The 72,089-nt window shown below is 42.1% G+C and overlaps 1 long non-coding RNA gene across 1 annotated transcript; it reads right to left on the bottom strand.

The window, feature by feature from the left end:
• Positions 1–17,436: 17,436 nt before the first annotated feature.
• LOC117513245 lies at positions 17,437–41,974 on the bottom strand. The gene is made up of 3 exons (XR_004561509.1): positions 41,807–41,974; positions 30,622–30,627; positions 17,437–17,447 (listed from the first exon to the last, which is right to left on the bottom strand). It is a non-coding gene; the product is annotated as an uncharacterized LOC117513245 (long non-coding RNA).
• Between the last annotated feature and the right edge of the window lie 30,115 nt (positions 41,975–72,089).

The raw sequence follows: 72,089 nt of genomic DNA, 5'->3' as shown, positions 1-72,089 counted from the left end.
GACTGTGCAGAAGAGATTCGAACATCAACAGAACAATCGGCTACGCTTCGCCGCCCCTGTCTGAACTTCAGCAACCGTGGAGCAACGGTATTTGTTTTTACCAGATGATAAAAAACTGGTTCAGGAGCCGAACCTCTGGACGACGGAATTATCTGCACCGGTATCGATGGTGCTGCAGCTGGAGCAGCAGGAAGCGGAACCGCTTGCGCTGCGATCTCCGTAATACGGGCATCTGTTTGTTTGATTTGGTTTGCAAGATGCTGTAATTGCTCCCAAATCTTCTCAAGGTGTTTTTGAACTTTTTCCGAAAAAGGGACCGCTTCTGCCGCTGGGTCCATTTTGATATGGCAGGAGAATTCTGTTATGTGTAGGACGTGGGTTAGAGAACCGAACCAGGGTCTGACTGAACCCAGCGCTAAATAATCAGAGAGCGGTTCCAAAGAACAAATTTTATTTCCCTCCTGTGCAATAATACAAGTGCAAACAAAAGACATATAATGGCCTGGCGAGGTGAACGATGGCGCGCTCTCACAGCGGCCAAACGGATCGGAGCCCAGCAGTTCTGGACCCAAGAAACCCCGCCGACACCCCCCAGGTGGTTAAGACACGAACTGACTCTGTGAAGGACGGACAAGGTGAGGTAAGTTAACACTGTAACACAAAACACCATTCAGAGGCACACATCATCAGCAACACGTTCAGCTTTAAATTCAGGCTTAATTTAAAGGGGCAGCTTCTCATGGCAAGTGGAGGATCATTAATCTGCACACCACGGCAGTGAGGAGCAAAGCACACAATTTTCACCACTGTTCCAACAAAGCTGCATTAGACGCCAAATTACAATCATTAATTACTCAAGCAGTAGTCACCTCTGAAGTGTGCTGACAGCGTGTATCCCTCACCCCCGACCTCCTTCACAGTCACGATGTGTCAGAACCTGGAGCGGCCCTCGGCGTCACACAAACGGTCATCACAAGGTCGGATTCTCCGGCAATTCAGCCCTGGTCACTCAGGGCTTAAATGCCGTACTTCATCACATAACTGATCCCAGCTGAAAGTCTTTAGGTCCGCACGTGAGCGTCATCCACAGGTGCAGCAGATAGACTTAATGAGGGTGCACGTGAGCATCATCCACATGTGCAGCAGATAGGCTTAATGAGGGTGAAGGATTCTTCTGTACAGCACATTCCTTTCAGGAATCAGTTCAAAACCACCTGGAGAGAAAAACAAAATAAAAGCAGCACCAAAAGTCCAGCCAAACCCCCCAACACACAACAAAAACAGTCACCAGACAATCACTGTTGAGCTGGATGTGAAATTTGTTCAAGTGCCCCACGACTGTGGAGTTGCAAAAAGCAACACAGATGTGGTGCATGTGTCTCGTACGTGTGCGCATGTGTCACATACTTGCATAAAATGCTTATATGTATGTGCATATCTGATCAGATGGGGGCCAGACAGTGAGGTCTGATTGCACACAGCATGGGGAGGGGCCTGTCAGCTGATCGCAGCACACTGACAGCTGGATGACAGCTCAGTGCACACATTACAAACATAGACACCACTGCCAGTACAGGTATATAAATAATTACGACAATACCTACATACACAATTACATAAAAAAATAACGAAATTGAATGACCACATAACACAGAGAGTGAAACGGTCTGGGTGCTGAGCAGACAGGGGGTGTGTCTGCTCGCAGCCGCGGCTGTAAACATCTCTGCTCCCTGACGTCCCAGGTTGAGAACATGTTCCGTGTTTGGAAGTGTGTATGTATGTATGTACAACCCCTGGCAAAAATTATGGAATCACCGGCCTCAGAGGATGTTCATTCAGTTGTTTAATTTTGTAGAAAAAAACCAGATCACAGACTTGACACAAAACTAAAGTCATTTCAAATGGGAACTTTCTGGCTTTAAGAAACACTATAAGAAATCAGGAAAAAAATTTTATAGCAGTCAGTAACGGTTACTTTTTTAGACCAAGCAGAGGAAAAAAATATGGAATCACTCAATTCTGAGGAAAAAATTATGGAATCACCCTGTAAATTTTCATCCCCCAAATTAACACCTGCATCAAATCAGATCTGCTCATTGACATTGACCCTATGCCATGACATTGACCCTATGTGTCTTTTTGCAAGGAATGTTTTTGCAGTTTTTGCTCTATGGCAAGATGCAATATCATCTTGAAAAATGATTTCATCATCCCCAAACATCCTTTCAATTGTCCAAAATATCAACATAAACTTGTGCATTTATTGATGATGTAATGACAGCCATCTCCCCAGTGACTTTACCTGACATGCAGCCCCATATCATCAATGACTGTGGAAATTTATATGTTCTCTTCAGGCAGTCATCTTTATAAATCTCATTGGAAAGGCACCAAACAAAAGTTCCAGCATCATCACCTTGCCCAATGCAGATTCGAGATTCATCACTGAATATGACTTTCATCCAGTCATCCACAGTCAACGATTGCTTTTCCTTAGCCCATTGTAACCTTGTTTTTTTCTGTTTAGGTGTTAATGATGCCTTTCGTTTAGCTTTTCTGTATGTAAATCCCATTTCCTTTAGGCGGTTTCTTACAGTTCGGTCACAGACGTTGACTCCAGTTTCCTCCCATTCCTTCCTCATTTGTTTTGTTGTACATTTTTCGATTTTTGAGACATATTGCTTTAAGTTTTCTGTCTTGACGCTTTGATGTCTTCCTTGGTCTACCAGTATGTTTGCCTTTAACAACCTTCCCATGTTGTTTGTATTTGGTCCAGAGTTTAGACACAGCTGACTGTGAACAACCAACATCTTTTGTAACATTGCGTGATGATTTACTCTCTTTTAAGAGTTTGATAATCCTCTCCTTTGTTTCAATTGACATCTCTTGTGTTGGAGCCATGATTCATGTCAGTCCACTTGGTGCAACAGCTCTCCAAGGTATGTTCACTCCTTTTTAGATGCAGACTAACGAGCAGATCTGATATGATGCAGGTGTTAGTTTTGGGGATGAAAATTTACAGGGTGATTCCATAATTTATTCCTCAGAATTGAGTGATTCCATATTTTTTTCCTCTGCTTGGTCTAAAAAAGTAACCGTTACTGACTGCCACAATCTTTTTTTCTTGATTTCTTATAGTGTTTCTTAAAGCCAGAAAGTTGCCATTTGAAATGACTTTAGTTTTGTGTCATGTCTGTGATCTGCTTTTTTTCTACAAAATTAAACAACTGAATGAACATCCTCCGAGGCCGGTGATTCCATAATTTTTGCCAGGGGTTGTATATACTTGTGTGTGTGTGTGTGTATATATATATATATATATATATATATATATATATATATATATATATATATATATATATATATATATATATATATATATATATATATACGTGGTGTGTCCATAAAGTAACAGTCCTTTTTATTTTTTTAAAACTATATGGATTTCATTCATATGTTTTTACGTCAGACATGCTTGAACCCTCGTGCGCATGCGTGAGTTTTTCCACGCCTGTCGGTTACGTCATTCACCTGTGAGCACGCCTTGTGGAAGGAGTGGTCCCGCCCCCTCGTTGGATTTTCATTGTCTGGAAATGGCGGAATGAAAAGGAATTTTTTTCCATCAGAATTTTTTCAGAACCTGTTAGAGACTGGTACCTGGAAACCATTAGAAAAAGTTATCTGGCTTTTGAAAATTGTAAATTTGAAAATTGTACGGGCTTCACAGAGAATAAGGACTTTAACTACAGCTTTAAGGACCCCTTTAAGGACGGTCGGTGCGCTGCGCTCCGAGCTGCGACGTTGCGGCACAAACCACTGGATCATTTCTAAGCTGATGGCTCTGTGGATACGAGACCGTCGTGTGCTCTTTCTCTGGTTATCACAAGAGCTGGACATCAGCCATTTTCTGGCAGATTTCACTTTTAACAAGAGATTTTGTCATGGAAAGCCATGTGGAGGCTCCGCGCGTCACGACCGATTCGCTGATGAAGCGAGACAAAGGAACACCTCCGTTTCGGAGTGTTAGAGGACAAGTTTGGACATGTCCAGCTCTCCACAAGTTCTCTTATACTCACTCGACTGGTAAGCACTGAAAGCCGAGATAGGCATGTCCAAACTAGTGTGTGTGTGCATGTGTGTGTGTGTGTGTGTGTGTGTGTATATATATAAACACAGTGTGTGTGTGTCCCCTGGCAAAAATTATGAAATCACCGGCCTCGGAGGATGTTCATTCAGTTGTTTAATTTTGTAGAAAAAAAGCAGATCACAGACATGACACAAAACTAAAGTCATTTCAAATGGCAACTTTCTGGATTTAAGAAACACTATAAGAAATCAAGAAAAAAAATTGTGGCAGTCAGTAACAGTAACTTTTTTAGACCAAGCAGAGGGAAAAAAAAATGGACTCACTCAATTCTGAGGAATAAATTATGGAATCACCCTGTAAATTTTCATCCCCAAAACTGACACCTGCATCAAATCAGATCTGCTCGTTAGTCTGCATCTAAAAAGGAGTGATCACACCTTGGAGAGCTGTTGCACCAAGTGGACTGACATGAATCATGGCTCCAACACGAGAGATGTCAATTGAAACAAAGGAGAGGATTATCAAACTCTTAAAAGAGAGTAAATCATCACGCAATGTTGCAAAAGATGTTGGTTGTTCACAGTCAGCTGTGTCTAAACTCTGGACCAAATACAAACAACATGGGGAAGGTTGTTAAAGGCAAACATACTGGTAGACCAAGGAAGACATCAAAGCGTCAAGACAGAAAAATTAAAGCAATATGTCTCAAAAACAACACAAAAACAAAACAAATGAGGAAGGAATGGGAGGAAACTGGAGTCAACGTCTGTGACCGAACTGTAAGAAACCGCCTAAAAGAAATGGGATTTACATACAGAAAAGCTAAACGAAAGCCATCATTAACACCTAAACAGAAAAAAACAAGGTTACAATGGGCTAAGGAAAATCAATCGTGGACTGTGGATGACTGGATGAAAGTCATATTCAGTGATGAATCTCGAATCTGCATTGGGCAAGGTGATGATGCTGGAACTTTTGTTTGGTGCCGTTCCAATGAGATTTATAAAGATGACTGCCTGAAGAGAACATGTAAATTTCCACAGTCATTGATGATATGGGGCTGCATGTCAGGTAAAGGCACTTTGGAGATGGCTGTCATTACATCATCAATAAATGCACAAGTTTACGTTGATATTTTGGACACTTTTCTTATCCCATCAATTGAAAGGATGTTTGGGGATGATGAAATCATTTTTCAAGATGATAATGCATCTTGCCATAGAGCAAAAACTGTGAAAACATTCCTTGCAAAAAGACACATAGGGTCAATGTCATGGCCTGCAAATAGTCCGGATCTTAATCCAATTGAAAATCTTTGGTGGAAGTTGAAGAAAATGGTCCATGACAAGGCTCCAACCTGCAAAGCTGATCTGGCAACAGCAGTCAGAGAAAGTTGGAGCCAGATTGATGAAGAGTACTGTTTGTTACTCATTAAGTCCATGCCTCAGAGACTGCAAGCTGTTATAAAAGCCAGAGGTGGTGCAACAACATACTAGTGATGTGTTGGAGCGTTCTTTTGTTTTTCATGATTCCATAATTTTTTCCTCAGAACTGAGTGATTCCATATTTTTTCCCCTCTGCTTGGTCTAAAAAATTAACCGTTACTGACTGCCACAATTTTTTTTCCTGATTTCTTATAGTGTTTCTTAAAGCCAGATTTCTTATAGTGTTTCTTAAAGCCAGAAAGTTGCCATTTGAAATGACTTTAGTTTTATGTCATGTCTGTGATCTGCTTTTTTTCTACAAAATTAAACAACTGAATGAACATCCTCTGAGGCCGGTGATTCCATACTTTTTGCCAGGGGTTGTGTGTGTGTGTATATATATATATATATATATATATATATATATATATATATATATATATATATATATATGTATATATATATATATATATATATATATATATATATATATATATATATATATATATAAACGCAACACTTTTGGTTTTGCTCCCATTTTGTATGAGATGAACTCAAAGATCTAAAACTTTTTCTACATACACAATATCACCATTTCCCTCAAATATTGTTCACAAACCAGTCTAAATCTGTGATAGTGAGCACTTCTCCTTTGCTGAGATAATCCATCTCACCTCACAGGAGTGCCATATCAAGATGCTGATTAGACACCATTAGTGCACAGGTGTGCCTTAGACTGCCCACAATAAAAGGCCACTCTGAAAGGTGCAGTTTTATCACACAGCACAATGCCACAGATGTCGCAAGATTTGAGGGAGCGTGCAATTGGCATGCTGACAGCAGGAATGTCAACCAGAGCTGTTGCTTGTGTATTGAATGTTCATTTCTCTACCATAAGCCGTCTCCAAAGGCGTTTCAGAGAATTTGGCAGTACATCCAACCAGCCTCACAACCGCAGACCACGTGTAACCACACCAGCCCAGGACCTCCACATCCAGCATGTTCACCTCCAAGATCGTCTGAGACCAGCCACTCGGACAGCTGCTGGAACAATCAGTTTGCATAACCAAAGAATTTCTGCACAAACTGTCAGAAACTGTCTCAGGGAAGCTCATCTGCATGCTCGTCGTCCTCATCGGGATCTCGACCTGACTCCAGTTCGTTGTCGTAACCGACTTGAGTGGTCAAATGCTCACATTCGCTGGCGTTTGGCACGTTGGAGAGGTGTTCTCTTCACAGATGATGCGAAGGAGATGTGTTGCACTGCATGAGGCAAATGGTGGTCACACCAGATACTGACTGGTATCCCCCCCCCCAATAAAACAAAACTGCACCTTTCAGAGTGGCCGTTTATTGTGGGCAGTCTAAGGCACACCTGTGCACTAATCATGGTGTCTAATCAGCATCTTGGTATGGCACACCTGTGAGGTGGGATGGATTATCTCAGCAAAGGAGAAGTGCTCACTATCACAGATTTCGTCTGGTTTGTGAACAATATTTGAGCGAAATGGTGATATTGTGTATGTGGAAAAAGTTTTAGATCTTTGAGTTCATCTCATACAAAATGGGAGCAAAACCAAAAGTGTTGCGTTTATATTTTTGTTGAGTATATGTGTAACTGCCACATTCTATTTTATTTAATTTAATTTCCATGCCTCTTATGGTCTGTGTTGTTTAATGTAACTATTACACCCTACCACTAGAGGGCGCTGTGAGTGTGTATGTGGTATAGCCTGCAGAAGAAGCCAGCGTAAAGAACAGCTTGATTAAGAATGGACATTTTAACAAGAAACAAAGTTAAAAGGAAGAATTAATCTAATTCCTTTTGATAGCACACGGCCAACGAGGTATGTTTTTATTTGTGATTGTATTTTACTTTCTAATTAATTGTTGAAAGCTAAGATTTATGTTTTATTTCGCCGTAAGTTTGAAAGTTTGTCTATCTTTCTCTTTAGTTTTCACGATGTGGTTTATACCTGTTGCAAGCACCTTGTGTTTGCAATAAACATCAATTTGAGGAAACCACTTGTGTCTGGAAGTGCTTCGAGTGAATTACAGTGAAAACTCGTACTGTTCATCGGCGCGAGTGGCGGGTGCGTGGCGAGGCACCAGGACCGGTGAACCAGCAGACTTGTCAGGGGACGAACAGCGCGTGCAAGGGGTGGAGCTACGAGGAGACGCTTGAGCCGGGAGCACACACAGAGGAAAGGAGAGCGCAGTTTGAAAGGCAACGTTCAAGATATGGCCATAAGAAGCTTGGACACTCATAAGTTAAGGAGGTCTAAGTAAAAGAGGCAAGCTTGAAAGTTTACTAAGCAAACTGTGATTCAAAACAAGCCCTGTGTAGCACATTTTGGTTCATTTGTTCATATTATTGACAGCTTCCCCGCTGGTATAAGTTAAGCTAAAGTATTCAAGTTAAAGGGCCAGTATATTTATTTAATATTGGTACATTTTATTTTCAAGCATTTTGGTTAATGTTATTTTCACATGTTTCTGAAAGGCTACTAAGCATTATACAAGTTAATTTGACTCTATTCTAAACACTATTTCAGTGACTAGTTACATTGACTGTGCATTATACGTTAATTTGAGACTATTTGGGTGTCTATTCTAAATACTATTACATTTAAAGGTTACATTAATATTACAACTATTTCATACTTATATTGATACTTCATCATACTTACAATTGACTATCAGATGTTTAAAAAAAAAAAAAAAGGGGGGACACTCTACTACTATTTTACTGACAAATTTATTTAATTTTGACATTTAACATGACTGAACCAAATCAGACCCAAGACCAACCTAAGCCTAACACAGAAGAGGAAGAAGTTACTAACCCTGAAGTCCCACAAGAACCTGCGACTCAACCAAGGAAAAGTACAAGAGTCAAAACATTAACAGAGAAAGGGAAGGAAATGCAGGATAAAAGGATTAAAGGGCTTCAACACAGATTTAACTACAATTTTGAAAAATGGAGAACGTGCCAAATCAACTAAGCAGCCACTGTCACAATCAGAACCCTTAACTGAGGACCTGCTTAGTGATATTATTGGTGATGTTACAGGCCTTTCTGCAGATGTTCAGAGAGCATACAAACATGTCACAAAGTAGATGTCTGCATACAGATCTCCAAGTTTATTGTATCCAAGGCAACAAGTTATATTGACGAGAACCCTACAGAAGAGGAACAAGTTTGGCCAGATGTAGGCTCTCTATTTGACTCATCTATCTGTAAGTCACGCATCTCTGAGCATTCTAGTAAATCCTCTGTGAGAAACCAAGAAGCTGTAGCAGAAGCAGCTGCAAGTCAAGCTGTTCTAAAAGTGTTAGAACAAGAAATTGAACAAATAGAAATCGAAAGATTCGAAGCTGAAGTTAAAAGAAAGGCAGCAGAACAAGAAGCCTTAACCAAAAGACTTTGTTTAGAAAGAGAAGCAGAGGAGCTTAAAGGAGACCTGCATTGAAAAAACTGCAGTTAGATTTTTTGAACAAAAAATGACTTACATTTACACATGAGATCCTTCTGAATGTAGTAAAGTATATCTGCAAGCCCAGATCTGTCATTCAACGGAGAAATCTTCATTTGAAAATGACAAATTTACAGCTAACATTTAGCCCTCCGAAAATTGTCCCTCTCATCATGGAGGCTGCCGAGACGTCACGGACAAGACCCTCTCCCAGCATGCATTGCTCCAATTGTAATTTGTGGATTTACGTCAGTTTGCATCTGCACCTTTTTCTTGTCTTATACGGAAGGATCTACTTTTTTAAAAACTTCATATTGTCTTGCGGTATGTTTGGTGAGTACACATTTCTTTTATTTGTGCTTGAAAATTATTTTGGGGGACTTTTTCATACACCTGTTTGATTGAGTGGTGTCGCAATGAAAATCTACTGTCTTTTGTCTCCTGTACCATCACGGGATATGGAGGCGAGACCCGCAAAGAATCCCAGTCATTAAAAATATATAAACCTCTCTCAGCGTCCATGGAGCTCTGGGGCTCTGATTGCCGAGATGTGCGGTGCTGTGGATTTTGCCGCAAGAAGTCTGTCCTTGCAGCAACAGGTGTACCGGCCGCTTCGCATTAAAACAGCGAGCGTAGCGGAGGCAGAGAGCGGGAGAGGAAGAACGGCGCCCGCTGTCGATGTCGTTGCTGATCTGAGCACACAGATCTGTATCTCACATTCATTGCATCTTACTTTTGGATGTTGAAACCAGGACGTGTATAAGTAACATTACTAACAGATAAAATCAATTTCAATGCGGGATCGGACTGAATGCGGGAGCGCGTCGTCTTGTCCCTGACGTCATGGAAATGATACAGCTGTACAAACTGTTTTCACAGAGGGCTAAATTTTAGCTGCAAATTTGTCATTTTTAAACGAAGTTTTCTCCGCTGAATTACAAATTTGGGCTTACAGATTTACTTTACTGCATTCACAAGGGTCTTATAAATACATATTAGCTATTTCTTTCTGAAATCTGACCACATTTATTTCAATGCAGGTCTACTTTAAGATGAGAATGCAAAGAGAAGAGGATAAAGCTAAGTTTAAAGCTAAACAAGAGGAAGAGTATGCAGCAAAGATCACTCTATGAAAGAAAAAGAAAGTTGCAGCACTTGGAAAAGGTGAAAGATCTACGTGCAGCTCAAGCAAGAATGCAGGTGTATGATCAAATAAGTGTAACAGAAGAGCCAAAGATGGTCATAACAAAAACAGCAACAGAAAGAAGAGTCATTGAACATGTAACTGTTCCTACACTGCAAAGGCACAACACCACACAAGCTGCAACCACCCCTGTAAATGATGGTACAGTAGAACTTGTTAAAGCTCTAGCAGGTGCATTAAATGCTAGTAGGATACCTGTCCTGAACCATCAATCTTTAGTGGAGATCCATTAAGATACAGTGATTGGAAGCTCTCACTTAACACACTCATCGACCAAAAGAACATTCCAGAAAATGAGAAAATATTCTATCTTCGCAGATATGTGAGTGGACAAGCAAAGAGTGCACTGGATGGATACTTCCTGCTTGGAACTGACTCTGCCTATGCTGCTGCGTGGAGGATCCTAGATGAAAGGTATGGCAATCCATTCTCAATTGCAAAAGCCTACAGAGATAAGCTTCAAGCATGGCCCAAAATCACATCAAAGGACAGTGTTGAACTCAGAGACTTTTCAGATTTCCTATGTAGTTGTGAAGCAGCCATGACTCACATCAAGTCATTAGAGATCTTAAATGACTGCAACGAGAACAGAAAGATTCTTTCCAAGTTACCAGATTGGATCGCAGTTAGCTGGAACCGCAAGGTTATTGAAATCGAAGAAGAGACCAATAAGTTTCCCACTTTCAGTCAATTTGTTTCATTCCTAACAAGAGAAGCAAAGATCACTTGTAACCCTGTTACATCGCTACAGTCACTGAAGCAAAGTGAACCTGACAATTAAGATAAAGTCAGAGCTACAAGACAAAGAAATATTGGAGCTAAAACATTTGCTACAACTTCACAAGAGAAGACAGCTTTAACATGTCTGTTCTGCAAGAAGCCCAAACATACTCATGAGAAATGCAGGAGCTTTCTGGAAAAGGCTGTAACAGACAGAGTCAAGTTTATTCAAACTGAAAAGCTATGTTTTGGTTGCCTTAAATATGGCCATCATTCAAAAAACTAACAACAGAAGTGTCTGCGAGAACTGCAACAAAGGACATCCTACCTGCCTTCACGAAGATCGTAACAAAGAAGAACAAAGGTCACCACAAAACAAGACAAATACTGAAAGAACAAACCAAAGAAATCAAGGTCAAACCCAAGAAGCAACGACCACAGCTACAACAAACAGAGTCATACGTCAAAGGTGTAAGATGCAAACATCAGCAATAATTCCTGTTTGGCTTTCATCTATTACACAACCCACACAAGAATTTCTCATATAAGCCTTATTGGACTCTCAAAGTGATACAACCTTTGTCCTTAGTGAAGTTGCAGAATCTTTAGACACCATTAAAGAATCAGTCAAACTCGAATTGTCTACCATGACGTCAAAGGTTACAGTTGTCCAGTCTCAAAGACTAAAAGATTTACAAGTACGTGGCTTCTACTCCAACAAAAGGCTCAGTCTACCGCCAACATTCACACGAGAGTTTATCCCGGCTAACAAAGATCACATTCCGACAAACGAGACAGCAAGAGCTTGGCCACATCTCAGACATCTCCAAGCAGAAATAGCTCCTTTGCAAGAATGTGAAGTAGGTCTGTTAATTGGATATAACTGCTCTCAAGCCTTACTTCCAAGAGAAATTGTGTCAGGTGAAGAGGACGAACCTTACACTCAGCGTACGGATCTCGGCTGGAGCATAGTTGGGCAAAGCAGTCCATGCCTGACCTATGGAGATGCCATCGGTGTCAGTCATCGCATCATTGTGAGGAAAGTTATTCCAGCTCTAAATCCTTCTGTTGATGTTCACAGTGAAGTCCACTACGTAAACAGAACTAAAGTGAGGGATGTCACTCCTTCAGAAATTGTTAAAGCACTGGAGTTAGATTTCTCAGAGAAGGCTATTGACGACAATCACGTGTCTCAAGATGACCTCAAGTTTCTCTCAAAACTCAGAGAAGGCATCAAACAGAGTGAAAGTGGTCACTATGAAATGCCATTGCCATTTCGTGATGAAAAACCTAAGTTACCGGACAACAAAATATGTGCAATGCACCGTTTGAAATGTTTGGAGAAGAGATTAAGAAAGGATGAAACATACTACAATGACTACATCAACTTTATGGATGATATAATCTCCCGAGGTTATGCAGAAAAGATTTCTGAAGAAGAATTAGACAACAGTCCAGTGTGGTATATCCCACACCACGGGGTCTATCACCCACACAAACCAGGGAAAATCCGAGTGGTGTTCGACTGTTTGGCCAAGTATCAAGACACATCTCTCAATGACCATCTGTTGACTGGTCCAGATTTGACAAACACATTGGTCGGAGTTCTTTGTCGCTTTTGCAAAGGGTCAATCGCATTCATGTGTGACATCGAGCGAATGTTTCACCAGTTCTATGTGAAAGAAGAAGACCAGGATTACCTACGCTTTTTATGCTGGGAGCAAGGAAACCTAGACACAAAACCATCAGTCTACCGAATGAAGGTCCATTTGTTTGGAGCAGCATCATCCCCTGGCTGTGCCAACTTTGGCTTGAAACATCTAGCAGCACAAGGACAAAGTCTGTTCAAGGAGAATGCCATCCGCTTTATTCAAAGAAATTTCTATGTCGATGTTGGCTTAGCAAGTGTTTCAACAGAAAGTGAAGCTATCCAGCTTGTGAAAGACTCAAGAGAGCTATGTGCCATGGGAAGGTTAAGACCACAAATTTGTGTCAAATTGTGAAAAGGTTATGTCAACAATTCCAGAAGAAGAGTGTGCAATAGTTAAAAATCAAGACATGTCTCTAAGTCTGCCACACATCGAAAGAGCTCTCGGAGTTGAATGGTGCATTACATCTGACTCATTCAAATTCAGAGTCCAAGTCAAAGCTAATCCGCTAACAAGAAGAGGTGTTCTTTCCACGGTTGCCTCAATCTACGATCCCCTAGGCTTCATTGCACCGTTTGTCCTCCTTGGCAAGCAGATATTCCAGCAAATGTGCAGAGACAAAATGGGTTGGGATCAAGAACATTCAGACCATCTGAAGCCACAGTGGGAGGCATGGATCAAAGATCTGCCAAGACTAGCTGATGTACAAATCAAGAGATGTATCATTCCCCCAGATATTGGACAAGTCAAAAACTATGAGCTACATCATTTCGCAGATGCCAGCATTTCAGGATACGGCGAATGTACTTATTTGCGAGTCATTAATCAACAAGACCAAGTCCACTGTTGTCTACTAATGGGCAAGTCAAGAGTCACACCAAACAGCATCCTGACTGTTCCAAGACTTGAACTTTCAGCGGCAGTTGTTGCAGTCAGAGTGAGTGATCTACTACGAGCTGAACTGGAAATTCAAGACCTACAAGAGTTCTTCTGGACAGATTCCACAGTCGTCCTTAGCTACATAAATAATGATGCCAGAAGATTTCAAGTGTTTGTAGCTAATCGCGTACAGAGGATCAAGTCAAGTACAACCCCAGAACAATGGGCTCACATCGCTTCAGAAGACAATTCTGCAGATCATACTTCTCGCGGTCTAACTGCAGAGCAAATGAAGTCATCTAATTGGTTCATAGGACCAAAGTTTCTTTGGCAAAGCAGACTACCTGAAAGAGATGTCAAGGTGGGAGAGATTAGAGAAGATGATCCCAAACTACGGAAAGCATTTGTATGCAATACCCAAGCAAAGGAACAGAGGACAATGCTAGATCGCTTCGAGAAATTTTCAGATTGGTCCACACTAATCAAAGCTATAGCAAGGCTGAGGCAAAAGATCAAAGAACACAAAGGTATGACACGAAATGCCATGAATACAATTTTGGAAGAAAGGAAGGGAGCTGAGCTAGTAGTCATCAAGCTGATTCAGACAAAAGCATTCTCAGAGGAGATAGAGAGTTTGAAAGCAAAGAAAACAGTTGCAAAGACCAAAGAGAGTAAGCTGTATAAACTGAGTCCATTTTTGGATGAAGAAGGAATATGCAGAGTTGGAGGACGTTTGAGTCATGCTGTACTCCATCTGCATGTGAAACATCCGGCAATACTACCAAGAAACAGTCATATCTCTACACTGCTTATCAGACATTTTCATGAGAAAGTTCAGCATCAAGGACGTGGAATGACGACTAACGAACTGCGAGCTAATGGACTGTGGATCCTTGGATGTAGCAGTGCAGTCTCGTCTCACATCTACAAATGTGTCAAGTGTCGTAAGTACAGAAGAAGTACTGAAGTACAGAAGATGGGAGATTTACGTTCTGACAGGACAGAACCAACTCCACCTTTTACATATGTTGGAATGGATTGTTTCAGACCAGTTTATGTTAAGGATGGACGTAAAGAGCTGAAGAGATATGGATTGATACTAACTTGTCTATGTTCACGAGCAATCCACATAGAAGTGGTAGATGACCTAAGTACAGACGCATTCATGAATGCTCTACGAACGTTTATTGCCATCAGAGGAAATGTTCGTCAGCTGAGATGTGACAAGGGAACCAATTTTGTTGGAGCTCAGAGAGAGTTTGCAAAGTTGATGAAAGACATGGATCAAGAAAAAAATCAAAGCCTTTGGATGTGAATTCCTCATGAATCCCCCATCAGAGAGTCATATGGGAGGAGCATGGGAAAGACAGATAAGGACAATAAGGAGTGTTCTTTCTGCTATCCTCGACCAATCAGCAAGAAGATTAGACACAACATCGTTGAGAACGTTCTTGTATGAGGTTATGGCAATTATTAACAGCAGGCCACTCTCTGCAGAACATCTAAATGATCCCACTGGACCTGAACCATTAACACCTAATCATATTCTGACAATGAAGTCTACCATTATTCAACCTCCACCAGGGCAGTTTATTAAAGAAGACACACTGTACCTACAAAGGAGATGGCGAAGAGTGCAGTACTTGGTGAATGAATTTTGGATCAGATGGAGAAAGGAGTACTTACTCAACTTGCAATCGAGACAGAAGTGGAATGTGTCTAAGAGAGACTTAAAGATTAATGACATTGTTCTACTAAAAGAAGATCTTGCTCCACGCAATGAATGGAAACTAGCCAAAGTCATAGATGTTTACCCTGGAGAAGATGGAAAAGTGAGAAATGTTGGGCTTTTTATCAGTGAGAGTGAGTACACTTGACAGACATGGTAAACACATGACTAAAACAGTTTCACTTGACCGACCTGTACATAAGGTTATTGTTTTACTTGAAGCAGAGTAACCTTTGAGTTTGTTTCATGTTCAAAGTTAAGTGTTAGTTTAGTTTATGGAAATCCCACATAAAGGTTGTGAGATTTGGTGGGAGTGTAACTGCCACATTCTATTTTATTTAATTTAATTTCCATGCCTCTTATGGTCTGTGTTGTTTAATGTAACTATTACACCCTACCGCTAGAGGGCGCTGTGAGCATGTATGTGGTATAGCCTGCAGAACAAGCCAGCGTAAAGAACAGCTTGATTAAGAAAGGATATTTTAACAAGAAACGAAGTTAAAAGGAAGAATTAATCTAATTCCTTTTGATAGCACACGCCCAACGAGGTATGTTTTTATTTGTGATTGTATTTTACTTTCTAATTAATTGTTGAAAGCTAAGATTTATGTTTAATTTCGCCATAAGTTTGAAAGTTTGTCTATCTTTCTCTTTAGTTTTCGCGATGTGGTTTATACCTGTTGCAAGCACCTTGTGTTTGCAATAAACATCAGTTTGAGGAAACCACTTGTCTCTGGAAGTGCTTCGAGTGAATTACAATATATATATATATATATATATATATATATATATATACACACACACACACACCTTTTATTTAACCAGGTAAAAAAAACTCATTGAGATTAAAACCTCATTTTCAAGTGTGACCTGGCCAACACGGCAGCACAAAATCAAAGATCAAACACAAAATCAAAACACAAGACATAGACATTCGAAAAACACAATTACAATACATAGTTACAAAGTGCAATTACACAATCCAATTGTCCTTATTTCTCTGTCCTTTATGATTGTTTTAAATTCCCCCAAAGTTACAAGATGTGTCAATTTCAAGTCCTTCTGCAAAATCTTCCATTTGGATGGGGTAGCAACTTTAAAAAACTTTTTGCCCACTTCAGGTCTGACTCTTGGGACCTGCATCAGTATAATGTCGTTAGAACACAGGCCATAAGCGCTGAGGTTTCTACACATATGTGAACACAAATATGAAGGCAGAAGTCCAAGAATAGATCTATAGATAAAAATCAGCCAACGAGAGCATCTACAAACTAACAAAGATGAACAATGTGTGGCGGCACATAATGAGTAGTACATGATAACTGCAACCAGTAATAAAACATAAAGCACAATGCTATACAGTATCCAGTTTAAATAAAAACTGATGAGGAGCATTCATAAAAAGTAAGTCTCCATAGTCCAACAAGGGCAGATAGACTGTGGTGGTCAGTTTTTTTTTTTTTTTCTTTTCTAGCTTGCAAAGAAAAACATGATTTATTTCTAAAAAAAAGAAACCCAGTTTCAATTTCAGTTTGAAAACAAGTTTGTCAATATGCAATTTAAAGGACAAGTTTTCATCAATTAAAATGCCCAACTATTTGTAAGCTATGACCATTTCAATTTCTGCTCCATGAATGGTTGACATCCTAGGAAGGGGAGATGGAAGTTGATTACCATTTGAAAACAGTGTAGTCTTTGATTTGTCTGCATTCAGCACCAACTTGAGCTGTTTCAAACGGAGCTGAACAGTGTCAAAGGCCGACTGCAACAACTCGAGTGATTTTAAGGCTGAGGAAGCAGAACAATAAATTACATGAACTGACAACATTCCTCTGTGAGGCACATGACTCTGCCTGCTGTCCTCACGTGGAAATATATAAAACATTTTTTGCCTTTGCTCCAGGCTGCAGTGGCTGGACACAGCACCTCGTCCATGTCTCTATTGATTTCAGACATTTTTCCACACTGATTACAGCCAGCGATGGTAGTCATTTATGTCTGGTAATCAGAGCTTATGGATTTGAATCCTGCGAGTGACTTTTTTTAAACCAGGGTTATTTAACCGCGGGGTTCTGTATTACATCCCCTTTTATGTATTATTTATATCGACCCAGTGATATTCACTAATTATACAGCTGGTTTTTATTTTATTGTTCTCCACATCAGCGGCGTGATGTGGTGCAGCTGCTCGCACTGTGTTCCTGCTCGAAAGACACCGTCGCACTGGGATTGGCACGCCTGTCCGTCGGTGCAATGTTTTTGTGGTTTGCTCATACGAGCTGTTTCACCGTGAGTTGCCCTGAGTTGTACTTATTCATGTGTGAGGCGGCCCTTAAGGATGTTGCTCTGGCTTCTTCACTAGTCTCCTTCCAGCATAGTCACATAGGTTTTGAGAAGAGATTTACCATACACTACCATCCATGCTTTTTGTATTTCTTAATGATTGATGTAAATAAAGTCCAAGACATACAGTATTCACTGACTTGAAAATGTTCATGTATTCATCCCCTGACTTCTCCAAAGAAAACTGGCTGTAAAAGTGAAGATTTTATAATTCAACTAAACTGACCTATCACAACTTTTCTGGAATGTGCTGCAGGCCTTAAATGCAGGAATGGATGTATATTGACAAATAAAACAATGCTGACCACACAAATATGAAATCTTGGGTGTGTTTATAGTGTGCAATGAAACTGAAATCAAAGTAAACAGAAGAATCACTACAGGAGTGTTTTTTATTTGTTTTTGTTTGTTTGGGAATGTAATTGTATGGGACAAGCTGAAAACATTCACAGTAAACTACTTGTTGTCACTGAACAGGCAAAAATGTCATAAGAAGTGCTTGGAAGCACAAACATCCTTGCAGAGTTAAGCCCCCGTCACACACAGCAAGAATGTGCAGGAACCGGGCTGACATGGCAAAAATGATCATATTCCGGATGCAGTCAGGACTGAAAGAGGCGTGTAGACTGTGGGCGGATCCCGTCCAGACTACCTCATCTCCACCTGCACAACTGCATTCAAAGCGTATTTGGACAACAGTTAGATGACACAGACTGCTGTCAGACAGCCATAGAGCACTGTCAGATGTGCGCCCCTTCTCGCCAGCGCCAAGAGTTTTGAACTGTGCAACACACTCGGGACAGCTGAGCGAATGTGACCAATTATGTAGACCGCTCCGAGTCTGCCGCCTTTCCGTCTTCACCACACCTCAATACTTCCCGACTGTAGCCAGATGTGTCATTCTGACGCCATTCGGCCTCAATTGGCATATGTGTGACTGGGGTATTAAACATTATGCATTTATATGCATGTTTACCTCATTAAATGCAAAGAAAAAAAACTTTTTAAAATGACTGATCATACATTTGTCCAGTTACCTTGGCCTCCTGTGCATTCTGTCAAGTGAGTTATTACAAGTTGATTATTGGTGAGCGGCTTGACCCCGTTGTAAAGGCAGGAAATGAACCCTCATCAGCAGTCAACTTAAAATGACTCAGTTCAAAGCTCTGCCAAGACTAAAACTGTTCGTTTTAAAAAGTTTCTTTATAATTACTGAGGTAAACATGCATACATATACCGCCGTAGGGATCCTCTCTGTGCTACCAGACACTACTAATAAATTTGGGCCTGTTGGCCTTATTGGCAAATAACAGAGGTTCCCTTTAACACTGCAGCTGCTCTCATGCAAATGCCAATTGCTGCTTAAACTACTCCACAACTCCATATCCCCCTTATGGAACCCAAGCTCTCATTGTCGGTATTTGCAAATGTTGATATCCATCTTTGTTTTAGGTCCTTGCCACTGCTTAGAATTTTCTAAAGGCTCTTGTCAAACAGTAGAGTATTTCCATGAACGGTGAGGGGTGGGAATGCTCACATTTCATTCCAAAACTGATTCATTCAGCTGCACTAAGTGCATCAGTAATTATGAATGGATTATCTTTAATTCTTGTGCCACATTAACTCAGATTCACAAAACTGTTCACCAACTAAGAATTGCACATTCATTTACCAGGAATTAGATTAAAATAGTTCACGCATGTGGGAAGATGGCTTAATTAGTAGATTTAAATGAAAATAGGCTTTGACTTGTCTGGTGCTGTAGCTGAACTAAACAAGTTGGCAAAACACTACAGTTGCCACCTGCTCAACAGCGAGTGCTGTCCATGTCTGAAAAGCAGCCAGGTGACATCCTGGAGGCTACAGCACAGATGGAGGAGAACAGAAGAAAATTAAAAAGCATTGATATGCACTCAGCCACTCATCAAGAGTAACATACTGTACATTTAGCAGCGCAGTGACACACCAGAGATTCACTGCTACACACACTGTGAGCTGTTGACAGTCATCAACATGTGGATGTATAGAGTGAAGGTTTTGGATTAGTGGAATGGAAAACATGCACTAACCACAACACATACCTGCAAAAACATAACCTCCACCCAACTTCACTGATGGAGGTAACAATGTCAAAAGCTGCATTTGGATCCAGTAAGAAAGATGTGAAATCTCCATTCATAGCCTGTAACAAATTGTTCACCACTTTAAGGGCCCCTTCTCACATAGTGCGAAATTTGGACAAAGTGCACATTTAGTGCGCATGATGCAGGAATCGTGCAAACCGTGTAATGTCATCCCTGCCGCCAATGTCTCGTACACCTGTTGCTATAACTATTTGCGCACACAAGTGGCTAAAAGACAAAGTTTGTGCTGTGCGAACCAATCGCATACTCTCGCAGCAGGTGCTGGCCAAATTCCAGGTGACACACACGAGCACCTAACATCGCTTACATGGCACTTGGAAAATGTGTGGCCAGTCGCACTCTTGGCACGACAAGAGACTGCAGACAATCAGTGTTGTACTGTGTGAAATTTGTCTAAGTTCCCCCAAGTGTGACTTTGTAAACACACACTGACACGTGGGTGTGTGCGCTCCACTCACAGGAGGCTCGATTGCTGCAGCTTGTCGCCACGATGCGATATATGTTTTTATTTATGTCCACGTAAATACAGCAATCAGACACACGCACCTCACAGTGGATAGTTGTTAGTCCATAACTGTCCAAACACAGTGGTGTGTAGCTGGAATGTCCAGAATGACATATCACCACAGCCCCTTCTATCAGAAGCCACGCCTCCTGTGAGTGGAGCACACACACCCACGTACCAGTGTGTGTGTTTGCAAAGTCACACTCGTTGGGAACTTAGACAAATTTCACAGCAGTACGACAGAGGTCATCTGCAGTTGCTTGTCGTGCCAAGAGTGCAACTGGCCACACATTTTCTAAGTGCCATGTGAGCGGTGTTAGGGGTTCGTGCGCGTCACCTGGAATTTGGCCGACACCTGCCACTAGAGGGTGCGATGGGTTCGCACAGCGCACACTTTATCTTTCAGGTGCTTGTGTGCACAAGTAGTTGTAGCAACAGGTATACGAGGCATTGGCAACAGGGATGACATTACACGTTTTGCACACGTTATGTGCACTAAGTGTGCACTATGTCCAAACTTCGCACTATGTGTGAAGGGGCCCTTAAGATGTGTTTGTAGGAAGAATGGAACAAAACATCAAATGAAATGCTTCATCAGTTAGTATCCTCAATGCCAAAACACCTTAAGTGTTAAGTGTGAAAAGGAATGAAAACATTACAAACTGGTAAATGATTTTTGGAATGTGCTGTAGGCCTGAAATACTGGAAATGATGTATATTTACCAGTGAATAAAGCAAACCACACAAAACATGAAATATCTTGGATCCATACAGTCTGCATTAAAACTGATGTTAAAAGTATGTAAGAATTACTGTCACTTTTTATTTTCTTTGCATTTTCTGTACTGTCTCAACTTTTTTTCAGATTTGGGCTTGTGCATAAACGTATTATTGTAAATCAGTACTTTGATAGAATAAAATCATTGAAATAATCACAAATCAGAAAGGACATTAACTCATATTTGACTTAGGATTTTTCCATATCAATCACTGTGATGTTTTGTTTATGTTGACTAGTAAGTCCCTTCGGCTGCTCCCTTGTTTGCACTCGATGGTCGCCACAGCAAATCCAAGGTGGATCTGCATGTTGAATTGGCACAGGTTTTACACCGGATACCCTTCCTGATGCAACTCCACATTATATGGAGATATGTGGCAGGGGTGGGATTTGAACCCGGAACCTTCTGCACTGAACCCAAGCGCATTAACCACTTGGCTTTATGTTGACTAAAATCATAAAATTCTGTAGCAATCTATTTTAAAAATGTGTCTGATACCTCTTTGTGCGAGCTGAATCACATTGACATATTCCAATGACATGTTCAGTGTTGTACAATTCTATTTAGAATTTTATTCATCAACTACCTTCGGATGACCTCTTGTTGCTCTGAACAAGCAAAAATATGTGGGATGATGTGATTAATTCTTTGCTATTTCTTGCAACCTTTGGAAAATACTATAAAATAAATGTCATGGAGCAGAGATAGCTGTGATGTGAAAGGGTTTGAATCAGTGGTTCAGTTATTGAATGCTGTTGTTAGTTGCTTTTAGTGTGTGTGTGTGTGTGTGTGTGTGTGTGGATACTCAACAGGATTTAGTGTTCCCATGAGGCATGGCAACTGCATTATCAGCAGTGTCTCTTGGTCTAAATTGTATGTCAGCACCGTGACAAGGAAGGATTTAACAGATGAACTGGATACTTGTGGTTGAGCACTTTTCATTGTCTCAAACCCCACATGAGATGTCCAATTTTGATGTCCTATGATTTACAGTGAAATGGTAAATAAATGCTCTACCATTTACTCTGCAACTGACTATATCTACACTTTACCTTTACTGGACATCACACATGGAATAAATGTCCCAAGATTGTCATTAGAATCACTAAAACATGAGTCATTCACAATGTGATGCTGCTGACCTCAATTGTTCTGTGCACAAATGAAGCTCTGAAGCCATTTTAAAGTGTGTTTCAGGCCTTTTTAGGACATGTCAGGTTTCCATGTAAATTGAGTTGTTCTGTCACCTTTCCTGCTGACTCAGTGCCGTCCTCCCCATCAAATCCCATAAACAGGGGAATCCGAGGATTACTCGCAGCTAAATACACTAAGCTCATTTGATAATTCTGTGTGGTCCCCGATCTCTGCTAATTAACAAAGGATGTCACAAAATTAATCTACATCAATAACTGCAAGTGCCTCTTGGAGTTATCATCAACAGAACAGGAATGGATCCTGGCCCTGCATTTCATGCCCATTGTTGCTTTAACAAGATCTGATCTTATAATTCCAGGGTATTGACATGCAGGACAGGGGAATGTCGCAGTAGGATGCCTGTGGGACCATTCAGGGATTTTATCTTTTTACCAAAATTGGCATACACAATATCCACCTTCCTGTTTTGAAGGACCTAGTCCTCACTTTTTTGTCAGAGGAAGAGTTCATTACACATCTCGTGGCTTGATATTGACCATCTGTGAGACACAATGATCCAGGTTACTTGACAATGGCTTCACAGATCAGGGTCACATCTTCAAAGGGAAGGATCATAGGATCACAAACACCCTACTCCCCAGAATAGTGCAGAAAGTGGAAGGCCTTGTGAATGAATGGTCAAAACAATTTTTTTTTCATTCTTTTTATTTTAAGTTTGAACTAAAATACCCAAGGACAGGCAGACTGACATGAAGCCACATTAATCAGTCAGTACAGACTTCAAAACTGCGATTCAAGTACAAGGGATGGAAATAAGAGGCTTCAGAAAAACAATGAATCAGTATCCTTCCGCAAATTAATTTGACTGTATTTTCCATATAGGGGAGAGTGGGGTAAGTTTTGCAGTTTTTTACTTAAAGTTACTTTAAAGCGAGGCCATGAGAGTAACACCTCCAACTTAATTATGTAAATATATTTCAGGATGTGGTGCAACCGTGGGAACAATGACTTTGGAACTGAAGTAAAGTATTGAAGAAATATAGCTTTCTGAAAAAAAGTGGTCTTGTGGCACAAATTGCCCCCGGTGCGGGGTAAGTTGTGCCTTTGGAGAGCATACTGTTATGTGTCGGACGCAGCTCGGAGAACCGACCAGCGTTTGAAGGACCCAGTATGAAATAAGCAGAGCACGGTACAAAGGCTAACTGAATTTAATACATAACAGTGATAATATAACAAAGATAATATAACAAAAAGGTGCGGCCTGGCGTGGTGCACTCCCAGCAGCGCTAACGGTCCGGAGCCAGAAGCTGTTTCGGACCCAAGGACCCCGCCGACACCCCCCAGGTGGCCGCAACAACCGAGTCTGTGAAAGAAGGAACCATTATGTGAGTCCACACTCTACACACAGAACACTTAAAGGTGTACAAACAGCAAACACTTCCTGGCTTGATTACAGATCAGCTTCCCAACCTGCAGGCATGGAACATCCAGTTCACAAAACTCCACCGCAGTGGAAGCTGATACATGACTAACATACAGCTCAATACAATAAGGTGTGAGGGACACCACATTTACTGACTGTATAACTGTTAGTCACAAAATCTAACGTACCTCAGGAAGTGTGCTGACGAGCGTGAGACCTCACCCCCTCCTCTTTCACAGACCGTGCATCAAACCTGGACGTTTCTCAGCATCCGCTGCTGATGAGATGGCTCCCGAGACGACGATCTCACCCGTCTGGTCACAAGATCGAGTCTCTGGCAAATACACACTGTGCACTCCAGTCTTAAATGCCAACATGTTCCAATCCATCCAGATGCACCTCAGCTGTGAGTCCTGACGAGTCGCAGGTGATCAGGGTGAGGTCCTGACAGCCTCAGCAACACAGCCACTCAGTCCCAAATGCACGCCACCTGGGAGGAAAACAAACAGACAAACAAACCGGCAGCCAGGCCCCCCCCAGCCATATAACACATACATTGGGGTAAATTGTGCCATTAATTATTTAAGTAAAACTGTATATTTTAATAACAAAAATTGTAATGCTAGCTGTAATAGCTAGACAAATGCAATACAAGCTTGCTCATTTAAGGTTTATTTAAAGTTATTTTAACAATATTTCTCAATATTTTCTTGACAAGGCCCAACACTTCAGAACAAGGTTGAGTTCAAAATGAAAAACATTTCCAAGGCCTAGAGCCACATGAACGCATAAGAACAAAATAAAATTCAAATGAAGAACTCTTCACAGATCTGGCCTACTACATCACATCCCACTTGTCAATGCTACAAGGGAATATAAATTTCTGCTCCCTTGTGGCTGTACCACCAAGTTTTTGTGGTGTGGGTAGTTTCCTATACACATCCTCTCTAGGGATAACTCCATCATTTTCTTTGAAAGTGAAAATGGGCTTTCCATCCACAGACCTCTTGCTTCTTCTTAGGAACTTTGCTCTGATGTCAGCACCATCAACCTTCTCAACCAATCCAACATAGCTGTAGGATTTGGTTTTGCCTGCAAAGTTTACAATAGCAAAGTCCCCAGCAGACAGATCCTTGTCACCATCATTATCATCATCATCATTCTGGACATCTGAACTGTCATAGTAGTCATAGAGTGTAGTCAGTCAGAGTGTGAGTGAGTGTGAATGACAGTGTGAGCCATATGATTATTACCTGTCCATCACTTTAGAGAGGTTATCAAAGAACTCCCCCACATTGTGCCTATTAAAGGCAGTAGCTCTACCAAGTGAGGTTGCTTCAGGAGTGCGGCATGATAACTGGTAGTGTGCTTTAAAGGCCGCAAACCAATCACATCCTATGAAAGATTAAGTTTTTTAGCATTATTATAATATCTCTTAATTCTTCCCTTATTGAGCCATTCACCATTCACCTCCAGGAGATTGTGCTGTGTGTATGGGTTGCAGTCACACACTCTCCACCACCATGCCGAGAAAAATTCCTGTATTGGATTCAGAAATGGGGAGTATGCTGGAAGAAAAAGGAGTGAATCTGGGGTGGTGCAAACCAGAGCAGCCCAATAGACGCTCAAGTTATCCCAAATGACAACATATTGTGCTTGCTGTGGTTGCCCTGGCTCCCCTTCCTGTTGGAGAATATTACTGTGCAAGTGATCTAGACACTGAATAGTGCAAGGAATAGTTCAGTGTTGTATGGACCCACTATGGCATGACAGTGGAGAATACCACAATTGCTGCACACATGGTGATGTTGCCTCCCCTCTGGCCCGGAACTTGTGTGATTGTGCACTGTCCAATGACGATGCGGCTCCTGTTGAGCCTTTTTGTGAGATTGAACCCTGTTTCATTGATAAAGATGTATTCATGAGGGTCAGCCATGGCATCCATCTCAAAGATTCTCTACATGAGTAAAAAAACAAAAAAAAAAAACAAAAAACATTTTACTTTAAACACAGTACTGTGTATATTGGAATTAAATATGGGCCTTTACATATTATTCATTAGTATGTAATATGTATTATTAGTATGTATGTGTATTCATTGTAGCATTTCTGTACAGTATAGTAATTATACCTGCACATATTGGAAACATTGCTCCTTAACCCTGTCAGAATTCCTCTCACAAGGCACGTGGTAAAGTTGCTTCATTCTTATGTGGTTCCACTGTATTACCCAGTTAATGATAGAAAGGCTTATGCTGTTAGTCCCTTATACAACCCCTGGCAAAAATTATGGAATCACCGGCTTCAGAGGATGTTCATTCAGTTGTTTAATTTTGTAGAAAAAAAGCAGATCACAGACATGACACAAAACTAAAGTCATTTCAAATGGCAACTTTCTTGCTTTAAGAAACACTATAAGAAATCAAGAAAAAAAGATTGTGGCAGTCAGTAACGGTTACTTTTTTAGGCCAAGCAGAGGAAAAAAATATGGAATCACTCAATTCTGAGGAAAAAATTATGGAATCACCCTGTAAATTTTCATCCCCCAAATTAACACCTGCATCAAATCAGATCTGCTCATTGACATTGACCCTATGTGTCTTTTTGCAAGGAATGTTTTTGCAGTTTTTGCTCTATGGCAAGATACATTATCATCTTGAAAAATGATTTCATCATCCCCAAACATCCTTTCAATTGTCCAAAATATCAACATAAACTTGTGCATTTATTGATGATGTAATGACAGCCATCTCCCCAGTGCCTTTACCTGACATGCAGCCCCATATCATCAATGACTGTGGAAATTTACATGTTCTCTTCAGGCAGTCATCTTTATAAATCTCATTGGAACGGCACCAAACAAAAGTTCCAGCATCATCACCTTGCCCAATGCAGATTCGAGATTCATCACTGAATATGACTTTCATCCAGTCATCCACAGTCCACGATTGCTTTTCCTTAGCCCATTGTAACCTTGTTTTTTTCTGTTTAGGTGTTAATGATGGCTTTCGTTTAGCTTTGCTGTATGTAAATCCCATTTCCTTTAGGCGGTTTCTTACAGTTCAGTCACAGACGTTGACTCCAGTTTCCTCCCATTCGTTCCTCATTTGTTTTGTTGTGCATTTTCAATTTTTGAGACATATTGCTTTAAGTTTTCTGTCTTGACGCTTTGATGTCTTCCTTGGTCTACCAGTATGTTTGCCTTTAACAACCTTCCCATGTTGTTTGTATTTGGTCCAGAGTTTAGACACAGCTGACTGTGAACAACCAACATCTTTTGCAACATTGCGTGATGATTTACTCTCTTTTAAGAGTTTGATAATCCTCTCCTTTGTTTCAATTGACATCTATCGTGTTGGAGCCATGATTCATGTCAGTCCACTTGGTGCAACAGCTCTCCAAGGTGTGTTCACTCCTTTTTAGATGCAGACTAACGAGCAGATCTGATATGATGCAGGTGTTAGTTTTGGGGATGAAAATTTACAGGGTGATTCCATAATTTTTTCCTCAGAATTGAGTGATTCCATATTTTTTTCCTCTGCTTGGTCTAAAAAAGTAACCGTTACTGACTGCCACAATCTTTTTTTCTTGATTTCTTATAGTGTTTCTTAAAGCCAGAAAGTTGCCATTTGAAATGACTTTAGTTTTGTGTCATGTCTGTGATCTGATTTTTTTTCTACAAAATTAAACAACTGAATGAACATCCTCCGAGGCCGGTGATTCCATAATTTTTGCCAGGGGTTGTAATATTCCCTGGTCTTCAATGATATGGGTTTGAATCTCCCTCAAAGTGATTATTGGAATTATTGACAATCATAATATTGACCAAGGCAGTCTCCTGCTCAGCAGTGAGCAATCACCACCTGACTCCAACATGAAATTGACCATTTCTGACCTATGGTCATCCATTACTGTGGTACAGTATAGCAAAAACTACACAGCACACAGTGGATATTCAGTCTATATGTACTACATTACTGTGCATGTACTGTGATACAGCACATGTACCTGTACAGTGATGGCACAAATTTCATCAGCTATCACTTGCCTTCATTGTCCTCTTCCTCTTCCTGTTGTCTAGCAATTTCTCAATGGTCGGGATCCACTGTTCCAAAGCACATGAACATGTCTCTAGGTTCTATTTATTGACCCACAATTCTGATTGGTGTATTAACAATTTTTAGGCTGAGTGTTTTCACCTGGAGGAAGGTGTGGTCTCTGAGTTTAGGTTATGATAACTTGAGTTAATTATATTGATAGCAAGTGTTTGCTGAATGAATACATAGTGCAGAGTTTTGAATATTGAGACGTAAATTAGTGAATTGTGTTTATGGTTATGGGAAATGTGTGTGTGCTTCTGGGATTGATGAAAAAGTTTAGGGTTTTTTTGTACTACAAGAACAATTTTTTCTGTTTTAGCAATCGAGAAAAACTGTAATCACATGCATTATTCCATGTACTGTAATTTTGAACACAGAATGCGGGTTTCAGTTACTGCACTGTAACACAAAACCCACCTCAGTGTTCTCCTCTGCTCCTCTTCACTCACTATTCCAGCTTTAGCCCATGCTCCACTGGCAATGGTTGCCCTTCTATGGCTAAGAAGGCAATGAAGTTCTCTTTCATGAGTCAGCTCCTTACTCAATCAGCTAACTGAATCCAGCTGTGCACTTTAACCCAAAGCAGCTGCTTCTAATTAACATTACTGGAACCAGTACGGTGTAGACTTCAGCATTAAAAGTTCATTGTTTTACTCACTTCCTTCTGCTTGCAGTTGCTTCCCGACGCTCCCTCTGCCACCCCATTGCCACCAGTTGGTCCCTGTCTGTTGTGAGGGATGGGCTTTGTTCCCACCTCTTTCATCGGTGGGATTTGAGAGACACTGCTCATCCCACGGCTGAAATGGGGACCAATGACAAAATGAACATTGTACATTTTATAACAACTTGTGTACTAAATAAATTTACTTTTAAGTAGCTGAGTCTTCTGGTAGAACAAGAGAGGAACAATACTTTACTTTTGTATTTTGAGTCAGCTGATACTATCAACTTTCAGAAGTAAAGCAGATTAAATCCTGATTTGTACTTGACTGGGAGACCACTTGGGAAGGTCAAGGGCTGTGTATTTCTCCATGTGGACAGGAGCTGAGTCAGGAAGGGCACCCAGTGCAAAACCTAGGCAAAATCCCAATGCAGATCTGTACTGTGTGCGCTGTGGGGCCCCTCAACATTCCAGGCAACCAAAAGAAAACACATCTTGAGTAGAAAACAATTATTGAACACTGTTTCTGATTATATGTAGCTTAATATTTAAAGTCCCAATCATTTCTCAAAGTGTAATCGAGGTAATCAACAGTTTTATGAGTTTTGGCAAGAAAACATTAAATGCATTGTTTGTGCTTATGACAGTAGTGAAGTCTGTGCCAACATAATTACCTTTTCATTGAGTTCCCTTTCAGCTGTGACAGCACTAGAAATGTGCATACAGATACTGCTGTGTTTTGGCATGCTCTAGAATCTTCTTCTTCGTCTTTCGGCTGTTCCCGTTAGGGGTCGCCACAGCAGATCAATCGTTTCCATCTCACCCTGTCCTCTGTATCTCCCTCTGTCACACCAACCACCTGCATGTCCTCTCTCAGCACATCCATGAACCTCCTCTTTGGTCTCCCTCTTCTCCTCCTGCCTGGTGGCTCCATCCTCAGCATCCTTCTCCCTATATGCCCTGGGTCCCTCCTCTGCACATGTCCAAACCATCTCAATCTCGCCTCTCTGACTTTGTCTCCAAACCGTCCCACCTGAGCTGTCCCTCTGATATGTTCATTCCTAATCTTGTCCATTCTTGTCACTCCCAAAGAGAATCTCAACATCTTCAGTTCTGCCACCTCCAGCTCTGCCTCCTGTCTTTTTGTTAGTGCCACTGTCTCTAAACCATACAACATAGCTGGTCTCACTACTGTTTTGTAAACTTTCCCCTTCACTCTTGCTGATATTCTTCGGTCACAAATCACTCCTGCCACCTTTCTCCACCCACTCCACCCTGCCTGCACTCTCTTCTTCACCTCTCTACCACACTCTCCATTACTTTGAACAGTTGACCCCAAATATATAAACTCATCTACTTTCACCACTTCTACTCCTTGTAACTGCACTATTCCACTGGGCTCCCTCTCATTCACACACATGTACTCAGTCTTGCTTCTACTGACTTTCATTCCCCTTCTCTCCAAAGCATATCTCCACTTCTCCAGACTAGACTCAACTTGCTCTCTACTCTCACTACAGATCACAATGTCATCTGCAAACATCATAGTCCATAGGGACTCCTGTCTGATCTCATCTGTCAACCTATCCATCACCACTGCAAACAAGAAAGGACTCAGAGCTGATCCTTGGTGTAATCCCACCTCCACCTTGAATGAGTCTGTCATTCCGACTGCGCATCTCACCGCTGTCACACTATTCTTGTACATGTCCTGCACTACCCTAACATACTTCTCTGCCACTCCAGACGTCCTCATACAATGCCACAACTCTTCTCTTGGCACCCTATCATAAGCGTTTTCTAAGTCCACAAACACACAATGTAACTCTTTCTGTCCTTCTCTGTACTTTTCCAACAGTATTCTCAGAGCAAACATTGCATCTGTAGTGCTCTTTCTCGGCATGAAACCATATTGCTGCTCACAGATCTTCACCTGTTTTCTAAGCCTAGCTTCTACTACTCTTTCCCATAACTTCATGCTGTGGCTGATCAGCTTTATGCCTCTGTAGTTACTGCAGCTCTGCACATCACCCTTGTTCTTGAAAATAGGAACCAGCACACTTCGTCTCCACTCCTCAGGCATCCTCTCACTTTCCAAGATTTTATTAAACAATCTGGTTAGAAACTCTACTGCCATCTCTCCTAGACATTTCCATGCCTCCATTGGAATGTCATCTGGACCAACTGCCTTTCCACTCTTCATCCTCTTCATAGCAGCCCTCACTTCCTTCCTTGCTAGTCTTTTACTTCCTGATTTACTCTCACCACATCATCCAGCCTTTTCTCTCGCTCATTTTCTTTATTCATCAACTCTTCAAAATATTCCCTCCACCTTCTCAGCACACACTCCTCACTTGTCAGCACATTACCATGTGCATCTTTTACCACCCTAACCTGCTGCACATCCTTTCCAGCTCTGTCCCTTTGTCTGGCCAATCGGTACAAGTCCTTTTCTCCTTCCTTACTATTCAACTTCTTGTACAGCCCGCAATATGCCTTTTCCTTTGCTTTTGGCACTTCTCTTCTCGCCTTACGCCGCATCTCCTTGTACGCCTGTCTACTTTCTTCATCTCTCCGACTATCCCAAAACATTTTCGCCAACCTCTTTCTCCTTATGCTTTCCTGGACCTCTTCATTCCACCACCAAGTCTCCTTGTCTTCCTTCCAGTGTCCAGATGTCATACCCAGTACTGCCCTAGCTGTCTCCCTCACCACATCTGCAGTACTTTTCCAGTTGCTCGCTAAATTTCACACAACAGTCTTCCTCCTTCAGCTTCCACCATCTGATCCTTTGTTGAGCTCTCACTCTCTTCTTCTTCTTTACCTCTAATGTCATCCTACAAACAACCATCCTATGCTGTCTAGTGACACTCTCTCCTGCTACCACCTTACAGTCTGTGATTTCTTTTAGCTTGCATCTCTTATAAAGAATGTAGTCCACCTGTGTGCACCTTCCTCCACTCTTATATGTTACCCTGTGCTCCTCCCTTTTATTAAAGTAGGTATTCACCACAGCCATTTCCATCCTTTTTGCAAAATCAACTACCATCTGTCCTTCCCCATTCCTATCCTTGATACCATATCTACCCATTACTTCCTCATCACCTCTGTTCCCTTCACCAACATGCCCATTGAAGTCTGCTCCTATCACCACTCTTTCATGCTTGGGCACACTCTCCACCACCTCATCTAACACACTCCAGAAATCTTCTTTCTCCTTCATCTCACAACCTACCTGTGGGGCATATGCACTGATGATATTCATCATCACCCCTTCAATTTCCAACTTCACACTCATCACCCTGTCAGACACTTGCTTAACCTCCAACACACTTTTAACATACTCTTCCTTTAAAATGACCCCAACACCATTTCTCTTCCTGTCCTCACCATGGTACAACAACTTGTACCCACCGCCGATGCTCCTGCTCTTACTTCCCTTCCACTTGGTCTCTTGCACACACAATATGTCTACCTTTCTCCTCTCCATCATATCAGCCAGCTCTCTCCCTTTACCAGTCATACCAACATTCAAAGTCCCCACTCTCATTTCCACCCTTCTAGTTTTCTTCTTCTCCCGCTGTTCGTGGCAACGTTTTCCTCCTCTTCTTCATCGTCTTCGCCCAGCAGTAGCCCAATTTCCACCGGCACCCTGTTGGGCAATAGCACCGATGGCGGACGTTGTTAACCTGGGCCGCGACTGATCCGGTATGGGAATTCGATTCTGAGTCTGCATAGTTGGGTTGGCTTGTTTTACGCCTGATGCCCTTCCTGACGCAACCCTCCTCATTTATCCGGGCTTGGGACCGGCACTCAGAATGTACTGGCTGCACACCCCATGTGGCTGAGTTTGCATGCTCTAGAATACACAGACATAATGAAAACCTGCATAGTTCTTTCTGGATGCACTGCACAGTACTCCATAAAATGCGGTACTTGGCACAGCACACTTTTATGAATGAACTTTAGAAACTATAATGAAAACCTACATAGTTTCTAAAGTTCATTCATAAAAGTGTGCTGTGCCAAGTACCGCATTTTATGGAGTACTGTGCAGTGCATCCGGAAAGAACTACACTTCACATTTTCCACATTTTGTTATGTTACAACCTTATTCTAAAATGGAGTCAATTCATTTTCCCCACAAAATTCTACTGACAACACCCCATAATGACAACAGTAAAAAAAAGTTTTTGAAATTTTTGCAATTTCAGAAAAATTGATGCACCTTTGGCAACAACAACACCTTCAAGTCTTTGGGCAGTTTTTCCTATTCCCCTTTGCAGCACCTCCCAAGCTCCATCAGGTTGGATGGGGAGCATCAGTGAACAGCCATTTTCAGATCTCTCCAGAGATGTTAAATCAAATTTAGGTCTGGACTCTCGCTGGGCCACTCAAGGACATCCACTCCTTTAAAGCCACTCCTTTAATATCTTGGCTGTGTGCTTAAGGTCATTGTCCTGCTGAAAGAACCAGTGCCCCATTCTGAGGTCAAGTGCTCTCTGGAGCAGGTTTTCATGCAGGATGTCTCCGTACATTGCTGCATTCAACTTTCCTTCAATCCTGACTAATCTCACAGTTCCTGCCACTGAAAAACATCCCCACAGCATGATGCTGCCACCACCATACTTCACTGTAGGGATGATGCCTGGCATTCATGCCAAAGAGTTCAATCTATCGGGCTCTTGGTCACCTCCCTGACTAAGGCCCTTCTCCCCCAATCACTCAGTTTAGACAGATGACCAGCTCTAGGAAGAGTCTCGGTGGATCCGAACGTGTTGCATTGACAGATGATAAAGGCCACTGGGACCTTCAAAGCATCAGAAATACTTCTGTACCCATCCAAAAATTTGTGCCTCAAGACAACCCTGCTTCAGAGGTCTACAGACAATTCCTTTGACTTCATGCTTGGTTTGTGCTCGGACATGCACGGTCAACTGTGGGATCTTATATGTAGACAGGTATGTGCCTTCCAAATCATGTACAATCAACTGAATTTACCCCAGGTGTACTCCAGTTAAGCTGCAGAAACATCTCAAGGATGATCAGTGGAAACAGGCCGCACCGGATCTCAATTTTGAGCTTCATAGCAAAGGCTGTGAATACTTATGTACATGTGATTTCTTTTCTTTCTTTTTTTTTTTTTTTTTTTAACCAAGTGGTTAATGTGCTTGGTTTCAGTACAAAAGGCTCCGGGTTCAAATCCCACCCCTGCCACATTTCTCCATGTAATGTGGAGTTGCGTCAGGAAGGGCATCCGGTGTAAAACCTGTGCCAAATCAATATGCAGATCCACCTAGGATTTGCTGTGGCGACCCAGAGTGCAAACAAGGGAGCAGCTGAAGGGACTTACTTACTATAGATGTTTATTTGTATTAAGTTAGGATCATTCGCTGTGTTAATAATGTTTCTGTGAGTGAAATATTGTGACAATTAAGTGAAGTTATTGAAATTAAGTGTTGTTGTTGAAATTAAATGAGTTGTACCAGCTGGTGGATTGATTTGCTGGTTTGAGGATGTGTGGCAAGGAGTGATTGGCGGAGCATGCGAGTGGGGCAGCGTTCTATGCTTGGTGCTGACAGAAAAGCAGGGATGTGGAAGGCAAAGGAGAGCTGGACTGAGGGCTGAGCTGAGGAGGACTGAGGAACTCACTCACGCTCTCGTTGCAGTGGTCGGAGGTTGACTGAGGGCACATCCTTCGATGCCGGGTAGAGAAATGTTACCCTGGACACGGACTCAACGTGGGCAGCCACATATTTGACGGTGAACATATGAGAGACGAACATCAAAGGCTGGCGCACATGGACCTGGCTAGGAAATGCCCAGGACTTGAGACACGTGTTGCAGACGAATGAGACGCTGAGGTACCATGGCTGAGAGCGGTATGAATGACGGACGGTGAGACGTGAGAGACCGGTGACTTTGTTCGGGCGGGGGGCATCTGGAGCAGCTGCAGGCACAGGTGTACCCAGAGCTGGAGACACAGGAGGATGAGAGATGTGGCTTATATCAAGCTGTCAATCATGTACCCTTTTTACACCTCCTGGCCGTGGCTTTGGTTAAACATTCTGCACAGTGATTGTGTGTGCCGAGGTTTCCTGCAGTGCTGGGGCTCTCCGTGACATGTCCTCATATCCCATGGTCGCCTGGGGAATTTCAACTCGCTCAAAGTAGACAAAATGTGGACTCAGCACGGCAAGCCAGTGACTGGCCTGGCACTTTTCATTTCTTTTGTGTTTTTCTCATGCTGGGAAGGCGTAAGTACTGTGCCAGACTGACTGAATGTGTGGAGGCCCATATGTGTTGTGTTTGAGGGGAAACGTATACGAGGTCTATTAGAAAAGTATCCGAACTTATTACTTTTTTCAAAAACCATATGATTTGAATCACGTGTGATTGCGTCAGACAAGCTTGAACCCTCGTGCGCATGCGTGAGTTTTTCCACGCCTGTCGGTTGCATCATTCGCCTGTGAGCAGGCTTTGAGTGAGGAGTGGTCCCGCCCCCTCGTCGGATTTTCATTGCCAGGAAATGGCGGAATGATTTGGGCTTTTTTCCATCAGAATTTTTTCAGAAACTGTTAGAGACTGGTAGCTGGAAACCATTAGAAAAATTTATCTGGCTTTCGGTGAAAATGTTACCAGCTTGGTAGAGAATAAGGAGTGTTACTGTCGCTTTAAGGACGGCCCCCAGCAGCTGTGGGGCGCGCCACGCTCCGAAGCTGCCATAGACAGGCTGAACGACCATTTCATTTCTAAACGGATGGCTGTCTGGATCTGTGACCATCGTGTGCCATTTCTCTACTTATCACAAGAGCTGGACATCAACCATTTTCCAGCAGATTTCACTTTTAACAAGAGATTTTGTCATGGAAAGCCGAGCGGAGGCTTCGCGCGTCACGATGGATTCGCTACTGGAGGGAGACAAAACCACCTCAGTTTTGGTCTCACAGGACGGCTTTGAGATGGCGTTCAGACAGCTGTCGGTGGTTTTTCCATCGAGTGATTATCCAAGAAATTGTGGATGTGCCTAGACATGCCAGAACATGTCCCGTGAGGCTTCATCATGGCGTTGCCTTGCGCCATGCGGCACCGCCGCGACGTGCGAAGCCTCCGCTCCTCTTTCCATGACAAAAACTCCTGTAACAGTGGAATGTGCCGTTCATTTCCAAACTGGACGCTGTGTTTTATCTGGGACGTCGTCTGACTAGCACAGCAATTGTGAAAAGACGTGGACATCAGCACTTTTTCGGCACATTGAGACAGACGTGCGGAGGAATTCCACGCACGAGGGTTCAAGCTTGTCTGATGCAATCACACGTGATTCAAATCCATATGGTTTTTGAAAAAAAATAATAAGGTCGGATACTTTTCTAATAGACCTCGTATATATATATATATACACACACACACACACACACACACACACACACACACACACAATTCCAATGAAGTTGGAAATGTAAATAAAAAACAGAATACAATGATTTGGAAATCCTCTTCAACTTATATTCAATTGAATACACGACAAAGACAAGATATTTAATGTTCAAACTGATAGATAGACCATTTGTTTTTATGCAAATATTTGCTCATCTTTAAATGAATGTCTGCAACACATTTCAAAAAAGCTGGGATAGGGGTAACAAAAGACTGGAAAAGTTGATGAATGCTCAAAGAACACCTGTTTGGAACATTCCACAGGTGAACAGGTTAATTGGAAACAGGTGGGTGTCCTGATTGGGTATAAAAGGAGCATCCCCAAAAGGCTAAGTCGTTCACAAGCAAAGATGGGTTGAGGATCACCACTTACTGCGTGAAAAAATAGTCCAACAGTTTAAGAACATTGTTTCTCAATGTTCAGTTGCAAATAATTTAGGGATTCCATCATCTACATAATATAATCAGAAGATTCAGAGAATCTGGAGAACTTTCGAAAGCATTGCTGGCCGAAAACCAGCATTGAATTCCCATGACCTTTGATCCCTTAGGTTGCACTGCATTAAAAACTGACATCATTGTGTAAAGGATCTTACCACGTTGGCTCAGGAACACTTCAGAAAACCATTGTCAGTTAACAGAGTTCGTCGCTACATCTACAAGTACAAGTTAAAACTCTACCAACACATGCTGCCATACAAACAACGTCTTTTTCAGGGATGTCCCTGCTTATTTCAGCAAGACAATGCCAAGCCACATTCTGCACCTGTTACAACAGCGTGGCTTCATAGTAAAAGAGTGCGGGTACTAGACTGGCCTGCCTACAGTCCAGACCTGTTGCCCATTGAAAATGTGTGACACATTATGAAGTGCAAAATACGACAACAGAGATCCCTGGACTGTTGAACAACTGAACTCGTACATCAAGCAAGAATGGGAAAAAATTCCACCTACAAAGCTTAAACAATTAGTGTCTTCAGTTCTCAAATGCTTATTGAGTGTTGTTAGAAGGAAAGGTGATGTAACACAGTGGTAAACATACCACTGTCCCAGCTTTTTTTAAATGTGTTGCAGGCATCCATTTCAAAATGAGCAAATATTTGCACAAAAACAATAAAGTTTATCAGTTTGAACATTAAATATCTTGTCTTTGGCAGCACAGTGGCTTAGTGGCTAGCACTGTTACCTCACAGCGAGAAGGTCATGGGTTCAATTCCCATCTGTGGCCTTTCTGTGTGGAGTTTGCATGTTCTACCTGTGTTTGCGTGGGTTTCCTCCGGGTGCGCTGGTTTCCTCCCAAATCCAAAGACATGTGGGTTAGGTGGATTGGGATCTTTAAATTGTCCGTAGGCGTGCGAGTGGGTGTGACTGTGTTTGTTTGTCTGTTTGTGGCCCTGTGACAGACTGGCGTCCTGTCCTGGGTGTACCCCGTCTTGCGCTCTATGACTGCTGGAATAGGCTCCAGCCCACCGCGACCCTTAATTGGACTAATGCCTGCTTCACACGACAGGATGTTAAAATTATGTAGATGTAGAGATAAAAAATCATAGATCTGACAGGTTTGGTCGTACATTGTGTGGTGTTCAGCCACACGGTAAAAAAAACACCACCATACATAAACAGATTTCACACACAAACATTCCCAGGTCAGACAGGAAATCTTGCAAAATCTCTCGAGATTAAACATGACTTCAGAGTAAACGGACGGAGATAGTTTGTGGACTACTTAAAACAATACAAAAAGAAAAAAAAGGCGTTCTTTAAAAGAGTGGAGACAGTGCGACCACCGGACTTTCGGATAAGTCAGAACAGCTGTTTTGATTTTATTTTCCACTCCGTGCGTCCGTCACCTCATTTTCTGATTGGCTGCATGTCACATTCAGCAGGCTCCATGTTCGTTTGTGGCTGGGGGGACACCACACACGCTGCGATATCAGGCCAAGACAATCCAACATGTTGAATATCTCCGATTTGCGATCGGAGCGCTCCTGACGTCCTTCCGAGCAGATCAGAATGCTCTTAACACACCACACGACAGGAATATCTGATAAGATAATCTTTAGCGTCATCACAATTGTCGGGGCGTCTATAAGATTGTCAGAAAACGAAGCTCGGGTCCGATATCAGCCTAATTATCTTGCGGTGTGTAACAGGCATAAGTGGTTGAAGATGAGTGTGTGTGTGAGTGTATATTCTGTTTTTATTCACATTTTACACAATGTCCCAACTTCATTGGAATTGGGGTTGTATATGTACGTATACAGTGGTATGTAAATGTTTGGGCACCCCTGATGATTTCCATGATTTTCCTTTAGAAATCATTGGTTGTTTGGAACAGCAATTTCAGTTAAATACGAGGTCTGTTAGGAAACTATCGGACCTTTTTATTTTTTGCAAAAACTATATGGATTTGAATCATGTGCGCTTGCATCAGCCAAGCTTGAACCTTTGTGCACATGCGTGAGTTTTTTCACGCCTGTTGGTTGCGTCATTCTCCTGTGAGCAGGCTTTGAGTGAGCAGTGGTCCACCCCCCTTGTCGGATTTTCATTGTGAGGAAAATGTCTGAACGATTTGGAGCTTTGCTGCATCAAATTTTTTTCCAGAAACTGTGAGAGACAGCCAGGTGGAAACCATTCGGAAGATTCAGATGGCTTTCAGGTACAATTCTATGGGGATCACAGATTAAGGAGTGTTACAACCGGTTTAAAGACGGCACACAATGGTGGAGGGCGCGCCGCACTCCGAGCGGCGATCGACAGGCTGAAACAAGCAGATCATTTCCAAAGTGAACGCTGTGTTGATCCGGGACATCGTCTGACTACCAGAGAAATGGCAGAAGATGTGGACATACCACTTTTTTGGCCCATTCCACTGTTACAGGAGTTTTTGTCATGAAAAGACGTGTGGAGGAATTTGCGCGTCGGGACGGAGCCGCTAATGGTGGAGAATAAAAAGCAACGCCGTGATGAAGCCTCACAGGACATGTTGTGGCATGTCCAGCTTGTCCACAATTTCTCGGATAGTCACATGACTGAAAAGCCACTGAAAGCCAACTGAATCTTCCGAATGGTGCAAGAGCTGGGCATGTTGCAACATGTCCTGTGAGACCAACACAGAGGTGCTTTTGTCCCGTGCCATTAGCGGCTCCGTGGTGAATTCCTCCGCTCCTCTTTCCATGACAAAAACTCCTGTAACAGTGGAATGTTCCAAAAAAGTGCTATGTCCATTTCTCTGGTAGTCAGACGATGTCCCGGATCAACACAGCGTTCACTTTGGAAATGATCTGGTCGTTTCAGCCTGTCGATCGCCCCTCATGGTGCGGCGCGCCCTCCGACATTGTGCACCGATTTTAAACCAGTTGTAACACTCCTTAATCTGTGTGATCCCCATAGAATCGTACCTGAAAACCATCTGAATCTTCTGAATGGTTTCCACCTGGCTGTCTCTCAACAGTTTCTGGAAAAATTTGATGCAGCAAAGATCCAAATCGTTCAGACATTTTCCTCGCAATGAAAATCTGCCGAGGGGGGTGGACCACTGCTCACTCAAAGCGTGCTCACAGGCGATTGACGCAACCGACAGGCGTGAAAAAACTCACGCATGCGCACGACGGTTCAAGCTTGGCTGATGCAAGCGCACATGATTCAAATCCATATAGTTTTTGAAATAATAAAAAGGTCGGATAGTTTTCTGACAGACCTCGTATATCATATAGCAGATGAACACAGTGATATTTGAGAAGTGAAATTAAGTTTATAGGATTTACAGAAAGTGTGCAGTAATTCTTTAAACAAAATTAGGCAGGTGAATAAATTTGGGCACCCCAACAGAAAAAATACATCAATATTTAATCGATCCTCGTTTTGCAGAAATAACCTCTAATTGCTTCCTATAGCTTCCAGTGAGAGCTTGGATTCTGGTTGAAGGTATTTTGGACCATTCTTCTTTAAAAAACATCTCCGGTTTGTTGGTTTCCGAGCATGGACAGCCCGCTTAAAATCACACCACAGATTTTCAATAATATTCATGTCTGGGGACTGAGATGGCCATTCCAGAACATTGTACTTGTTCCTCTGCATGAATGCCTTAGTAGATTTTGAGCAGTGTTTACAGTCATTGTCTTATTGAAAGATCCAGCCCTGGCGCAACTTCAACATTGTCACTGATTCTTGAACATTGTTCTCAAGAATTTGATATTGAATGAAAGCCATGTGACCCTCAACTTTAACAAGATTCCCAGTGCCTACACTGGTCACACAGCCCCACAGTATGATGGAACCACCTCCAAATTATACTGTAGGTAGCAAGTGTTTTTCTTGGAATGCTGTGTTCTTTTTCTGCCATGCATGCCACCCCTTGTTATGTCCAAATAACACAATTTTAGTTTTATCAGTCCACAGCACCTTGTTTAAAAATGAAGCTAGCTTGTCCAAATGTGCTTTAGCATACCTCATACTCTGTTTGTGGCATGTATACAGAAAAGGCTTCCTCTGCATTACTCTCTCATCCAGCATCTCCTTGTGCAAAGTGTGCTGTATAGTTGAACGATGCACAGACACTTTCTGCAGCAAGATCATGTTGAAGGTCTTTGGAGCACATCTGTGGGTTGACTATGACTGTTCTCACCATCCTTCGCCTCAGCAGAGATTTTTCTTGGCCTGCCACTTTGGGCCTGAACTAGTACTGTGCCTGCGGTCTTCCATTTCCTCACTATGTTCCTCACAGTCGAAAGTGACAGCTGAAATCTCTGAGATAGCTTTTTGTATCCTTCCCCTAAACCATGATATTGAACAATCTTTGTTTTCAGGTCATTTGAGAGTTGTTTAGATGGTCCCATGTTGCCACTGATTAGAAGAGATGCAACGAGGAGAAACATTTGTAAATGGCCAGCTTAGATACCCTTTCTCATGATTGGATTCACTAGAAACTTCATTTCACTTCTCAAATATCAGTGTGTTCATCTGCTATATGATACATTCAGCTGAAATTTCTGATCCAGACAACCGATGATTTATAAAGGAAAATCATGAAAATTATCAGGGGTGCCCAAACTTTTTCATACAATTGTATAAATTTGCAAAAATCTCTAAAGAACTTTTTTCACATTGTCATAATCGGGTATTCTATGTAGAACTTTGAGGGGAAAAAATTAATTTCATCCATTTTGGAATAAGGCTGTAATATAAAGCATATAAAAGTCCAATGAATACATGGTTTGTTCCAGAGTCGAAGTCACTTTTGTATTTGTTTTCTTTACTAGTTTGAGAGGTTCTGTGACTTATTGTCCAGTGTGACTGGTGTGACTATACGGTCGCACCATCCCTACCAAATGATCCACCAGGTATGGTGGGAGGACAACCGCAACTCCACGTTGAGGGCGTGACAACCCGATCCTGCACTCAACTGCAGGCACAACTGCAAGATGATGTTGTTGAAGCAGCAGGACCTTCGTGGCCGGGACGACGGTGGGGGATCGAACCCACGCGGCTCGCACCAAAAGACCGTTCCTCTACCAGGTCAGCCAAAGGGGAACTCCCCTTTAGCCAAGCTAGCAGGAACGTCTTTTCAATTTGGACCCGGGACTTTTATCCCACTACATTGTCTTGCCAATGATTAAGCTCCCTGGTGCTAATGGTGAAATGTCCTGGTCTGTCACATGTGGACAGAGATGTTAATTGTCGCAAAAGACTACCTCCCTCCACTCAGCCAGAGTGGAAAGGGATTTGCTGAAAAACTAAATGCTTTCTGTCACACCTGGAGATCGAAAGGTGAAGAACTGACCAGCCTCTTAAAGACACTTATTCCAGGCCAACAATATCTGAAAACCCAGGCTGTGGTTGAACGACAAGCAGCACAAAGACTTAGAGCGATGACCATCACCTGGGATAACACCAGTCAGTATGAAATGCATGTCAAAGCAGTTTGTGATAACATCAAAGCCAATGTCCAGCCACAGTGGACATGGCAGTGATTCAAGCCTGCAAACAAAAGCATGGTGAGACTGCGACAGACGTCTTTGTCCGGCTGGAGAGGCAGCGGTGCATTGCACATCGTGGGCATGAAAAAGTTGACCGTACTTACAATGGAGACAGAGAGACACCGTTTGAAGCTGTCCTAAAGTCCTGTCTGGTCCCTGGTTTGAGATCTGAAGTCCTCAGGGGCTCAACCAAACCCTGATTGGAGGATGGGCTGACAACCGAGTGAAAGAAATCCTGAAACATGCACGTCATGCTGAAACAAGAGAGGTGAGGAAAGCCAGCAAGAGGAGAGACAATGATGGAACCCAAATGTCTGTTTCATCTGTGGGACGTCTGACCATTGGTCCTCCCAGTGTGCACAACGCCATCTAGGGAAACAACAGGGACGTGGAGGATTTCTTGTGGGTGAAGCAGATGCGGTGGATGGGGTTCAGCCCAACAGAGCCAGGACACGCTGGCAGACTGACCATGACAGAGGGGCAGCTCGGCAAATGGTGAATCAGACACACACAGTTTCTGTGTAGGCTCTCAGTTGTCCAGGTGGTTTCCATAGTAGAGAAGCTTGAATCTTCGACTGGACGGGGTTGCTTGACGCCTGAGGCATGCTTTATCCCCTGTTTACAATGGGGTACTCAGGTCAAAGCAGTTTCAGTCTTTTGTTCATGGTAATGAGTCATTCACGTCATCAGCAGAGTCGTCAAGGGAGCCATCAGGATAGGGACAGCTGCGCTGTCATTAGGAGGGTGCTAACTAGAGCACAATAGGTGCTGATTAGAGCTATTGTTTAGTCACTAGCCTATAGCAGTCTGCCGCACGGTAGGAGGGGTCTGGTTAAGTTTAAAACTCCAGCTTTTGTGACTTCTTGATTATTCTTCTCTACAATAGTCAAGACAGAAGTCAGACCACCAGAGCAAGAATTTTAGCTGAGGAAGCTTCTGCGATTTGAAGCGAAACGTCCTCGCGTCAAGCAACCCAGTCCAGTCGAAGATTCAAGCTTCTCTACTACAGACACACACACACACACCACATTTACACCCACCATGGAACATGACACAGATACAAGTTTTAAATACATTTGAAGTACATGATTATTTGCATAAAAGTCAACCAAAATTTACTCCAGAGGTACAACAATTAATCATGAGCAAAATTGATGAGTTAGAAAAACAAACAAATCCATATAATATGTATCTGACGTCACCTCATTTTGAAATTTTGCCTACAGCTGTATTAACTGTGAATGGGAGAAAAATGAAATTCATGATTCGTACTAGTGCCACCAAATCTTTAATACAGAGCTCTGATTTTGAAGGTCTTGAACCTGGGGAAAAGACATGTGTCAGTCTGTGCTAGTGGTGAAAGCCTTAAGAGAACCTTTCTCTAAACCTGCTCTGTGTCACTGGGAGGTGAGAAATCACCATTTCCAGCATGAATTTGTCATGTCTCAAAAATGCTTTATCCATACCAGATACTCGTCTGAAGTGAGTATCCGGCTCAACCCTAGTGGTAAACGTATGAAACATGATGATATGTTGTTCATTGTGGGATTATTTTGTGAACTCGCCATTTTTATACTATTTTTCTTTTTTTGTGTGTAAAATCAATGACTGTAGTCAATTTGAAATTGCACCACAAAGAACAACATAAAGTAGAACATTTTTTACCACACTTCATTCCCTATGACTGCTGGAATAGGCACCAGCCCTCCGTGACACTTAATTGGAGTACGCGGTTGAAGATGAGTGAGTGAGTGACATCCAATATTGATTTATCATATGACTGTTCTAAAGTTGCATTGATGATTCATTGTAAATTTTTGAACATGTTCTAACATGCACAGATGATTAATTGAAAACGAGTCTCAATTGAATGTAAACAAGAAATACGGCTTTCTTTTCTTTCTTTTTTATAAACTCAGAGCATGAATATTCTTAAGGTTATGAATGAATATTTACAGAGCAGCCTCAGAATTGAGATTCAGTGTTTTTGATCACAATAGTAAATGAACTATTTTATAGCACAAGTTTTTTATGAACTCAGAACATGAATATTATTAAGGGTATGAATGAATAACAGAACAGCCTCAGAATTGGCATTCATTGTTTTTGATCACAATAGTAAAGGAACTATTTTATAGCACAAGTTTTTTATAAACTCAGAGCATGAATATTCTTAAGGTTATGAATGAATATTTACAGAGCAGCCTCAGAATTGAGATCCAATGTCTTTGATCACAATAGTAAAGGAACTATTTTACAGAACACGTTTTTTTTTTATAAACTTAGAACATGAATATTCTTAAGGGTATGAATGAATAACAGAACAGCCTCAGAATTAACATTCAATGTAGTAGGAAATTATAGCTACTTAGTATGCATGAACAAGAGTTGTCATACTCAACACAACTTTCTTTTATTATTATTATTTTTTTAATTTTCTGATCAAACTGTGATTTTTTTTGCAATTATTTATTTATTTTTACTACCTTATGTTCTTGGCATTTTGATTAAGGTGTCTGTGCGCATGTGTTTTCCAACTAGCGCAGTGGATAAGAGAATATTTAGAGAGGAATCCTGCAAATGGTGATAAAAGCATCAAATTCGGCAGAAATACTCCTCAGACAATCCTCTTTTGAAAAAAACGATTGGCCACTTGTATATTCAATCGGTGGTCAGGGGTCAATTGAAGAATTACACAGAGGTCAAAATTAAAAGATGCTTCAATCATATTGAAAAATATTCCACATTATTTGCCTGATCATAAAAATTCCAAAAAGGTATAGTTTGGACTATCTGTGACTGAATTCTATGGAGTTATGGGATAAAAACAGCAAGAATGGTGACAAAGGTCAGTTTCATTTTGTACAGGGGTCAAAAGTTAAAGTTGCTCCAGTTTTGGTAAAAAGTGATGCAAATTACTAGTTAACATGGTTTTAAAAAGGAATAGTTTGGATCATGTATCATCGTATCACGATCCGGGGTAACATATGTCACGTCATAGAATCGTGCGGTGACAACAGCACACCTGCACTGAGCTTTACAAAGACATTTTTATGCTTTTTTTTCTCCTTTATTTAGAATTCTGAGCTGAGCTGCTCTGTATCTGATGGTTAAAAACAGCTGATCCTCCGCGACGCATCAACAACTAACACTATTTTCCATCAAATGCACCTAAACTCTCTTTCTGAGGACCACATGATGTGAAAACGCAATAAAACTTTCTTACCTGTAAATATGGTCATGTTTTCTGCATACGAGGTCTGTGAGAAAACTATCTGACCTTTTTATTTTATGCAAAAAATATATGGATTTGAATCATATGTTTTTACGTCAGCCAAGCTTGAACCTTCGTGCGCATGCGTCAGTTTTTTCACGCCTGTCGGCTGCGTCATTCACCTGTGGGCAGGCTGTGAGTGAGCACTGGTCCACCCCTCTCGTCATTTTTTCATTGCGAGGAAATGGCGGAATGATTTGGGCTTTGTTCCATCAGAATTTTTCAGAAACTGTTAGAGACAGGCAGCTGGAAACCATTCGGAAAATTCATTTGGCTTTCGGTGAAAATTTTATGGGCTTCACAGAGATTAAGGAGTGTTACTACCGCTTTAAAGACGGGCCACAATGGCGCACGGTGTGCCATGCGGCGCTCCGAGCTGCGATCAACAGGCAGAAACGACCAGATCATTTCTAAACAGATGGCTGTATGGATCCGGGACCGTCATGTGCAATTTCTCTGGTTATCACAAGAGCTGGACATCAGCCATTTTCCGGCAGATTTCACTTTTAACAAGAGATTTTGTCATGGAAAGACGCGCGGAGGCTTCGCGCGTCACGACGGATTCGCTGATGGAGCGAGACAAAGAACACCTCCGTTTTGGAGTGTCAGAGGACAAGTTGGTTTCTGCCTGTCGATCACGGCTCGGAGCGCGGCACGCCGTGCGTCATTGTGGGCCGTCCTTAAAGCGGTAGTAACACACCTTAATCTCTGTGAAGCCCATAAAATTTTCACCGAAAGCCAAATGAATTTTCCGAATGGTTTCCAGCTGCCTGTCTCTAACAGTTTCTGAAAAAATTCTGATGGAACAAAGCCCAAATCATTCCGCCATTTCCTCGCAATGAAAAAACGAGGAGAGGGGTGGACCAGTGCTCACTCGAAGCCTGCCCACAGGCGAATGACGCAACCGACAGGCGTGAAAAAACTCACGCATGTGCGCGAAGGTTCAAGCTTGGCTGACGTAAAAACATATTAATCAAATCCATATATTTTTTGCATAAAATAAAAAGGTCAGATACTTTTCTAAAATACCTTGTAAATAAATGTTATCCATTCTTTGTGCTCAAATGCCAAAGCAGGGGCGAATCCAGAGGGAATGGGGGCATGGGGCAGGGATGTGCCCCCCCAGTTTTGAAGCCTTTTTTTACTACAACTACTAATACTACTTATAATAATAATAATTTTGACAAGTAAAATGTTTAGAGAGAATTTAAATGTTAGAAAAATGTTAGAATTTAATATTTACATTTATAAACAATGTAGGTTAGAAATTGCAAGTTTTACTGTTACAGTGCTGTCAACAGTTAAATATGAGGTCAAAAAGGAGGTCTTTATTTTACTTTTTATAAAACAAGTATTTATTTTCATTGAAGCCAAGAAAGGGTGACTATAAAGTGAGTTTTAAGCCCCGTTTACACATAGACGGTAAGCGCTCCCGGAAGAGTTTTTGGCTGTCTTAAGGATCAAACGCCGTTGTTAACGACAGCACTAGGGGGCGTGGCTTAGTTCCGGCTTTACCGGGAATCGTCGAAAAAAATTATTCAACATGTCGAATAATTCCGGGAGCACTCCTGGAGAATTCGCGTGACGATGGAGACAACACGAACAACGGCATTTGATACTTTTTAATTGCCGTTTCATCCCGCCCCTTCCTGTAGTGCCGCAGTTTACACCGCCGTAATTGGTGGGCGGCGTTTTATCCCTAATCAATGGCGTGTAAAACGGCCATAGATGTTATGTGGGCCGCTGAAGAGGAGGTACTGCTGGCCCACCACCACCAGTCGGCGCCCTGCTTGGAGTGCGGGCTTCAAGCATGAGAGGGCGCCAGAGCTATTGGAAGTGACAGCTGTCACCTGTCAACCTCACCAGCTGTCTCTCATTAACCTCCTTACAAGAAGCGGATCACAACTCCACCTCCTCGCCGAGAAATCATCTACCACAAAGGTAATTTCTCTGCTGACTTATCGATTGTCTAAACTTTGTTCTGTGTGCAGCCACATTCCTGTGGTGATCCAGAAGAGGGACCAACAGGAGCTGCACGAGAGAAACGTATCTGGAGGTGGAGGTTTTCCCTCCCAGAGAGTTTGAGTGTAAAGGTTGCTGGGTGTGAGGACTCACACTCACCTCCTTCTGTTTCTTCTTTGCCAGCAGTACCAGGGCCGACAACGGAGGACAGAGACCACCTGGGGATTCGGGACTTGGCGGCTCCGGTGTTCTTCAGGCCGTTGGTGGTGGAAGCGGTGTGGGCCCCGGCTCCTCGTTCATCAGAGGTCTCCTATCTTCGAGCCTGCCCACTGTCCTCTTGTATACAATTGGCACCTGTTATTTCTGTTTGTATTCCGTTGTGTACTTTCGCAACATTAAATTGTTACTCCTTTTCTTATCCATTGTCCGTTCACTTGCGCCCCCTGTTGTGGGTCCGTGTTACGACACCTTCCCAACAATAGAGCCCACATCGGCGTCCTCAAGGGCGTTTTAACTGGTGACAGAGGCAGACAAAACGGCTGTGCTAGCGGACAGTACGCCGTTCTAACGCCAGTTTAGCAAACCAAGTATCATTGTCATGTTGAGGTGGCAGAAGGTTGTTGTCGGCAGCTGGGGAAAGTAACTAAAAAAGTAACTAGTAATCTAACTTAGTTACTTTTACAATTGAGTAAAAGCTACAAATTTTTTGTTTTTCCGATGTACATAAAGAAAATGATTTTTGTGTATTCTCTGCTTTTGTCCTGCCTATTTTTTAAATTTTGTACAAAATGTCAAGTTGGGCTTTTTCCTTTGCGTCATGTGTTTTTCCAATGCAAACAAACGTGTGTACCAAAAATATTTGTAATTTTAACAATTTTTGGGAGAAAAGATGTATTCTCTTAAAAGTCTCTGTGTACCCTTATGTCATGGCCCATAAAGTTGGCTAGTTGATGTAGTTCGTTGTTCTTAAGGTTCAGGATGTGGGACTGGGTTGCAACATGCTTTCGAAGTTGTGTAGACCTCAGATTTTGTGGATTCTTCGCACCACACCAGCGTGCAAAAGTTCTTATACAATCCTGTTCTCTGTAATGGCTCGTCCAAGTACTTGTGTAACTTTTGCACATCCTCTCTGAATGGTGTGATGGATGGTTTATTGAACTTTGACTTGCTCAAAGTAACCAGTGCAGTGTGTGAGACTTGTCCTGCCCATTCTTTTGAGCAGAGTTTTGTGAATTGTTCTGCTGCTTTGATCAAATTTTCATCCTGTGATGCTATGGCTCTACAGAGAATAATGCCACCAATCTTCTTGAGTGAGTGTCCCAACTTCAGGGCAAGACTTGGTGTGGAATACGAGGGCTTCTCTTCGTTATATCCAGCAACTGTTTTCACAGCAGTAACAATTTTGTAAAAATTGTTTGGTTTTATAGCATCTTCAAAGCTGAGTATAGAATGCCCCTGTCTTAGGGTCAATAAAAGTCTGCCCATTTCCCGAACCTTTGTCCTAATGTACTCAAATTTTGTAGAATCACCCGCATGCTTGTTGTACAGAGACTGGGCCAGATGCAGCATGAGGAAGTCATTCCGTACTACAGAGCCTATGTCATCTTGCCTCATTTTTCCAAGCACCTTCCATACTCCAGTGGAAATTGGTTGGGAGCAGGTTGACTCTGCAATATCACCCAGAGATAAGACTTTGCTCCTTCCAGTATCACCAGTTTTTGTCTTTGATGAGCACCTTCGTGTGTGGCGCCACAGCTTTTTACGAAGAAACATGGCTTTGCAATATGTACAGTGCACGTACATTTTGGCATTCACAGAGACATTTGATTGTCCAGTTCTTCTGACTTTCAGTGATCCACCAGGATTATTCATAACCTCCTGGTTATGTTCATAATTACCTTTGTTCCGCAACTTCTCCAGTAGCATTTTTCTCTCTTTTGAGTTCTTGGGTAACGAGAATTCTTGGGCAATGTCGAGATCTTCCTTTTCATGCTTTTTAAAGTGATGAGAAATTTTTGATTGAGGTGTTTTGCAAACATAGCAATAATTTTTTAAAGTGCATGAAGAGCCTTGTTGGGTTGCTGAGGTAGACGGCTCGCTGTATTTGTTGAGGGAGTCTGGTCATTGCTAGTATAAAGACCATCATCAGAACAGGGTTGGTCAAGTATGAAGTCAGATTTTGAGGCATTCTGTTCCAGTTGCAGGACTCTTTCTGTTTTTCCTTGAGAAGAAAGTGATTTTGCTGGTCCAACCTTAGGATGTGGTGTGATTCCTGATTGTGCATCCTCACTATCATTATTTAGTTCAGCGTCAGGTACAAAATCTTCATCAGAGCTGGATCCATCACAGCTTCTTGAAGGAAGGTAGACATCATCAAAAGCTCCATCACTAATTTTAGAGTCAGAAACCCTCTCAGAAGGCTGTCTAACATCCTATGCAACCAAAAAAAAGAGAAAATCTATCAGTGTACAAGTCACAATACACTATTGTAACAGTTTCAAGCAAATGGAAAGGAAAATGAACATACCAGTAATGATTTTTTCTTCAAAAAGCAGAATTTATGCCGTGCTCTTGAACATACTAAAAGCACATTTTAAAAGAACCATTAATAAGTTGTGCTAATGATTTTATTTGAGCTTAACAAATGTCTTCAGTAACATAACCAAAAAATGTTTTTGAGTGCTGTAAATGCGACCATTTGCACAAGAAACCAAGCCATTTGAAACTGGAGACAGGTCCACTGCAGTCTTCACAATTGTCCAAAGCGCAAAGTGTTGTGGTAACAATTTTATGGTGGCACTGAAAAATGAAAGTATGGCAGTTAAAAAAAAGGACACAAAAAATATTAATAAATGAATGAAAGATTTAAAGACTGAAAAAGGTGTCCTCATAAACTGGAATGTCTGGTGAACACCTGACACACTTAGCTCAGCTTATTTCCTGATCTGTTTGTTCCTGTCCTCACAGGATAGTGCTTCCTGACAGTCCTGAGCTGTATCAAGTATTTAACAACATTCAACAGTTTGTGGACACCTGAGTTCTGTCATATGACAGAACAGAACTGAATTATGATTGATACAAAAGCAAGACGTCACACAAATACAGTCAACTTACTGTGCCATCCTTCGATGTTCCAAACCCAGGACTGACTGTCATCTCAGCATCGCTCCCACCCAAGGTTCCTGTGTAAGAGTTAATGATAGGACCAAATTAGAGACTTCTTGAAGCAGAAACAAAACCGTTTCATTCAACAAACAATATCTGATGACACTGACCATGTTCATTGGATAAACGTTAGTCAAAATTTTAGCAGGAAAGAAGAAAGACATGAGCCTATAATAAATACCTGAAGGACCTATAATATTTTTGATGTATTGAGCCGAGTCACGACTTGCCTTTTCTGGTGCTGACTCACTTTCATGGACGTTCAGGTCACTTTGCTCTTCACATGGTGTCTGAAATTGCACAGAGGAAATGCAGTGTCTCAAAATGCTATCACTTAGTTGACATCAAGAGAAAATTAGGAGGATTCGGTCATGTAGAAAATAATTTGTAGGCTGACAACAAACTTCCACACATCTTAAACTTTATCTCATTCACTCACATTTATACCTGGCAGAAAAGAGGCAGGAGCAGTTTGGAGTTAGATTTCTTGCCCAAAGACAAGACCGACTGTGACTGTCGGAGTGGAAATTGAACCTGCAATCTTCTGGTGACAACATGACTGACTACTGACTTAGCCACAGTTACCTCATCTGATTAGGTGATGAATTAAAGCATATACAGTATCAAGCCTTATTTAACTGCATTTTATTAATTTTTTCCTTGATTTGCCCCTTGAAAAAAATGTGGCCACCCCTTTTGTAACAGATCATTGAACATCTACTACACTAAATGCTGTGAACCTGTTCTGATATTTCTAAATCAAATATCACAAGGTCATACTGTTGTCCTGCACACCAGTATGGCTGTGCTATGGATGTAGGCATGAGGCAATTGGGCCCAACATTTAAAAAGAGAACATGGGGACCTTTACTCTTTACCTTTACCCTTGAGACTCAATGCCTCATTTGCAAGAGAAACCTTACTTGAAATATATTAGTCTGTATATCAGACTGTCCTGAATCTATTTAATACCAGAGTTTCACCTTTTGAATTCAGTTACTGAAATTCAGTGTTTTGGACAATATGCTAATTTGAGATGCACTTGTATATAGTTATCTTCATTTACCTCCAATTTCCTTCCCCTGCATGTTTAATTTAACCAGAGGTATAACTTTGTACTACCAATGAAGACAGCATGTAAAAGGTTTAATAAGACAATGGCAATTCCAGAAAGGGTTATATGGCTACAGATTTATCTTCCAACCCATCACGAGCATCACAAGATACTGTTTGAAGTCTGAGATTAGTTGATGGTATGAGTCAAATCAGGTGTGTTGCAGACTGGTTGGAACAAACACATGCAGCCTCATAGCTTTTTGTGAAAATGTTGAATGCCCATGTTGGGATAAGATTAGTAAAACTCAAGATGAATTCATCGCTTTCACAAATTCCCATATGCTACCTTGATTACTTTTTTATCAGACATTTTTTGTCATGTTGGTAAATAACCAAGCAGGATACTTAGCAATGGCGGTTCCCATTCCACATGAAATCAAATATGTATTTGTTGTTTTTGTCTTCTGCACCTTTACTGAGAGACAGAACTCCACCACAAAACTTTTTGGTTCAATGTATTCTTTTGCAAACACACCTCTCCCTGAAGAAAGAAAACATTAGCTACTTGTTAGGTAGCCACCCTCATTTGTGGCTGTCTTTTCAAACAGATAAAGGAATAGTTTAACCCTCTGGGGTCCGAGGGCATTTTTTTGGACAGTTCACTCGCCTGGCATAAATGTTTTATTATTGCTGTTAACAGCTCTCCCTGCATCCCACAATCAAGTTTTATGTCTCTTTTTTTCAGGACACCCTGTGCTTTTAGAATATATATGTTTTTGTTGTGTTTTATAAGTGTAATAAATGTTTACAATCAAAAATAGGCAAGGAAAAATAAAGCAAAAAATAATTTTCCACACACATTTATTCAAAACACACAGCAAACTATAACAAACAACTGTTTTGACACTTTATAAAGGTAATTTGACGTCTTGTGTGAAAGAATGTATAACAAAAAGGTTCAAACAATAAAAACAAATGCATATTTTGAGCAATATATATAAAATGGTCTATGCGTTTTGTTGTCCATTGATATGGTAAACAGTGCTTTACGCCGAGAAAGCAACAGAGTTATCCAGTAACATTCACATGCAAACTAGTGGAGCAATCCTGATAGTTACACACTCTTTGTTTGAGCACGTGAGATTGACATCCGAGGCTCCCCATGTGCACCTGCTTTCACTGATCGCTGTGCTTAATGGCGCAGGGCGCACTAATACAACCCCTGGCAAAAATTATGGAATCACCGGCCTCGGAGGATGTTCATTCAGTTTAATTTTGTAGAAAAAAAGCAGATCACAGACATGACACAAAACTAAAGTCATTTCAAATGGCAACTTTCTGGCTTTAAGAAACACTATAAGAAATCAGGAAAAAAAATTGTGGCAGTCAGTAACGGTTACTTTTTTAGACCAAGCAGAGGGAAAAAAAATATGGAATCACTCAATTCTGAGGAAAAAAATTATGGAATCATGAAAAACAAAAGAACGCTCCAACACATCACTAGTATTTTGTTGCACCACCTCTGGCTTTTATAACAGCTTGCAGTCTCTGAGGCATGGACTTAATGAGTGACAAACAGTACCCTTCATCAATCTGGCTCCAACTTTCTCTGATTGCTGTTGCCAGATCAGCTTTGCAGGTTGGAGCCTTGTCATGGACCATTTTCTTCAACTTCCACCAAAGATTTTCAATTGGATTAAGATCCGGACCATTTGCAGGCCATGACATTGACCCTATGTGTCTTTTTGCAAGGAATGTTTTCACAGTTTTTGCACTATGGCAAGATGCATTATCATCTTGAAAAATGATTTCATCATCTCCAAACATCCTTTCAATTGATGGGATAAGAAAAGTGTCCAAAATATCAACGTAAACTTGTACATTTATTGATGATGTAATGACAGCCATCTCCCCAGTGCCTTTACCTGACATGTAGCCCCATATCATCAATGACTGTGGAAATTTACATGTTCTCTTCAGGCAGTCATCTTTATAAATCTCATTGGAACGGCACCAAACAAAAGTTCCAGCATCATCACCTTGCCCAATGCAGATTCGAGATTCATCGCTGAATATGACTTTCATCCAGTCATCCACAGTCCACGTTTGCTTTTCCTTAGCCCATTGTAGCCTTGTTTTTTCTGTTGAGGTGTTAATGATGGCTTTTGTTTAGCTTTTCTGTATGTAAATTTCATTTCCTTTAGGCGGTTTCTTACAGTTCGGTCACAGACGTTGACTCCAGTTTCCTCCCATTCGTTCCTCATTTGTTTTGTTGTGCATTTTTGATTTTTGAGACATATTGCTTTACGTTTATGAGAAGTACAAAGATGGCCGATGGCTGGCTCAAAAGTCCACGCAGTTAACTTTTCATCAAAAAAAAAGTAAGTTTCTATCGCATATCATTCAGAAGTTATTTATAATTTAGTAAAGCTTGGTCTTAGCCATTGTATACGATGGCGTCAGCACCAGAGGGTCAATCATTATCTACTCACCCTTGTGCGTATAAAATTTTTAATCCACCAAACACTTTCTGAGTACCACAGAAAAAGTGTTTCCAGAGATATAAGGCAACAAGTTGCATAAAGTAATAAAACAGCCCCTAAAATGGCTCTAAACTACTTGTGCATCTTTAACCAAGACTGCAGACCTTAATTCTCATTTTCAATTTATTGCTTAAATCTGATTTTGATATAATTTATTCATCATGAAACTAAAAGTAAGGTTTTATTAAAGTTATGATGGGTATATTTTATTTCTTATTAACCTAAAGGTGGCCACTTATTCCCCGAGCCCTCCAATGAGAAACTGCTGCTGAAGAGAAAAAAAAAATCTCAGGGCCATAAGAGTGAGCAGCGGCACAGGTGAACAAAACGAAAAAAGTTTAATCATGTTCTGATGTTTCTAAGTTTACCTGAGAACACTTTAGACATCAGCAGACTACACTGACTGACGCCATCTCGTAGAAACATACAGTAGTGTTCAGAATAATAGTAGTGCTATGTGACTTAAAAGATTAATCCAGGTTTTGAGTATATTTCTTATTGTTACATGGGAAACAAGGTACCAGTAGATTCAGTAGATTCTCACAAATCCAACAAGACCAAGCATTCATGATATGCACACTCTTGAGGCTATGAAATTGGGCTATTAGTAAAAAAAAAAGTAGAAAAGTGGGTGTTCACAATAATAGTAGCATCTGCTGTTGATGCTACAAACTCAAAACTATTATGTTCAAACTGCTTTTTTAGCAATCCTGTGAATCACTATACTAATATTTAGTTGTATAACCACAGTTTTTCATGATTTCGTCACATCTGTGAGGCATTAATTTTGTTGGTTTGGAACCAAGATTTTGCTCATTTACTAGTGTGCTTGGGGTCATTGTCTTGTTGAAACACCCATTTCAAGGTCATGTCCTCTTCAGCATAAGGAAACATGACCTCTTCAAGTATTTTGACATATCCAAACTGATCCATGATACCTGGTATGTGATATATAGGCCCAACACCATAGTAGGAGAAACATGCCCATATCATGATGCTTGCACCACCATGCTTCACTGTCTTCACTGTGAACTGTGGCTTGAATTCAGAGTTTGGGGGTCGTCTCACAAACTGTCTGCGGCCCTTGGACCCAAAGAACTATTTAGTCTCATCAGTCCACAAAATATTCCTCCATTTCTCAGGCCAGTTGATGTGTTCTTTGGCAAATTGTAATCTCTTCTGCACGTCTTTTATTTAACAAAGGGACTTTGCGGGGGATTCTTGCAAATAAATTAGCTTCACACAGGTGTCTTCTGTCACAGCACTTACAGGTAACCAGACTGTCTTTGATCATCCTGGAGCTGATCAATTGGTGAGCCTTTGCCATTCTGGTTATTCTTATATCCATTTTGATGGTTGTTTTCTGTTTTCTTCCACGCGTCTGTTTTTTTTTGTCCATTTTAAAGCATTGGAGATCATTGTAGATGAACAGCCTATAATTTTTTGCACCTGCGTGTAAGTTTTCCCCTGTCCAATGAACTTTTTAATCAAACCACGCTGTTCTTCTGAACAATGTCTTGAACGTCCCATTTTCCTCAGGCTTTCAGAGAGAAAAGCATGTTCAACAGGTGCTGGCTTCATCCTTACATAGGGGACACCTGATTCACACCTGTTTGTTCCACAAAATTGACAAACTCACTGACTGAATGCCACACTACTATTATTGTGAACACCCCCTTTTCTACTTTTTTTTTTACTATTAGCCCAATTTCATAGCCTTAAGAGTGTGCTTGGTCTTGCTGGATTTGTGAGAATCTACTGAATCTACTGGTACCTTGTTTCCCATGTAACAATAAGAAATATACTCAAAACCTGGATTAATCTTTTTAGTCACATAGCACTACTATTATTCTGAACACTACTGTATGAAAGTGGCCTAAATCTGTTTTGTAAATGTCAGACTTAATTGACTTGTGCTGTTCACACTGTCAGAAACAAATCAGATACAGGTTGCATCTGAGTCACTTTTGACTGCAATGTGAACAGAGTGAAAGTCTCCTGGAGCCACCACATGCTGTTCATCATGTACACTGTGCTTTTAAGGGTGTGGTGTTTGCTCAGCTTTAAAATGGTAAAGATTAGACTACAAAGTAGAATTATTTTTATTAATTATTTTTTTAAGTCTGCAGCACCTGTTGGCTTCAGCAGTCTTGGATGAAACTGCACAAGCTGCTTTGAACTCTTGAGGTTTTTAGGGGCTGTTTTACAACTTTTACAATCGGTAGCTATAAATGTATACAGCTTGGAAAATGATTCAAACATATTTCCTGTAACACTCAAAGAAGTGTTTGGTGGATTAAAAAACATCTCATCTTCATGAGGGTGAGTCCATAATGAAGTGAATTATGTGTGTGAATGACTATGGGGGTGGCTAAGGTCACACAACTGGGACAGTCTGTGCTGAGGATGAGAGGTTGATGGACCCCCATCCAGAGGTTCTACGACCTGTTTCCAAGTCCAATATGCATGTACCTTTCAATTAAACTTTCCTCTAATTATTCCTAACTTTTAATTTAATTTCTAATTTGTGTCTGGTTCCGAAGTTTGAAGAGAGTAATCTGGACACCTTTTTTTCCCTTTTTGAAGGAGTTGCTAATTTGAGAGGTTTCCCTGAAGCTGATCAGGTTGTGATGCTACAATCAGTCTTTACTGGGAAGGCTCAAGCAGCATATTCGGCGACCAAGAGAGCAGAGATTACAGAACTGTTCAGGAGGCTGTGTTAAAAGCTTATGAATTGGTCCCAGAACCCTATAGACAGCGGTTTAGGTCATGGAGAAAGGGTGAAAGGCAGTCCAATGTTCGCTAAAGATTTGCGCAAACATTTTAACAGATGGTGTTTTGCCCTCAATGTTACTACATTTGAAGAACTTGGTGAATTGGTTGTACAGGAGCAGTTTCTTGAGTGTCTTCCACCTGATGTGACTACCCATATTACGGAAAGAGGAAAATCTACTGTGTCTGAGGCAGCTACCATGCTGATGAGTACATTTTGGCTCATAAAGGTGTAGCAAGATGAAATCCATATTGAAAAGATGTTCCCGCTAGCTTGGCTAACGGGGAATTTCCCTTTGGCTGACCTGGTAGAGGAATGGTCTTTAGTGGGAGCCGTCCGGGTTCGATCCCACTGCTGTCCCGGCCATAAAGGTCCTGCGGTCACAAAGGGAAAAGTAGGAGGTATATGCACTCTGATTTTCTACTGTCAAACTTATAAGTCAGTCCAAGTTTGCAAGGTTTGAGTTGACTAGACCTGATCAGTTTTTACCATCTATGAGTTCTGAACAATCTTGTAATTATTGTGGTGAGAAGGGGCATTGGAAGAGTGGATGTCCTGTTTTGAAAAGTAAAGCTGGTCATTTTAGTGCTAAAAATGTTAAACCTGCTGCATTTACAGCCCGGAAGAGGGACTTTTCAGCTTCAGGGATGAAGTTTAAACATTGCTCAGGCTTGGAAGCATTTGTTTCAGGGGGTTTTGTGTCTCTTTGTGGTAATGATTATAAAGTGCCGGTAAGGATTCTGACGGATACTGGGGCAACGGATTCTTTCATTCGAGCTTTGGTTTTGCCATTTTCAATGGAGACAGATAGATAGACAGATAGAGGTGTCAGTTTGGTTCCACTGAGTGCTCCATTGCATAAGGTTTTTCTGAAATGTGGTCTTGTTGAAGGAGATGTTCATCTTGCAGTTTGCCCAGCGTTACCAATAGAGGGCATTGATGTCATTTTGGGTAACGACTTGGCTGGTGACAGAGTTTGGGCTTCTGACTGTCCTGTTGAATAGTAGAGAAGCTTGAATCTTCAAATGGACTGGGTTGCTCTGGTAGTCTGACTTCTGTCTGACCCTTGTCGAGAAGAAGTCAGACTACCAGAGCAAGAATTTTAGCTGAGGAAGCTTCTGTGATTTGAAGTGAAACATCCTCACGTCAAGCAACCCAGTCCAGTCGAAGATTCAAGCTTCTCTACTATGGAAACCACCTGGACAACTAAGAGCCTACACAGAAATATTGTCCTGTTAAAGTTTCAGCCCAAATTAAGGAACAAGATAACTGTGAGCGGGATTTTACAGAAGTGTTCACAGCTTGTGCGGTCACCAGAGCTATGACTAAGGCTAAGTCTGACACTAATGAACATTGTGTGTCTGAACTTGTCTTTCATTATTTTCAGTTATTTTCAATTTCTCAGCAGGAACTGGTAACTGAACAGAGAGCGGATGAATCTTTGAGTGAACTGTTTGACAAAGTGCAGCCCACAGAAGAGGCAAAAAGTTCTGCATCTGGGTATTTTCTACAGGATGAGGTACTGGTTAGGAAATGGACTCCTCAAGGACTGGACGTCTTGGGAACTCCAGTTTTTCAAGTTTTGGTTCCTATTAAATTCAGAAATAAAGTGTTGGCTTGCTTACACGATCAGACTGGGCATTTGGAAGTTAAAAACGTACAGTCATATCCATTATTTCTTTTGGCCCTGTTTGAAGCGTGATGTTGCAGCTTATATTAAGACTTGTCATGCATGTCAAGTGACAGGTAAACCGAATCAGGTTATTAGACCTGCTCCACTTCAACCGATTCCTGTAATTGAGAATCCTTTTGAACATTTGATCATTGATTGTGTCGGACCTTTACCTAAATCAAAATCTGGCTCTCAGTATCTGCTGACAGTAATGTGTTTGGTTACTCGTTACCCTGCGGCCTACGCATTGTGTAATATTACTGCCAAGTCTATTGTTAGGGCGTTGACTCAGTTTATAGCCATTTTTGGTATCCCTAAAGTCATCCAAAGTGACCAGGGCTCAAATTTTTCTTCGCATCTCTTTGCCCAAGTTCTAAAACAGCTTAACATTAAGCACAATCAGGCTTCAGCGTATCATGCACAGAGTCAGGGAACTTTGGAGAGGTTCCATCGGACACTGAAGTCCTTATTGCGCTCTTATTGTGCAGAGTTGTGTAAGGATTGGGAAGAGGGTTTGCCTTGGTTACTTCTAGCTGCAAGAGAGGTTTGTCAGGAGAGTACTGGTTTCAGTTCAAATGATCTGATCTTTGGCCATAGAGTACGAGGTCCGTTGGCAGTACTTCATGATAAGTGGGCCTCAGATGAACCTTCCGCTAATTTGTTGGACTATGTGAATGGTTTTCACCATAGTCTGTACATACATGTCAGGTCAACTGGCTAAACAGAACTTGACTACCGCACAGAATAAAATGAAAAGTTTGTCTGATAGACATTCTGAGAAGCGACAGTTCAGTGAGGGGGATCAAATTTTGGCCTTGTTACCGGTTGTGGGGTCACCGTTTCATGCAAAATTTCATGGTCCTTATACTGTTGTGAAACAGCTTTCAGATATTAACTATCTGATTGCAACTCCAGATATGAAAAAAGTCAGCAGCTTTGCCACATTAACCTTCTGAAACCCTATTTTGTCAGAGAATCTTTACAGAGTCAGTCTGGGTCTGTGCATGGGGCTACAGTTTTGACTATTTGTGAAGTACTTCAGTCAACTTTTCATGGGGTGAGGAGGTGGCATTGCCAGATGATACTGTACTTTGTGCACGCTTGAAAAAGTCTGAAACTTTGGAGAAATTGGGTTCGTTATTTGACCATTTGCCTTCTGACAGAGCTGGACAATTGGCAGGTTTGATTAGAGATTACCCATCTTTGTTTGGGGATACACCCACTAAGACCAACAACACGATATAGATGTGGAAGATTCAAAACCCATTCGGCAGAGATTTTTCCGTGTCTCTGATGAAAAGCAGAAGGTCATTGATAAAGAGGTGAAATACATGCTCGATAATAGTCTTGCAGTTCCCTCTGCTTCCAGCTGGGCATCTCCCTGCCTGATAGTACAGAAGTCAGACAAAGCTCCGCGGATGTGCACTGACTTTCGAAAAATCAATGCGGTGACAAATCCAGATTAATTTCCGCTGCCGCGTGTTGAGGACTGTGTCGATCAGGTGGGAGGTGCGCGGTTTGTGAGTAAGCTGGATCTTCTTAAAGGGTATTGGCAAGTGCCTTTAACCCAGAGAGCACAGGAAATATCTGCATTCATTACACCTTCTGGTTAATTTTCCTATACTGTGATGGGTTTTGGCCTGAGAAATGCACCAGCAACATTTCAAAGGTTGATGAACCATGTTGTAAGTGGTCTGAAAGGTTGTGCCATCTATTTGGATGATGTTGTAGTATACAGTAACACCTGGGACAACATCTAATGCAGCTTCGGGCATTGTTTGACCGTTTAGCCCATGGTAATCTCACTCTAAATTTAGCCAAGTGTGACTTCGCTAAGGCCACAGTAACCTATAGGAAAGGTTGTTGGACAGGGTCAAGCCCGCCCAGTAATGGTTAAAGTTACAGCTGTTTCTGAGTTTCCTGTTCCTACCACAAAGAAGGAATTCATGAGATTTTTGGGTCTCGTGGGTTACTATTGTTGTTTTTGTCGCAATTTTTCCAGCGTTGTTGTGCCACTAACTGACTTGTTGAAATCAAAGTCAAAATTTATCTGTCTGAGTCTTGTCAGCAGGCTTTCAATGAAGTTAAATATTTACTTTGTTTCGGCTCCTGTTTTGAGGGCTCCACAGTTTGATCAGCTGTTTAAATTGCATGTTGATGCCAGTCATGTTGGAGCTGCATGGAGCTGTTTTGTTACAGGCGGATGAGCAAGGAGTAGACCGTCCTGTTAGCTTCTTTTCTAAGAAGTTCATTTCATACCAGTTGAACTATTCCGTGATAGAAAAGGAGGCGCTCGCTCTTATTTTGGCACTGCAGCATTTTCAGGTTTACGTTTATTCAGGAATTTCCCTGAAAGTTTATTCTGATCATAACCCTCTAACATTTCTAAATTCTCTTCAAAACCCAAACCAGAGGTTAATGCATTGGTCATTATTCTTACAGCCGTATCATTTGGATATACAGCACATTAAGGGCAAGGATAATGTGCTCGCCGACACGTTGTCTCGTGCCACTTTGTAAAACCTGTTCCCTTTCCCCCAGTTTGTCTTTTCCTCCTCTTAAATTGCTCCTAGGTGCCAAGGTTGCTGAGGTGGGAGTTGCTGAGCTGCACATTGGTGTGGGAAATTTTTTGGGCCGAACAACACCTCTGTTGGTTCTGGACTGAGGCGTTAGGTGGTGTGCTTTGTACAGCCCTACCCCTGCGTACCCCTGCGAATCTACTCTGTGCATCGGTGGGCTTGCCCACTGGTGACAGGTAGTAGTGTCCAGTCTTGTTTTAACAATCGTGGGTTGTTATTTGGAACTGCTGCTCGTTGTGTTTGCTCCTCTTGCCAGATGATTTTGGTGTGCCTTGCCTGATCGATGTTGGTCCTGACCCTGCTGTTGATCGTCTCCATCCTTTTCTTTGCTGCTGTGGTTCTTCAGCTGGTCTCCTGAGCTGGGTCTCAACAACGCTCTGACAATGTTGTCTGAGTAGAACACATTAGAACACATCTGGCCTCAAGGAGGTAACTTTGATGGGTTGACTGATCTTAGTTAGGTTGTCTTATGGGTCAACCTGGAGCGTTTTTAGTTTTTGTAAGTAGATGTTAATTTGGGGATTTTGTAGGGCCCTATGAGGGTCCCTTCTTTTTTTTCTGGGGTCACGGCCCTGGCCCGTGTTGTTCAGTTTGGAGGTTGGGGGGGCTTGTTTGTCTTTGTGGCCGCTCCTGCCTCTGCTTACTGCCCAGGTGCTCCTGCTTCACCACCTCCTTTTTGTCTGGCTGTGGCTCCACCTGTGTCTGATTGCGGCCTCATTAAAATCTGAGTGCAGGTGTGCGTGCAAGCACTCCTCCTGTCTCCACCACGCACACAGGGCTGAGACTGTTGGAGCCCTGCTGAAGCCAGCCATGGACTTACGTTTTTCTGTTTATTTGATTAATTTACACTTCCATACACACTAGAACACTTGCACACATACTGACTCACATGTACACGTTATTTTGTTTAAATAAATATTGTTTAACTTGTTCCATGTGTCGTCTCCCCAATTGTTACTCCCTTATCAAGCCAGGGGTGTAACAATGTCATGACTCATGAATAAAGATATGCTGTTAATGTTTATAATGCGTAAATTCTTCAGTAATATTTTGTATAAATATAATGGAAATGTGCTTTAACGATGTACGTACTATAAAGAATGTAACTCATCATATACCACCTCCTGTAATATGCACTACTCGTAAAAGCTACAAAATAAAATGGAAGCAAAATAAGATCAGTCTAACAAAACAGGGAGTGCTGGCAGTCTCTACAATTGCATTGATAAAGAATCAAATATGCTGGACTAGCCTGACACCTTCCATCCATGAAAAACCAGCTCTCCATCCTGTGATTTTTACTTTATATGCATCACAGAAAAAAAATGCAAAGGCCTAAACTTGTATAAACCTCTCTTCACAACTGCATTGGTATTTAGTGCTAATAATTTTCATAAAAATAAAATAATAATTTTAATTAATTAAAGGCAAACAAAAGACAATCGCGCTATAATAAATAGAACCTGTCTTCCCTCATTAACATCAGTTATTCCTTGAGTTTTTGTTCATACAAAACTAAAACTAAACCTAGAAGCACTCAAAGAGTGCAAACCTCCGCCAAGGCCATGGGGTCACTGACGCCATAACATCTACACGCCGTGGAATCACTGAACCTAAAAAAGTCTAACAATGTTTGCTAAGTAGTAAAAAAAAGTTTCATCTGCTGTGACTGGATAGCATGTATCCTTAGCGCTTGGCATCACCCTTTATTGCAACTTGCACCTTTCCAGAAGCTACCGTCATCTGAGTACTGATATTGATATTGCATGTGCTTATAGACAAAAACAAATAAGAGACAAAATTCAATTTATTATTCAACTAAACTGCAAATATATGAATTTTTTTGTCATTTCCAACCACTCCACAAAATTTCATCAAAATCCACTCAAAACTTTTTGAGTTATCCTGCTGACAAACAGACAGACAAACAAACAAACGCGACCGAAAACATAACCTCCTTGGCAGAGGTAATAATCACAAAACTACAGGTTTCTTCATTCAGCCCCCTCCCATCTCTCAGCTGGCTGATCTAATGTGACCTTCAGCAGACCTGATGCAACTTAAAAACATTTTTCTCTGTGAAACTTCAACCTTAAACAATGCATTTATCTTTACAGTAACATAGTTTAGTTAGATCAGGATCAGATACCTGTGTCACGTAAAAGAAAACTCAAAAGAAAACAGGACCAAGTGCCAGATTAAACAAAAACTATTTCAAATACCATAATGAGCAAAAATAAAACTTGCACAAACTCCAACTGAAAACCAAAAAAACACTGGAATGCTGGAGACACAGGAGGCAAATGTTTTACAATGCACAGACAAGAAGCAGACAAGACAGACTTAAGTCACATGAGCAATCAGACACACCTGTGAAACAACACACAGGCAAGGATGATTAGGGTCATCACAAGGACATACACAGGAAGCAAAAACTAGAGGCACGCAGGTGCAAATACTACAAAATAAAACAGGGAACAATAAAACTGAATACAGAGAAATGTGCAGACACAGAGGGAACAAGAAATACAAAAGCATAACAACCAACAATATGTTATTGCCTAAGCCTGTAAATATAAAAAAGCCTGCTTGAATATTTAACCCTTTTAGGATTGACTTTTTTAAGTCCTGTCCTCTTGTGGATGAGTAAACTTGTCTGTCATTAGAACTAAATTAGGTCAACCAAGATTAATTAGGCCTAAACCAGGACCAAACCAGGTCTAGGAACAGTTTTGGTTTTAACTGCATGAAAAAAGTGACTGCAGCAGCCACAAAGGGTTAAGAGTCCCTTCATTAACAAAGTGTATTTCCAAATCCTCAATATTTATGTCCCCTCATTAATTTCCAAATCATCATGATGATATCTCACCTCCTCCCCCATCTCTGCAGTCTAACGTGAATCAAACCCGACGTTACTTTCAACACTTATTACTTCATGAGGTTTGCCTCACAAAAGAACAAGTTTATACCCGAAAAGCTTAACTTATTGACACCTTAACAATGACCTCCACATGTTGGAGGGATGAATAAATAATGAATTATGAATAAAAAACGTGGTGCTTGTTCAAGGACTTTTATTGGTCAAGCGAGGTGCAGAGTGACTGAAGAAAACAGCACAATAGAGACATACTTAATGTTCTATCCATATCTCTACGATGTTTAATGCCTCTTTTACTTGCTGTCAGTTTTGAAAAGGTTAATTTGTGGACTTTGATTCAGTCTCTAGCTACATGTGGTTGCAGCTAAGAGTAGCAATAGGTACGGTCGGACATCCGGGTACTTCCACATAGCAACGTGCATAGTAACCAGCGAGCCGCTGAAAACAACTTCTGTCGCGTTCAGTTTCTATTTGACGTCCATCACGCTCGCATCATTTTTCCACGTTCTTTTCAAACAGAATGCCACGTTCGTGTATTGCAGTTGGCTGTACTAACCATGATAACTTAAAAGATCGGAACGTATGCTTCTTTGAGCCCCCGAAGCACCACAAAAGTCCAGTTACAAGAGATAAATGGCTGCTATCAGCCATGTGAACGAGGATGGTAGCCACTGGAGCCCACAAATAGCCGAACGATCTGCTCAGACCACTTCATCACAGGTTAGGTGAAATAAACGGTGTTTATATGCGACCAGACCATCGTAGTTTGCAATGTGTTTCATGTTAAAATTAAATCCAACGACTAGCATCAATGTAAGCATCATTGTCAACACGTACACTGGCATGACAGTGATGACTGGCCTCTACATCTGTGTTATGATTTGTTCATGTGGTATGTAATAAATTAAAATATGCACTGATAAAGAAATAGCACTTATATTGTATCCTAAAAAATATGATTGAAAATAAATGCATAAATTAATAAAATATAAATATTTGGTTTACAACTCAGTTCATTGAATTTTAACAATTTTTATTTGACAGGTGCCCCAGTGAAGGGTGTTCTGCATCCTGACAGTGTCCCCAGCATCTTTGCTCACAAGTCCCAGAGCACTGCTAGTTCTTTAAAGGTCATGCTACGCTACAGCCGCAGCCAAAGCAGAAAGGTGAAGTGTCTCGACCAGTCATGTTCCAGGCCAATGAAGGCAAAATCAAAGCTTCAGTTCAGCTCCCCTACTTCTGGAGCCTCTCTTGGTGAACCATCTACACCAGTCACGTCACCCAGAGAGTTCCTGCCTCCGGCTGACCAGAGTGACAATGAGGACTCTCCCTGCCCAACTTCACATGACATGGAGCCTGTGTGTTGTGTGTTGGGGGGGGGTTTGGCTGGACAAGGTTGGGTTGTTTTGTGTTTATTTTCCTTCCCAGGTGATTTGGGGCTGTTCTCTGAGGAAAATGTGCTGCAGAAGAGTCTCTCTCCTCTGTTACGATGATTGGCTGCACCTGTTGCATTCTCGTGCGGCTCTCTATTAGGACAATCCACAACACCTGTGAAGTTCACATGCAGATCTGAGGACTTCCAGCTGGTACCAATGTAGTGATGAAGAACTACATTCAAACCAGCAGTGAGTTGGATAAGATTGCCAGAGAATACGACCTTGTGACGACCGTGTGGGGACGCTGAGGGCCGTTTCAGAGTCTGACATCACGCCTGTGAAGGAGGACGAGGGTGAGAGGCAAACGTTGTCAGCACACGACAGAGGTGAATATTCTGAAAAGTTTATCCGTGAATGTAAATTGGCGTTTATACGCAGCTATAAGTAATTATTGGTGAAAATAGTTTGGTGTGCTCCTCACGGCAGTGGCGTGCAGATTAATGATCCTCCACTAGCTGTGAGCAGCAGCCTCCTTCAACTAAGTTTGAAACCAGACCTAAACGTGTAGCTGATAAGTTTGCCTCTAAACAATATTTCATAGTAATAAGTGTTGAATAATCTCATCTCTGTTCCTCCTTCGCAGAGTACAGTCTGGGAAAGTCACCTGGGGGGGGGGGGGGGGGGGTGGTGTTGGCGGAACTCCTGAGTCCTGAACGTTCGGACTCCGACTGTTGAGACGCTGAGAGAGCGCGCCGCCTTTTCACCTCACCAGAACTTAAATTATTTAGTATTTCATGTATAGCACAAAGGGAGAAAAATAAATGTTTTCTTTTTGGAACTGCTTCTGATTATTTCATGCTGGGTTCAGTCAGATACTGGACCACTCCTCAATCCGCGTCTTATCCATAACAGAATTCTCTGGCCAAACCAATATGGACCCAGCGGCAGAAGCAGTTCCATTTCAGGAGAAAGTCCAGAAGCACCTGGAGATGAAAACAAATGCCGTGGTTCAATGATTGCTGAACGTCCGACAGGGGCGACGAAGCGCAGCTGATTATTCTGTGGATTTTCGAGTCTTTTCCGCTCAGTCTGGTTGGAATGCTGCTGCTTTGAGGGGGGTGTTTGTAGACGGGTTGAATGACTCCCTGAAAGGTGAGCTAGCCATCCGTGACGAACCGAAGGATTTGGATGAGTTAATATCCGTGGTTATTTGTCTAGACGATCGGATTAAGGAGCGTGGACGAGAGAGAGGGCGAGTGTCCGAGCGGGGTGTTTTGTCTCGGGGTTTTCCCCGACACAAGTCCGGACCGCCTCTTCTTCATTCCTCTGAGACTCCTCCGACGGGACCTCTAGCTCCTCTAGTGGACGAGCCAATGCAACTTGAAAGGGTCAGAACAGCCATATTGCCCCGGTCAAACGAGCGTCAGGAGATAGCATCATAATATGGCTCCAGGTGTTTTATGGACATTTTGTGGGATATAAATGGGAGTTTTTGTAAACCAGGTTTTGTGTATAGCACTTGAGGTAGTTCTGGTGGGGGGAACAGGCTGGCTGGTCGGAGTTCGTTTGGACTCAGGTAAGCGTGTGTTTTTTTTTTATTGTTTATAGTTATTTAATTTTTGTTGGCGGAATGGGTCGTTTATTTGTTGGTTTTTATTTCCCTGTCCCCTAACCCCAGCCTCACACACTTCTGGCCGTTCGTCTTTGGTGTTCTGGGGTGGTGCAGGTTGGTTGCTGGGCATTCCCATGAGGACCTCTGCACCTGGGGGGGGGGGGGGGGGGGGGGGTCCAGGGCTCTTTTCTTAGATTTAGTTGTTTCCCGGTTCCTCTCCAGCCTCAGCGTGCCTCTGACCGTTCGCCAGTGGCATTGCTGAGGTGTCGGGCAGTGGGGATATACTCCAGTCGGAGCGGTGGGGCCAATCAGTGCCGTACGGCTTTTCCGCTGCCCACCCCTCCCGGTAGGCTGGAGTATAGTCGGGTGGTCGGCACCGGCCGTCTTGCCAGTTTTCCCCTGCCCTTGGGGGTGGAGTTGGGTTGCGCTTTTCCTATTGGCTTCTCCGGCTTAGTAGTCCTGTGCCGATTGCCACGACGTGTTTCCCGACAGACCTGGAGGGTCTTTTGGGGTGCTGGGGAGGTCAATGGGGCTTTCTGTGGTTTTTGTTTGCTCCTGGGGTGGTTTTTGGAAATCCCTGGGGGTTTGGGGATTTTGTTTCCTCCTGTTTCCCCCTGGGGTTTGATGGGACGGTCCTCTGGGGGGGAGGTTGACTGTGGGGCCGACCGGCCGTGTTGGGCTGGGGTGGGGTTCCTGGGTTGTGGGGGTGTCTCCTGGGGTTTGATGGGACGGTCCTCTGGGGGACGTTAAGGCTCCCGTGTATGCCTGGGGATTCCTGGATGGCTCCTGCCGTGGTCGTTGCTCCTGGGGTTGATGATGAGGTCCCCTGGGGGAAGTCGGGTTCCACATGTTAGGGGAGGGCGTTGTTTGTTTTTTCCTTTGACCTGTGTTCTAGTGTGTTGGGGGTTTTTGGGTTTGTGTTTTTGTTCCTCCCCAGGGTTTGATGGGACGGTCCTCTGGGGGGATGCTGGGGGCCTTTTTTTGTGTTTTGTCTTTGTGTTTGGGGTTGTTTTTGGGTCTGGTTTGTGCGGTCGCCGGGAGCTTCCGTTGACGGGGGGGTACTGTTTGTGTTGGGGGGGTTTGGCTGGACAAGGTTGGTTTGTTTTGTGTTTATTTCCTCCCAGGTGATTTGGGGCTGTTCTCTGAGGAAAATGTGCTGCAGAAGAATCTCTCTCCTCTGTTACGATGATTGGCTGCACTGTTTGCATCTCGTGCGGCTCTCTATTAGGACAATCCACGACACCGTGAAGTTCCGTGCAGAATCTGAGGACTTCCAGCTGGTACCAAGTAGTGATGAAGAACACATTTAAACCAGCAGTGAGTTGGATAAGATTGCGGAGAATACGACCTTGTGACGACTGTGTGGGGACGCTGAGGGCCGTTCAGAGTCTGACATCGCGCCTGTGAAGGAGGACGAGGTGAGAGGCAAACGTTGTCAGCACACGACAGAGGTGAATATTCTGAAAAGTTTATCCGTGAATGTAAATTGGCGTTATACGCAGCTATAAGTAATTATTGGTGAAATAGTTTGGCGTACTCCTTACGGCAGTGGCCTGCGGATTAATGATCCTCCACTAGCTGTGAGCAGCCTCCTTGAACTAAGTTTGAAACCAGACCTAAACGTGTAGCTGATAAGTTTGCCTCTAAACAATATTTCGTAGTAATAAGTGTTGAATAATCTCATCTCTGTTCTTCCTTCGCAGAGTACAGTCTGGGAAAGTCACCTGGGGGGGGGGGGGGGGTGTTGGTGGAACTCCTGAGTCCTGAACGTTCGGACTCCGACTGTTGAGACGCTGAGAGAGTGCGCCACCTTTTCACCTCACCAGAACTTCTTAAATTACTTAGATTTCATGTATAGCACAAAGGGAGAAAATTTCTTTTTGGAATTGCTTCTGATTATTTCCTGCTGGGTTCAGTCAGATACTGGACCGATCCTCAATCCGCGTCTTATCCATAACACTGTGTCTGATAAGGAAGAGTTGGAACACCTTAGATCAGAGAATGCACAACTGAAGACGAGAATGCGTTCCTGCGGGCTGAGCGTAAGGAGGAAGGACCAGATGAAGCTCTGGAAACAAAGCTTGCAGCCACCTGATTTGGTGGATATTGGTCAAAGAAATGATGAACACTGCCTTTTTTACACAGGATTACCTGGGACATATTTCTAAAATCCTTCACAGCGCTTTCTTATTTGTCAATGATAAACCAAGGAAAGTCTACCATTTATGGACCAGTACTTCATGACACTTGTTCGTCTCCGACTGGATTTACCATTCAGTTCCTGGCCAACCTGAGTGGCATATATAAAACTACAGTGATAAAATATTTTTGGAAGTGGGTGGATATTGGACACGCCCACTTAGGGTTACTGATTAAGTGTCCAGACCGGGAATCTGTCAAGGACAGCTTGCCACTGGCGTTCAAACAGCGGTACCCTCGCTCACTTGCATTATTGACCGTTTCAAGATTTTCGTCGAAGCCCCAACCGACCTCCAGGCCCGCACCCAGCTTGCGGGCCTACAGCAACTACAAGAACACACAACTGTAAAAGACAATGCTAGCATGCAACCCACTGGGGCATATCTGTTTCTTTTCAAAGACCTGAGGTGGGCGTGTAACAGATGTCAAGCTAGTCAGGAATCTGGCTTCCTTGCCCAAGACCTTCACCACCCGGGGACCAAATCTTGGCTGACCGTGGCTTCAACGCTGCAGGATGACTTCGCCAAGCCACTGCAGCGCAGACTCATTATTCCCACCTTCATGAAAGGCAAAGCACAACTGTCAGCAAAAGATGTGGAGACCAAACGGGACAATCGCCAACATCAGAATTCATGTAGAGGGGTGATTGCCTGTTGAAGAAACAGTTCAGAATATTGCAAAGAACAATCCCCCTAAACATGGTGAAATCCAAGAAAGATGAGACACTCGGTGATCAGCTCACCTCAGTAGACAGGATTTTGTCTCTGTGCGCAGTCCTATGCAACCTATCGGAGAGAATTGTTGTACGTTAGTGAATGTTTAACTATGGCCCTCGTGCCAGCCAGGTTCTATGTGGATAGGGCATAAGGCCAGACACACAGAATCTGTTGGCAAATGGCCCATGATGTAATGCTGCACCATTAAGATCTAGTGATAATATGTTGTTTTTCTAGCGATAAATAGAGCATGATCATTTGCTTTGTTGGTGCTATAATAGTAAGTTTTAATTTTTTCTATACATGCATGTTTTTCAATGCTACAAATTCAATTTGTAAGGAAACTACAGAACAAACTGCATCCATTTAAGCGCGACCTTACAAGGGTTTTTACATTAGTAATATAGCGTTTCTTGTTGGTTACGCACTGCTTTTTGGGGCGACAGTGTTTACAGTACCATGTCCCCAGTGGGTACAGTCTTGTGCTTTGGACGTATACATCCCTGGACCCATTCATAGGGGCAGTCTGTTGAGTCACACCTAACCATGACAGTCCCTTCTGTCGCAGGTTGCTGGCAGTAGCAGTACAGCTTAACTGTGGCACTTGTTGGGGACTCATTGTCCTTGTCAGTTTGTCCCAACTCCCTGGCTCTTGACAGGAGTTCTGGGCCGATATGGCGTATCCAGAAAGTTCCCAGAGTGGGGCAGAATATTATTGATAAATATGTCGTCTCGTGCAATATTTTGGTGCAAGAGTCCATCTTGGTTAGCACCACAAAGTCACAAAATGCCACATCATATACGTGCATCTGTAACTGCACCTGCGTCATGTAGGCCTGCTTGGATTGAGTGTGCCACCGTACATGTAGTGTTTCAAATCAGCTATCACCTCATCAGTTCCACCATCACGTGATGCATATGGACACTTAATTTCCAGAAGGCAGCGACCATGGCAGCTGCAGTCTATAAAGCCATCTGCAGTGGCAGAGAGCCATCGCTGCTGGGTGGAAATTCGCATTCCAGAGTGCTTAAGGGGGGCCATCGGAATGGAGACAAGGGAGTGACTCTTAAGTCATACTGAACACCTGTACCTCACCCTGATCTCCCATAGTCTAAGGCAGCAGATTTGATTTTGACAGCATTCACCTGGGTGGATGGCCTTCACCAGAGAAGGAGCTGGGTTGTCCAGACTGGTGTGTAGCACTCTGTCAGCAATAGAGACAGTTATCCTTCCCGTACGTTGCTCATGCACACATGCTGCTTGCTTGAGCACGCGTGGATACTTCCAGGAAGTTGTTTTTCTTCACTGGTTATTTCAGTTCAGCCACTAGTGAAGCAGCTCTTGCCACCAAATCACTGGGAGGTCTGCTGCTATGATCCTGTGAGTAAAGGCTAACGCTACAGTGAGGAAAATAAGTATTTGAACACCCTGCAATTTTGCAAGTTCTCCCACTTAGACATTATGGAGGGGTCTGAATTTTAATCTAGGTGCATGTCCACTGTGAGAGACATAATCTAAAAAAAAAAAAAAAGCCGATTTACAATGTATGATTTTTTAATATGTATGATTTTTTAATATTTTATGTTAATATTTGGTACAGTAGCCTTGTTTGCAATTACAGAGGTCAAACATTTCTGTAGTTTTTCACCAAATTTGCACACACTGCAGCAGGGAATTTTGGCCCTTCCTCCACACAGATCTTCTCTAGATCAGCTCAGGGCTGTCGCTGAGAAACACGGAGTTTGAGCTCCCTCCAAAGATTTCTATTGGGTTTAGGTCTGGAGACTCGCTAGGCCACTCCAGAACCTTGATATGCTTCTTACGGAGCCACTCCTTGGTATCCTGGCTGTGTGCTTCGGGTCATTGTCATGTGGAAGACCTATCCTGACCCATCTTCAATGCTCTGAGGGAAGGAGGTTGTTCACCAAAAAACTCGCAATACATGACCCCGGTCATCCTCTCCTTAATACAGTGCAGTCGTCCTGTCCCATGTGCAGAAAAACACCTCCAAAGCATGATGCTTCCACCCCCATGCTTCACAGTAGGGATGGTGTTTTTGGGATGGTACTCAGCATCTTATTTTCCTCAAACACGGCGAGTGGAATTAAGACCAAAAAGTTCTATTTTGGTCTCATCTGACCACATAACTTTCTCACCATGGACTCCTCTGGATCATCCAAATGGTCATGGGCAAAGTTAAGACGGGCCTGGTCGTGTGCTGATTTAAGCAGGGGGAACCTTCCGTGCCATGCATGATTTTAACCCATGACATCTTAGTATATTACTCACAGTAACCTTGGAAACAGTGGTGCCAGCTCTCTTCAGGTTCTTGACCAGCTCCTCCCATGCAGTTCTGGGCTGATTCCTCACCTTTCTTAGGATCATTGATACGCCACGAGGTGGGATCTTGCAATGGAGCCCCAGTCCAAGGGAGATTGACAGTCATGTTTAGCTTCTTCCATTTTCTAATAATTGCTCCCAACAGTTTGATCTTTTTTCACCAAGCTGCTTGGCAATTGCCCCGTAGCCCTTTCCAGCCTTGTGGAGGTCTACAATTCTGTCTCTGGTGTCTTTGGACAGCTCTTCGGTC

The sequence above is a fragment of the Thalassophryne amazonica genome, chromosome 7 (genome assembly GCF_902500255.1).
Source record: "Thalassophryne amazonica chromosome 7, fThaAma1.1, whole genome shotgun sequence".
Classification (NCBI taxonomy): domain Eukaryota; kingdom Metazoa; phylum Chordata; class Actinopteri; order Batrachoidiformes; family Batrachoididae; genus Thalassophryne; species Thalassophryne amazonica.
Note: the sequence above shows the minus strand (reverse complement) of the source record. Positions and strands in the feature narration are given on the sequence as shown.